The sequence below is a fragment of the Zingiber officinale genome, chromosome 1A (assembly GCF_018446385.1).
Source record: "Zingiber officinale cultivar Zhangliang chromosome 1A, Zo_v1.1, whole genome shotgun sequence".
NCBI lineage: Eukaryota > Viridiplantae > Streptophyta > Magnoliopsida > Zingiberales > Zingiberaceae > Zingiber > Zingiber officinale.
Window position 1 is genome coordinate 179,450,940 of NC_055987.1, and position 72,089 is coordinate 179,523,028.

At 38.9% G+C, this 72,089-nt stretch overlaps 3 protein-coding genes across 4 annotated transcripts; all 3 read left to right on the forward strand.

Annotated features, from left to right (window-relative positions):
* The first annotated feature begins 18,677 nt into the window (after positions 1 to 18,677).
* LOC122038530 (probable receptor-like protein kinase At5g24010) lies at positions 18,678 to 20,374 on the forward strand. Its single transcript, XM_042598324.1, has one exon. The coding sequence runs from the start codon at positions 18,711 to 18,713 to the stop codon at positions 20,217 to 20,219; it is 1,509 nt and encodes a 502-aa protein (XP_042454258.1). The 5' UTR covers positions 18,678 to 18,710; the 3' UTR covers positions 20,220 to 20,374.
* Positions 20,375 to 33,012: 12,638 nt separating this feature from the next.
* On the forward strand, positions 33,013 to 33,724 carry LOC122012821 (protein SPIRAL1-like 5). The gene is made up of 2 exons (XM_042569474.1): positions 33,013 to 33,369; positions 33,470 to 33,724. Exons 1-2 carry the CDS (start codon positions 33,145 to 33,147, stop codon positions 33,551 to 33,553), a joined length of 309 nt encoding a protein of 102 aa, XP_042425408.1. The 5' UTR covers positions 33,013 to 33,144; the 3' UTR covers positions 33,554 to 33,724.
* A 1,332-nt stretch (positions 33,725 to 35,056) lies between these two features.
* Positions 35,057 to 47,589, forward strand: LOC122038532 (sphingoid long-chain bases kinase 2, mitochondrial-like). Of its 2 annotated transcripts, none has more exons than XM_042598326.1 (12): positions 35,057 to 35,360; positions 35,444 to 35,520; positions 42,713 to 42,766; positions 42,877 to 42,936; positions 44,287 to 44,364; positions 44,475 to 44,521; positions 44,614 to 44,654; positions 45,983 to 46,067; positions 46,183 to 46,297; positions 46,410 to 46,532; positions 46,625 to 46,725; positions 46,828 to 47,589. In XM_042598326.1, the coding sequence occupies exons 1-12, from the start codon at positions 35,213 to 35,215 to the stop codon at positions 46,862 to 46,864; spliced, it is 966 nt and encodes a 321-aa protein (XP_042454260.1). In that variant the 5' UTR covers positions 35,057 to 35,212; the 3' UTR covers positions 46,865 to 47,589. The 2 variants fall into 2 exon arrangements, with proteins under 2 accessions (XP_042454260.1, XP_042454259.1); XM_042598325.1 differs by having other exon boundaries at positions 35,058 to 35,360; positions 47,077 to 47,589.
* Positions 47,590 to 72,089: the final 24,500 nt, after the last annotated feature.

Here is a 72,089-nt window from a genome sequence, read left to right on the forward strand (position 1 = left end):
CCGTGGGTTTTTTGATGTGATCAACCAAGTTGTTTAGGTCCTACTTTTTTTGATCCCTGTGTTTGAGTGTGCAGGAGCTTAGGAGCGCAGGAAGTCGAGCGAAAGACGCAGCTAGCGAGAAGGATGGCACGGGAAGGGAGCCGACGGGCTCGGTGCGTCCGAAGGACGAGAGAGCTGCGGAAGAGTACTCCGGTGGGCGTGAAGAACGTGCACGGCGTTCGAGGGACTTTAAGCCAAGACGGAAGACTGCCGAGGGGAAGGCCGAGAATTGGGTTCGGATGAGCCCTATTCCGGTTGGCCGCAATCACCCAAAAGATCGAAGCGTCGGAAGTTAAAACAAAGGAAGAATCAGGCTGGACCGAGCTCAAGGCGCCCTCAACAAGTAATGGAGGCGCCTCCAAATTGGAGGCACGTTAAAGCTTGTTAAAGGCGCCTCCACCTTGGAGGCGCCTTCAACAAGATTGAAGGCGCCTTAAGCCTAGTCAAAACGACTGTTGAGCTGCGGATAGAGTTTTATCCGACCACTTACCTGGAGGCGCCTTGGACCCTTGTTGGAGGCACCTTGGACCCTCGGGATAGACTTTCCAAGGGCTATAAAAGGACCCCTGGACCTAGGAATTAAATAATAACTCAAGCAATCAATTGTGTAGCCATTCCTAGCAATAGTTCTAAGCTTTCAAAGTGTAAAAGGCTTCTCCGCCTTCAGTAAAGGAGATTCTTTTTAGTGCGCTTCTCATTGCCCTGGATTAACAACCTCCTTGGTTGTAACCAGGTTAAATTCCTATTTCTTTTATGTTTACTGCTTTATTACATTACTGCTTTATTTACTATTGCACTAATTGAGTTTAAAGCACGAGGAGGGTATAGTTTATTTTTGTTTTCAGCAATTCACCCCCCTCTTGCCGGCCTCCGCTGCACCTACAAGTATTAGCACAGCTTATGATTAAATAAAATATTAATTAGATTCTGTCTCATCGAGACCGGAATCTAGTCACAATCTCGACTTAGGTGTCCGAAATGGATCTAAGTCGGATTGAAGCCTAATGTTCCCTTCCCGGGAACGCGTCCTCACAGTCACTCTCCTCCAATGACTTACCTTTACTTACCTGTCAGACGTCCGATCAGCCCTTCGACCCGTCTGGACTTCGTGTCAGCTACCTGGTCAGCCCGTCGACCTAGCTGAGCTTCCCTACAACACTGAGTTAGCACAGTATTAACAAATATCAAGTATAACCTAGGGTTACCTCCTAGGGTTGTCTAGCTTCACTCATTAGGACTTCCATTGTCTAGCTTCACTCAACAGGACTTCTTCCACCTAGCTTCACTCACTAGGGCCTGATTTCACTCACCAGGACTTCCTCCACCTAGCTTCACTCACCAGGACTTCCTCCACCTAGCTTCACTCACTAGGGCCCAACTTCACTCACTGGGACTTCCACCACCTAGCTTCACTCGCTAGGGCCCGGCTTCACTCACCGGGACTTCCACTTTGCCTAATCTTAGGTTAGGACTTACCTTTGCTAGTCATCTAGACTTAACTAGACTTCTCTCTCCCAAATGTCAAGTCCTATTTGGGTCAATGCTTGGTCATATTATCAAACATCGAAACCCTAGAAGTCGATTGCACCAACAATCTGTTGGTGCAGCGGGGCCGGCAAGAGGGGGTGAATTGCCTAAAAATAAAATATACCCTCCTCACGACTTTCAACTCAAAAATGCAACACTAATAAAAAATAAAAAGCAGAAATAAAAGAGGAGACAAAATTTTAACTTGATTACAACCCAGGGAGTTGTTAATCCAACACGGTCAAATAGCTCTACTAGAATATCTCCTTCACTATAGGTGGAGAAGTCTCTTTTACACACTTAGAATGCTCAGAGGTTGCTAGGAACTTAATACATAGTTGAATACTTATTTCCTAGCTCCAGGGGCCTTTATATAGCTCCTGGAAAGTCTATTTTGAGTGTTGAAAGTGCCTCTAATGGTTTGACCGAATAAAACTCTATCCGATTGTAAACGACCACTTTGGCTGGGTCTGAGGCACCTCAAACAGCCTTGGAGGCGCCTCAAACTGTCTGAGGCACCTTCAAGGTGATGGAGGTGCCTCAGACTGGGCAGGCAGCATAGGCGCCTTCAACACTTCGTTGAAGGCGCCTCCAGCTAGCTTTCTAGCTCCTTTTGACTTCATTTTGGCTTCCGATGCTCAGATAGCTTGGGTGATTGCGGCCAACCGGAATAGGGCTCACCCGAACCCAATTTCCAGCCTATTCCTCGAGCAATCATTCTGGGTTCAGCATTCGAGTACTCTTCCGCAGCTCTCTCGTCCTTCGGATGCACCGAGCCCGCGGGCTCCCTTTCCGTGTCGTCCTTCTCGCTAGCTGCATCTTCTGCTCAACTTCCTGCGCTCTTAAGTTCCTGCACACTTAGACACAAGGATCAAATAACAAAGCAAGACCTAACTAACTTGGTTGATCACATCAAAAATACCCACGGGGTCTAACAATCTCCCCCTTTTTGATGTGCATCAACCCAAGTTCAAGTTAGGGTTAAACAGACAAGTAGTAATTTTGAAGAAATTACTAAACTAACTTTTTAAGCATAAATTTGCAATTAAAATAAATTGCAACATAAGATTTAGCTCAGATCTAATACCAATTTTTGAACAGAAAAAAAATTAAAATAGAATTTTAAAATATTTCTAACTCCCCCTTAACTTATGTCTATCTCTCCCCCTTTGATCACAGCAAAAACGGGGTCTAAAACATGTTCAAAATTCTAAGTCTTTTGAAAACATATTCTAAAAGATTTCTTTAAAAAGAAATTCTAACTTAGGCACTTTTAAAAAGAGTTAAAAAAGTTTTCGAAAAAAAATTTTCGAAAAAAAATTTTTAAAACAAAATTTTAACTTAGGCCTATCTCTCCCCCTTTGAAACAAGATTTTAACATATTCTAAAAGATTTTTTAAGGAATTTCCAAAATATTTTTAAAAGAAACTTTCTAAAGCATTATTTAATCTTAATTTTAATACTTTATCAGAAAGTTAATTAAACATTTTTATTCCAATATTTTGGCTTCTAGGTCGTGGTGAGGCACTAGGCCTTCTTGGTTATTAGAGCAACAACCACTTCCTTAGACAAAGTCTCATAAAGAAATTTTAATGTTTAAATTTCTCGCTGAAAGCTTTTAAAAATTTTATTTGTAAAAAAAAATTAGTCTAGAAAATATTTTGCAACCCAGTAAAGGTTCCTTCCTACTGGATTAATTAAGAACTTAGGGGGTACATACCTTTTGAGAACTTTTCTAAGTTGATCCTGGTATTTTCTAATATACCAATTTAATTTTTCATAAACTCTAAGTTTTGATTTTGGTTAAGCATGCATGATTATTTTTTAATTTTTCAATTTCAATTTTCAGTCTCTTATTTTCTAATTTTAAAATATCATACATTTCTAGTGGACATGATTTTGCTAATTGTAATTTCAATTCAACATTTTCTTTTTCTAATTTCGCTAGATCTTTTGTAAGTACTTTGATAAATTCAAAAGACTGAGTAGAGGTGAGATCACATACCTTACTTACCTCACTTGGTGATACTCCCCCTTCGTCGCAGCTTTCTTCTTCTTCTGATGATCCTCCCCCTTCATCTACGCTCATCTCCGAGCTGGTTTCTTCAAAAAGGTGGTTGGCCATCAATGCTACTCCCAAGAAGGCTTCGACTTCAGATTCCAAGGATGAAGATTCATCCCATGTAGCCTTCAAACTCTTGCGTTTAGAGGGCGTCGGTCTTCGAGACTTTTCCTTGTCCTTTTTCTTTAATTTGGGGCAGTCATCCTTGATGTGCCCTTTCTCATTGTAGTTGTAGCATCGGACCGTCCTTTTGTTACATTGATTCTTCCTTGATTGCGATTGAAATTTATTAGTTTTAAGAAATTTATTGAAACGTCTTACCAGTAGCGCTGCTTTGGTTTCGTCGATCGACGCTTCAGAGTCGGGATCATCCTTTTCGGCTTGTAGGGCAATGTTGAGGTTTGACTTCTCTATTTGTTTAGGATCTGCAAGTCAAGACTCATGAAGTTTGAAAGTAGAAAATAAACTTTCTAAACTACTTACCTCAAAGTCCTTAGAGATGCAGTAAGTATCTACTAAGGACGCTCACTCTGGAGTTCTAGGGAAGGCGTTGAGCGAATACCGGATAGAGTCTCAGTTCATTACTGATTCGCCAAGATTTGTCAGTTGCGTTATCAGCTCTTTGATTCTCACTTGGAGTTGCGCTACCTTCTCGCCGGTGTTCATCTGGAGATTCGTCAGCTGAGTCCGGAGGATGTCACGCCTCGCTAGCTTTGGTTCTGAGGTGCCTTCATGGAGCTCCAGGAATTTATCCCAGAGGTCTTTGGCAGAGTCGTAGCTTCCGATCCGACTTACCTCCTGGGGTGGCAGAACACTGAGCAGGTGAAATTTCGCCTTTCTGTTGGCCACAAAATCGGCCTGCTCCTTCTTCGTCCAGTTGTATTCTTCTTTGTCTTTTGGTGCTGCATATGCATATTTCATTATTAAAAGTATATCAAATTCAGTCTTAAAGAATACCTCTATTCGGCGTTTCCACGTAACGAAGTCTCCGTCGAACTTCGGGGGATGAATGTTCGCTCCGACCATCGTCTTGAACTTTATGCTTCAGTTGGCGGTTAGTCCTTCTGAGGTCGTCGGGCTCTTATACCACTTGTTGGTGCAGCGGGGCCGGCAAGAGGGAGGTGAATTGCCTGAAAAATAAAGTATACCCTCCTCAAGACTTTCAACTAAAAAATACAACACTAATAAAAAATAAAAAATAGAAATAAAAGAGGAGACATAATTTTAACTTGGTTACAACCCAGGGGGTTGTTAATCCAAGGCAGTCGAATAGCTCTACTAGAATATCTCCTTCACTGTAGGTGGAGAAGCCTTTTTTACACACTTAGAATGCTCAGAGGTTGCTAGGAACTTAATATAGAGTTGAATACTTATTTCCTAGCTCCAAGGGCATTTATATAGCTCCTGGAAAGTCTATCTCGAGTGTTGAAGGTGCCTCCAAAAGGGTTCAAGGCGCCTCCAATAGTTTGACAGGATAAAACTCTATCCGATTGCAAACGACCACTTTGGCTGGGTCTGAGGTGTTGGTTAGTCCTAGGAAAACGTACCGGTTCTACTGTATAAAAATTTTTATACAAGTGTCGAATCTTTCCTTAAATAACCTATTGTGTTCTTTAGAAGTTAAATTAGGAATCGTAGACGGAACTTAACATCATTGATTCCAAATTTAACTTATCTGTTCTTAATGGTTTAGATTTGAATCGCAAGCAGAACTTAACACTATTGATTCAAATCTACCTAAGTTATTAATTCCATAAATATTAATTTTCAAAATTGGCTTCCAGGACTGCATGGCAAGGCACATGACCTTCTTGGATATGAGATCAACTACCACTGCCTAGGCAAAGCCTTTTAAGGAAAGCTAATATTTATTTCCTTAAATAACTCTAGGTTAACCAAAAAAAATAATCGAATCACAAATTCGAAAAAAAAGAAAACACAAAATCGAAAAATAAATTCGATAAACTAGATCTAATTGCCTCTTGTATTTAGAATTCTTACAAAGAAAATAACTAGTATGATACGGAAGAAAACTACTAGTTATACCTTCTCTTTGTAAGCTAATGACCTCGAGATCTTCTACCGTATTCCTCGCCTCGCCTTGGACGTCGTGTGGGTGACAATCCTCCAAGATGAACACTACCCAAAAGAGTCCTTTCTCTTCCTCTAGAATTCGGCCACCACCACCACCAAGGAGAAGAGAGCAAAGGGAAAGGGAGAAGGGAGAGGGCCGGCCACCAAGAGGTCTCCAAGCAAGAGAATAAGAGTTGTATCTCATGAAGCCCCCTCACTCCTTCTTTTATATTACTTGTCCAAGGCAAATAAGGAAAAACCTTTTATAAAAAATAAAATCATCCAAGAGTTTTTCCTTTTTCCCGTTTTATTTTTCCTTTTCTTTCCTCTTGATTGAACCAATCACCAATCAATGGTTGTGATCAATCCTATTTGGTTTAGGATTAAGTTTGGTCAGCCCCTTGCTTGGGCACCAAGCAAGGTGGCCGGCCACCATATTTAGGAAAGGAATAATAATTTTTTTATAAAATTTTACAAGAGAAAAAAACTCTTGTAAAATTTTACAAGCTCTCTTTTCTAGAGTAAAAAAGGAAAGTTTTTAAAAATTAAAACCATGTTTTAAAATTTAAAAACATCTCTTATAAAATTTTATTTTTTTAACATGATGATAGAAAATTTTAATTTTAAAACTTATCTCCCTTTTTTCTTAAACCATGAGGATGGTTAAAAAAGGAAAGTTTTAAAACTTTTAAAACTCTCTATTAAAACATGTGGCCTAATTCAAATAAGGAAAGTTTTAAAAATTAAAATTTCTCTTTTAAAACTTATAGTTTTCTACAAAGAGAATATTTTAAAAATTTAAAACACCCCTCCTATTTGAATTAATCTTGGCCGGTCCCTACAAGCTTGATCACCAAGCAATGGGGCTGGCCCCTATAAGAGGATGTGGCCGGCCATTGCTTGGTCACCAAGCAATGGTCCGGCCCCCTTCTTGGACACCAAGAAGAGCCTTACATTTGGATGGACTTGAGGCTATAATGAGGCTATGACAGGGACCTAGAGGAGAAATTGGTTTTGGCCTTCCGATGAGCTTGAGTATCCCGTGCTCGCCCCGAACACACAACTCAAGTTCATCGATAACAACTCATTCCACTAGAGAGTTATTACCGCACTACCGCACCAATCCCAAATTACATTATGGGCTCCTTCTTATCAAGAGTGTGTTAGTCTCCCTGTGTTTAAGATTATGAATGTCCACTAATTAAGTAAGTTACTGACAACTCACTTAATTAATATCTAGCTCCAAGAGTAGTACCACTCAACTTTATTGTCATGTCAGACTAGGTCCACCTGCAGGGTTTAACATGACAATCCTTATGAGCTCCTCTTGGGGGCATTCTCAACCTAGATAACTAGTGTTGATACAGTCTGACCTGGATGTTGTTTTGATGTTGACACTGATTTAAGTTTCAATCAGATATTGAATTAACTCAGACAAATCAGGGTTGACTTGGTTGACCTGATTAATCTGATTGGGAAAAGTCCGAGCAAGGAGCTTGGCACGGGAGAAGTCCTGGTGAGTGAAGCCAGGCAATTGGAAAAGTCCTGGTGAGTGAAGCTAAATTGGAAAGTCCCGTGAGTGAAGCCAATTGGAAAGTCCCTGGTGAGTGAAGCCAGCAATTGGAAAGTCCCGTGAGTGAAGCCGCAGGAAAATCCAGATGGATCAAGGGTGATCGGACATCCGGTATTGGGAAGTCCAAGTATGGAAACTTGGCATGTATAGTCGGAGAAGAGCTCGGTAGCTCGGTCTCTGGACGTCAGATTAAGGGTAGCAAGCTTGGAAGCTTGCCTCTTAAATCATACCTTGGATCGGTCGATGACCGATCCAAAGGGCACAAGTGGACGGTGATCGGTCGCAGACCGATCCGATTAAGTGTACCGATCGGTCTACGGACCGATCGGTAAACACCCAGTATCGATCGGTCCGCCGACCGATCGGTGAGAACTCGATATCGCGAATACTCGATGCTATCAGATCGACATCGACCGGTCTCGGGACCGGTGATTGATGCCTGATCGGTCCGAGACCGATCAGGCTTATGACACCGATCGGTCGAGGACCGATCAGTTAGTTCTGATCGGTCCGCACCGATCGAACGATCGAAAAGAGATTTGAAGCGTATGGATCGGTGCACCGATCCATAGTATAGTCTGTTTTGCATGCACTTTCTCTGATTCTTTCTGATTCAAAGTTGCTTTTGCCTAAATATTTCTAACCATCTGCTGCAAGATTTTGAGGTGCAGGTTACTGGTAATTTGCAATTGGTTGATTTCAAATTGAGCTTCATTAGTAGAGGATACCAGAGAGACTTTTGCTATGTTCCACTGTAAACCTGTTAAAGCAGCAAAGTCGTGGCTGCGATCTGGCGGTGATCTGGCATCGATCAGCTCAACTCATGGTGATTGGGTGGAGCTCAGAGACACCAGTGAAGACCAGAATTCCATTGGTGTGAGCTCAGATGATCAGATGAGAAAGAAGCGTGATTGGCGATGCTATGGCTGGATGCAGAGATTTGCTGCAGTTTGGCAGGGATCCGTTGCGGGCGAAAGGCAGAGATGGCAGAGACATAAAAGGCTGGTTGAAGAGAGGGTTAAGGAGAAGTTTTTCTGGAGAAAAGAAACTCTCTGTCGATCGGTGCAAAAGCTTTGACGCTCGGGGCTGAGAAGCGGCTGTCTCGACTTGCTCTCTGTTTCACTGACCTTCGCGTGACTGTAAGCTTAATTTTCATTCTCCTAAGTCACCAAGCTCAGTAAGTCTTGTGCTATATTCTACATACCTGTTGAGTTTTTGTTGAGAGGTCACTCCACCGAGAAGGAGAAAGTTCATAGCCGGGTGTTCACCGGGGTTGATCTACCGAAGATCGGCTTGTCCACCTTACGGACACCGAGGAGTAGGGGCAAGTTATCCCCGAACCTCGTAAACACTTGAGTCACTGTGGTTTGCTTTGTTTCTTCCCTTATTCTTATTCTGTTCTTAACTGGTTTTCCGCTGCGCTAACCACTCGTGTGAGTTTTATTTTTAAGTTTTAGCTTTTGAAGAGGCTATTCACCCCCCTCTAGCCATCCAAGATCCTAACAACTAGGACACAGATTCCTTCTATAATCAACAACACACACTATAAGTAATATCATTTCCCAACTTATCGGGCATATTGATTTATCGAGCTAAACCTCACCCTTTGATAAATTAAAGAAATAAATATTAAATATATGTGCTTGTTATTATATTAGGATTAAGAGCACACACTTCCATAATAACTAAGGTCTAATTCTTTTACTAAGTCAGTACAAAAAGAACTTACCTAAATGATCCTACTCAATAAACTTAAAGTGTATCAGTGTAATTTATTAGTCAAGATAAACTAATACTTAATTACACTACGACTATTCTGATGGTTTGTTCCTTTCCATCTTAGTCATGAGCAACTTATTTATAATTTATAGAGAACCGACAATATGATCTTCTGAGTGTGACATCACACTCCATGTTATCTACTATATAAATTAATTGAACAATTACATTTAACAAATAAATGCAGATATTGACCAATGTGATTCTTTATTTCTAAATAAATGTTTATACAAAAGTTAGGCTTTTAGTATACACTCCAACATGAGGCGCCTCAAACAGCCTTGGAGGCACCTCGGACTGTCTGAGGTACCTTCAAGGTAATGGAGGCACCTCAGACTGGGCAGGCAGCACAGGCGCCTTCAGCACTTCGTTGACGGCGCCTCCAGTTAGCTTTCCAGCTCCTTTTGACTTCATTTTAGCTTTCGATGCTCCGATAGCTTGAGTGATTGTGGCCAACCAAAATAGGGCTCACCTGAACTCAATTCCCAGCCTTTTACTCGAGCAGGCTTCCGTCCCAGCTTCTCGTCCCTCGAATGTCATGCACATTCTTCTCGTCCACCAGAGTACTCTTCTGCAGCTCTCTCATCCTTCGGATGCACCGAGCCCGTCGACTCCCTTTCCGTGTCGTCCTTCTCGCTAGTTGCGTCTTCCGCTCGACTTCCTGCGCTCCTAAGTTCCTGCACACTTAGACACAGGGATCAAATAACAAAGCAGGACCTAACTAACTTTGTTGATCACATCAAAATACCCACGGGTCCAACACAATCTCCCCCTTTTTGATGTTTGACAATTTTCTTAAGTTAGGCTTGGGTCTTTTAAGGGTTAATTCTCAAGATTTGAGAAATTCAAAAAAGTTGAGAGAGGTTAGGAATGTTTTAACTTTTCTAACTTAAGATTTTTCTAACTTAAGATATCACTCTCCCCCTTTGGCACACATCAAAAGAATATGAACTTAAGGTTAGTTTCTATTAGGTTTTGCACCAACAATGTGCGAGAAGAAAAAAAAACTCTCCAAAGTGTTTGTAAAACATCTTTTAAGGAAAACTTAAGTAAAGAGAATTTTTTGAATTAAGACTCTTTTTTCTTAAGTTACTTTTAAAAAAATTTTCTAAATGACAAAAGTGAGTTCTCACAATTAATAACGTTTGAAAGTTTATATATATATATATATATATATATATATATATATATATATATTAATGTGTTTTCACAAAAAAAAATTGTAAAGTAAAGAGAGATTTTGTAAAAGATTATGAAAATAATTTTTCAAGCTTAGTTTCAAAGATTTGCAAAAATAATTTTTTTAAAGATTATTTTTAGTCTTTTAATCAGGGCTCCCCCTTAACTTGACACATTCTTAAGACTTCTTCTTAACCACAAGTAAAACTTCCTATGTGTCAAGGGGTTGATCCAAATTAAAAGAACACAAAGTTTGAAAGTGAATTTTCAAAACATCTTAAAAAAATTTGAAAGTGATTGTGCACCAAAATCTTTTAAGAAGACCTTAAGTTTTTAAAATGTTTACTAAGTAACAAAATAATTTTTCAAAATATGTTAAGTCGTAATGATTTTTGAAAAACATAGAATTATATATATATATATATATATATATATATAGAATAAGTTTGTAAAATACTTTTCAAAATGAAAAAAAATGAAAATATTTAAGAACATTTTTCAAATAAAGTGTGAGAAGGTTATTCAAAATATTTTCGTATTATAGATTTTTCAAAATAATTTTTCAAAAGATTTTACAAAGATAATTCTCAAGAACACCTCCCTTGACGTCAACACTCCCTCTGAAGTTAACACTCCTCCTGAAGTCAACACTGGAGTTTGGGTACCTAAGTATTCTAGGAATTTAGGGTTAGCAATATTTTCCTATATAATTATCTCTATATACTTGGTATAATTGGTCATTTAAGTTTGATTAAACATTAATCAATTATACTAAAAATAATTGACTTTAGATTTAGGTGTAATAAGTTAAATTTTAGTTTAAGGTTAAATAAAATAATTCAATAATAATTCATCATTATCAATAATTTATTGATTAAATTTTACTTGATTCAATAATTTAATACTTATTAAAATAATTTAAATTTTATATTAATTGATTGAGTTGATTAATGAAAGTGTTAGTTATAAATTAACATTTCATTTACTTCCTTTTAAGTAGAATTAACTTAGTTTAAAGTTAGTAGTAATTCGAAGTTGAATAAATTAGTAGATTAATTAATCTGTTATTTTTTTTAAAAAAAAATATGATTAGGAATTAAGTAAATTAAACGCGTTGTTAATTTAAAGTTATTAAATTACATTTAAGTAACATAGACTGAGAATTAATTTTAATTTTAATTTAACTTTAAGTTTGGGTTTAGTTTAAGTTTAACTTAATTAAATTTAATTTTAAAGTTTAATTTTAATTTTTAATTTAAGTTTAAATTTTAAGTTTAAAGTTAAATTTTTAACATAATTTAAGTTTTCAGCTTAACATAATTTAATTAGTTTAATTTAGTTTAGCAAATTTTAAATTTAATATAATAAGCATTAATTTAATTTAATTTTAAGTTAAGTTGATTTTAAATTTGATATTTAACTTTAGTTTTATTTTTGATTAAGTTAGTTTAAAATAATTTTTAAGATAATTTTTAAAATAATTTTTTACGTTAAAATAATTTTTAAGTTAAATTAATTATTAAAATAATTTTCAGGTTAAAATAATTTTTAACTTAAAAAAAATTAAGTTAAAATAATCATTTTAAAAATAATTTTTAATTTAAACGAATTTTTAAGTTAAATTAATTTTTAAGTTAAATAATTTTTTTAACTAATTTTTAAAGAATTTATAAAACGCTTTTTAAAGAATTTCTAAAAGAATTTTTTTAAATAATTTTTAAAGAATTTTAAAAATAGTTTTAAAAGAAAAAATAGTTTTAAAATAATTTTTAAAGAATTTTTAAAATAATTTTTAAAATAATTTTAAAGAGTTTTTTAATATAGATTTTAAAGAATTTTAAAATAGTTTTTTAATAATCTTTAATATAATTTTTAAAGAATTTTTAAATAATTTTAAAAGAAATTTAAAATAAATTTTAAAATGATTTTTAAATAATTTTTAAAATATTTTTAAAAGAATTTTTAAATAATTTTTAAAAGATTTTTTAAATAAATTTTAAAATGATAAAATCATTTTTAAATAATTTTTAAAATAATTAAAAGATTTTTAAATAATTTTTAAAAGAATTTTTAAAAAAATTTTAAAATGATTTTTAAATAATTTTTAAAAGAATATTTAAATGAATTTTTAAATAATTTTTAAAATGATTTTTAAATAATTTTTAAAAGATTTTTAAATAATTTTTTAAAAAAAATTTAAATAAATTTTAAAATGAATAAAAGATTTTTAAAAAAAAAATTAAATAATTTTTAAAAGAATTTTAAAATAATTTTAAAATAGATTTTAAAATGATTAAAAGATTTTTTAAAAGTATTTTTAAATGATTCTAAAATAATTTTTAAAAGAATTATTAAATAAATTTTATAATAATTTTAAAATAAATTTTAAAATGATTAAAAGATTTTTAATAGAATTTTTAAATAATTTTTAAAAGAATTTTTCAACAAATTTTAAAATGATTAAAAGAATTTTAAAATACTTTTTAAATAATTCTAAAAATAATTTTTTAATAAATTTTAAAATGATTAAAATATTTTTAAAATAATTTTTAAAAGAATTTTTAAATTAATTTTAAAATGATCAAAATATTTTTAAAAGAATTTTTGAAAGAATTTTTAAATAATTTTTAAAATGATTTTTAATAATTTATAAAAGATTTTTTAAATAATTTTTAACAAATGTTTAAAATGATTTTTAAATAATTTTTAAAATAATTTTTAAATGATGTTTTTAAAATAAGTATTTTAAAATAATACTTAGAAGAATTTTTAAAATGAATTTTCAAAGAATTTTTTAAATGAATTTTGAAAGACTTTTTAAAAATAATTTTTACTGAATTTTTAAAATGAGTTTTTAAAGATTTTTTTTAAAAAAAATTAAAATAATTTTAAAAAGGATTTTTAAAAGTTAATTTTAAAAGATTTTTTAAAAGAGTTTTTTAAAAGGATTTTTAAAATACTTTTAAAAATGATTTTTAAAGTTAATTTTAAAAAAAAATTTAACAGGATTTATAAAATATTTTTTATAAGGATTTTTAAAGTTAATTTTAAAAGAAATTTTAAAAGGATTTTTAAAATGCTTTTTTAAAAGGATTTTCAAAATGTTTTTAAAAGAATTTTAAAATAATTTTTAAGTTATGTGAATTTTTTTTTTTGGGTTAAAATAACTTTTTAATTTAATTTAATTTGACATAATTTTTAAGAGAATTTTTTAATTTAAAAATATTGAAATTTAATTTTTCGATTATATTTAATTTGATTTGTTTTAGTTAGAGTCGATTCGATTTGGTTTGATTCGATTCAGCCTGATTTGGTTCGATTCAATTTGAATTCCTCAGTCATCTCACCCGATTTATATTTTCAATCATGGAAACCTATAATTTTTGTGAGATGAATTAAGTTTAAATTTTGAGGTTTGACTTAACTTTGTGTTAGATTCAGGTTTAGCTTTGGGTTCAACCAATAGGTATTCTTTGGATAAATTTTTGGGTTATGGTGAGTCACCTGGACATCATTAGAGTAACCATGCATTCGAGGTTTTCCAAATTGTCCTATCTACTGAACTTAATACAAAACCTTAGTCTAACTAGTTAGGATCTGTAAGGGATAGTTTCGGTTAGTTCCACTTAGCCAAATGTACCAGGTCGAAGTCATATCTTTCTAGACATGCATAGACTAAGCTTCCCTAACGTACTATAATCCAAAACTTCACCAGTATCATAGGTCAAGTTAAATTGTTGTCTCTTTTTAACTAGTCCTAATTACCCTGCCGGGTAGATTAGTTTTGGTTACCCTATCGGATAGGTTATTTTTGGAGGTGTTAGCTAATCTGGAGCCTCCCTCTAGATTATTGATTTTCCTTTTAAGATTTTTGTATAATTAAAGTTAATTTTATTTAAGATTTAATGTTTAATTTGTAATTTAGATTTAAATTTTTAATTTTGAATTAATTAAATTAGTTAAATTAAAAGTGTGTATTCATTATTTAAATTTTCTTTCAACTTTAATTTTATTAATTTAATTGAATTGTCTTTCCTTAATAGATTATTGTTAATGTTTAAGTGTTTATTAATTTTTTAATTTAAATTAATTAAATTATATTTCTTTAAAGATTTAACTTTTAACCTTTTATTAACTGTTAATTTTAAATTTTCTAGATTATTTTTTTTAATATGTTATCTTTAACATTTAATTTTAAGTTTGCTAAATTTAATTTTGATTTGATTTTATCCTTATATTTTCTTTACCTTTTAAGTTGATATGATTTGTGAGATTTATTAGATTAATCTTATCATTAAAATTTAATTTTTTTGTTAATTAAATTATCTTGTATTTGGATAGCATTTTCTGGATTGATATTAAGAAATTTACTAATTTTATCTAGATCAATATTGACTTTGTCAACATTATCATTTGAATTTTCAGATTTATTTGAGTTTAAGTTTGAATTTTTTATATTTAACCTTTTTGAATTTTCTAAATTAATTAGATTTGTTTTATCAGATAATATCCTAGAGGTATTTTTGTAAGTATTGTCAAATTCACTATTTTCACGTATATTTTCAGAAATATCCACATTAACATGCATAATTTTTAAATTACTTCTAACAGGGGTATCTTGGTAAATATTACTCACCTTGAGCGCAATCCCTAATTCAGTAGACTTTTCCATTGGATCTGACTCAAGTTCGGATTCGATTTTGACTTGATCATCTAACTCCAATGACTCGTGAAGCTTGGTCAGACAGGTCCAAAGTTCGTGGGCATCCTTGACTTTTCCTATTCTGCAATTAACTTTGTTAGGTAAGAAATTTGAAACTAACTTTATTACCTTTTGGTTTACTTCTGAGTTTTATGTTGATCTTCTCAATGCCAAGCCACTATCAAAATCATTCATGAAGATGAAGCTTTCCATCTGCATTCTCCACAAGTTGAATTCACGCCTCTCGTACATCTCATATGAAGGTGGTTCGTTGATGCTTCATCTTTCTAGAAGAGACATTGGTCTTGCACACAAAGAAACAAAAGAAAGATCCCTAGACTTGGTCTTGGATTAGCAGTGCTGGAGAAAAAATATAATATTTCACCAAAATTTTTTATAAAAAATAAAATATTTAAAAAATATTATTTCAAATTTTGGAAAATATGATATTTCACTAATATTGGTCAACCGTGAAAAAATGAAAATGAACTTTTCAAAAATATTTTTGGAGGGAAAAAATGAAAAGTGTAATAATATATTTTAAGCAAAAATGATATCTAATTTTTCTTTTAAAAGGACCCCCCTTTGTCTGATTGGTGGTTGCACCAAATCAGAGCAGTACCTGTTCTGATACCACTTGTTGGATCGAAGAATTTCGCTAGAGGGGGGAGGGGTGAATAGCGATTAAAAACTTTAACGAGTGAGCAGCGGAAAGAATAAACGAACAACGCTAACAAAGGTCATTTTTTTACTTGGTTTGGAACCTTTGTCGACTCCTACTCCAAGGCCGCACGCAAGGGTGCTTTCGATGGGCAACCCACTAGCAATTCGAAATATTACAAATGAAGTTACAATTGCTTTTAAAGGAAAATAATACCAACAAAAATTAAGGAATGACAAGAAAAGCGCGTTGTCGGAGGAGCGTCGCAGGAGCGTAGCATGACAGAGCAAGCAGTGGAAGGTCTTCTCGTTGTGTTGAGCTTCAGCTTTTACCCTCCTTACATAGGAGGTTCGGGGTGCCTGAATCCCTTCGGGTGCCTTGAATATAATGTAGCCGAGCCAACCAGGGATCTCCATGTAGCGAGGCGACGTTTGTGGATAAATCTTGCCTCCGGGCGCCTGGACCCATGTTTTCCAGCAGCTTCCTACCTGCACAAAAACGTTAGTCTGAGGTAATTATATATTCTGCAAAACAGAGTATTAGCACAGTTTATGATTAAATAAAATATTAATTAGATTCCGTCTCCTCGAGACTAGAATCTAGTCACGATCTCAACTTAGGTGTCCGAAATGGATCTAAGTCGGATCACGCCTAATGTTCCCTTCCCGGGAACGTGCTCATAGTCACTCTCCTCCAGTGACTTACCTGTACTTACCTGCCAGACGTCTGGTCAGTCCTTTGACCAGTCTGGACTTTGTGTCAGCTACCTGGTCAGCTTGTCGACCTAGCTGAGCTTCCCTGCAACACTGAGTTAGGACAGTATTAACAGATATCAAGTATAACGTAGGGTTGTCTAGCTTCACTCACTAGGACTTCCATTGTCTGGCTTCACTCATCGGGACTTCCACCACCTAGCTTCACTCACTAGGGCCCGGCTTCACTCATCGGGACTTCCACCACCTAGCTTCACTCACTAGAGCCCGGCTTCACTCACCGAGACTTCCACATTGCCTAACCTTAGATTAGGACTTACCTTTGCTAGTCATCTAGATTTAACTAGACTTCTCTCTCCCAAACATCAAGTCCTGTTTGGGTCAACGCTTGGTTATATTATCAAACATCGAAACCCTAGAGGTCGATTGCACCAACACCTTCAAGGCTGTTCGAGGTGCCTCAAGCCTCCATGAGGGCGCCTCCAGCTCCGTTACGCGCATACTCTAGCCTTTGCACCCAAGGCGCCTCCAAACTCCATGAGGGCGCCTCGAGTACTGTTCATCCGAGGTATAATGTGCTCTTTTGTCATTGCAAGATAGCTTAGTCCACAAAATAACAATATATCCTGCAAAACAAAGTTAGCACATAAATAACATAAACAAGAATATCTGACAGTCACCGGACTGCTCGATTCTGACTTCGGATTTTCGACCGAAAACCCTAGGTCGAACTGACGCCTACTGTTCTCTCTACGGGGAACATGTCCTTACCTACTCCACTCAGGAGAGCATACCTGATGTCAATCTGGTCCTCCAGACTGACTAGACTTTCTGCCTATGGTTACCACCCCCTAGGACCTAGGGTTACCACCCCTTAGGGTTTTCCGCCACCTAGGGTTACCTCCCCCTAGAACCTAAGGTTACCTCCCCCTTAGGATTTTCCACCACCTAGGGTTACCACCCCCTAGGACCTAAGGTTACCGTCCCTTAGGATTTTCCACCACCTAAGATTACCATCCCTTAGGACCTAAGGTTGTCATCCCTTATTTTCCTCCACCTAAGGTTATCATCCCTAGAACCTAAGGTTATCACCCCTTAGGGTTTTCCACTACTTAGGGTTACCACCCCCTAGGACCTAAGGTTACCGTCCCTTAGAATTTCCACCTGCCTAATCGCAGTTAGGACTTTCCTGCAAACTCATTCATACATATTAAATAACAATTAACCTTAACTTTGAATCCCTTTGTCATTATCAAAACTTGGATTCGATCGTCGAATGTTCCACACCAACAGCTAGATGGGTTGCATCCTAGCTCAGTGTCTCAAGTGGAGTTCTTATATGTGTATTTTTTTTTTCTCTAAAGGGATGGATATTCTGTTAGAGTATGACTCGTATCCGAGGACAACAACCGCTGACACTGTTGTGGTGTGAAGCACGGCCATACCATGTTGATTATTGAGAAGTTCGTCGCCGATGTTGGGAAATCCATGTTATGCCCATCCCACAATTCTATTTTGATACACTCATATAGCTAGGATTGTATAAATATATACGATGTAACCTAATTGATAATTCTAGTGAAGAATACTTTTGTCGTTGCTCCTGTGGAGTAGGTAGGTGCTATAATCATCACGATGCAATGTGTCCTTGAGAAGATACCTACATTTCTCTCCTGTAACTGTAAGTCCAATGCTCAACTTGACCTCTAATGAAACCAATTGTATTTGATTAAAGTACCCCTTAAGGAACTAAAAGCATTGGCTCTTGCAATCCCAAGGATCAAAATCAACATTGACTATCCATGATACTAAACATATTTGGACAAAATTAGATATCTGGTAAAAATAAATTAAATATTGAACTTTGCTTCTCTTTAATCATCCAATATGACTATGTTTAACAAGTGGAAAAGGATTAATGGTGTTAGTGATTAATAATATGATAGAGAGTATTTTATAAATGTGATAGGATTAATAGTGTGATAAATAATCATTGACTTTCTTTTATGATTATTTATCATATCATTAGTCCATATATATTAATCCTATCCCATCTATCAAACATAGCGTAGTTTTACTATGTATCATCTTGATAAAACTCCTTTAGTTAGGCACTTAGGCTCCTTCCCTACAATTTTTATCTTACTATTTCTACATAATTTCAAATAAGAATGATAAGATGCATGTATAATATAATTCAACGAAACATCAATACAAATTATATTTCCGAAAAAATAATTAAAAACTAATATTTAATATTTTTAAACAATAGTTTTTATTGAGCAACGGACACGTCATTGACTTCCAAATTGTGATCGTTCAGGTCCACGACGCGGAGTCGCGGAGTGGAAAGTTTTTCCGGACCGCGTGACAGCTGGCTCGAGCCTAAACCAACCAATTCCATGTTCTGCTCCGTCTCCAGCCTTCGCCCATTTCTCTCCCCAATTCCATTCCATTCCATTCCGTGGATCCTCGATTTCCTTCCTGCCATGGCAGCGCGTCGTTGCGCTAGCGATCTCGCCGCCAACATCGTTTTTTTCCTTCTTTTCTCTTTCGTCCCCACCCAATCTGCTGCCATTTTCTCTCCGCTGGATGACCACCTGATCGCCTGCGGCGCCACCTCCGCCGCCGCCCTCCCCGACGGCCGCTCATTCCTCACCGACTCCAGCCTCCCCACCACCATCCTTCGCTCCCACGGACGCCGGATCTCCGTCTCCAACCCATCCTCTGATGCCGACCCTCTCCACCGTACAGCTAGGGTCTTCACTTGTCCGTCCTCTTACGAGTTCGATATCAAGAGCAAGGGGGTCCATCTGATCCGCCTCCACTTCTACCCCTTTCAGACCCCGGAGTTCAACCTCTCTTCAGCACGATTCCACGTTTTATCCTCGGGGATCACCCTCTTGTCCGATTTCTTCGCGCCGAGGCCTTTGTTGAAGGAGTACTTTATCAACTTGAAGGAAGAAAAGCTTGTTATCTCATTTTATCCTGCCGACAGGTCCTCCTTTTCCTTTGTAAATGCCATCGAGGTCGTCTCCGCTCCCAACGATCTCATATTGTACCCAGCGAGGTTAGTAAAAGCCGACGAAGTTGCAAAATTTGATGGGCTGTCGGAACAGGCGTTTGAAACTCTGTATAGGGTTAATGTTGGGGGTCCGAAGGTGACGCCTTTTAATGATTCCCTATGGAGAACGTGGATTCCTGATGGTGTTTTCCTAAAACCTAGCTCTGCTTCAGAAATTGTCTCGTACAGCGGAAGAATTAAGTACCAGGAATATGGTGCGAGCCGTGAAGTGGCCCCTGACCATGTGTATAATACGGCAAGAGTGATGAATGGTGCCGTTCTTTCTGGTTCCAATTATAGCATGACATGGGAATTCCCCGTGACTTCTGGTTACAAATATCTCATCCGAATGCATTTCTGTGATATTGCTAGCTTGGCACTTAATCAGCTCTATTTCAATGTCTACATCAATGGGTACATGGCATATGAAGATTTTGATCTCTCAGATTCGACTGGGTTTCTGGCTTCACCACATTATGTAGATTTTGTTTTGGATGTTGATATAACAGAACTTTTGAGCATTAGCATTCGACCATCGAATCAAAGTAGTCCTTTGTGGATTAGAGGATTATTGAATGGACTGGAGATAATGAAGATGAACAACACAATGGGCAATCTTGATGATGCGTCTCCAGTTATCTTGTTTTCTGCTAATCCACTAAAGAGAGGGTTGGGAGCTTTTGTTCGTTCCCTGACTTGTGGCTTTGCTTTTGTTAGCTTGTCTGCGATTGCCTTCATGTTGTTCTTGAGATGGCGATCTGAACAAAGGAGTCATGCTGCTTGGTCACCTCTACCCGTGGATGTTTCAGATAGTACACTGAAACCAGGTAAGCTGTTAAACTTCTGATGAAATAAACGGACTGATGTATAATATTTCTAAGGCTTGTATGGCGTGCATGTACACTTTTCTTACATAAATTACTTTCATGTTATATTTGAAATGTATTGCCTGTTTTGTTTGATGAGTCTGATCCTAAATAATGGTCTGGTACTTTTTCAGTAGTTTTATTGTCCAGCAGCTTGTAGATGCTATCTTTTTAAACTTATTATATATGAATTGTTTTTTAAGGGAAATTTGGGGTGCTTGGTTGGATGGTATGGGAGTGGTGCTTGGTTTGGAGAATTGGTGGTGGGCCCCATAGATTCAATTCCCTAAATATAGGAATAGGCCATTACTTAGCAAAATGGGGGGAATAAAAATCCTTCCATTCTTATTCTCCACTTCTATCATTCTCATTTTCATTCCCTTCCGGGAACCAAGCACCCCTTTCACTGTTGCAAACGAATTGAAGATTAGTTATTGTCGAGTTCTCTGGTTACTATCCTAGGTACAATTCTTATATATGGAGCATGCACTTCGTAGTGACTCTTGATGTGTTAAAACTTTTTATGCTGTCATTACTGTGGTACTAGTATTGCAAGAACGTGTAATCATAACTGCTTTCTTTATCATATTTGGCATATTGGTCTAGCTGTATCATAAGTTAAGTGAGCTGTGAGCAAAACACTCGTTCCAGGAAGGTTATTTGTTACGTCGAGTTGTTGCTGGAAATTTCACATATTGATTGAAAACAGATCCAATCATACATCTCTGCTTCTGCTTATTCTTCAGTTGCAGCTGCCATCTTTGGATAGTTCTATAGGTGATTAGAAAGAACTACCAAAACTAAACATTTCTAGACTTACCATTTGGAAACAAATTAAACAACTGATTGACCTAAAATGAGTTCCAAATTAGTGTTGATATGTTCCCAATCAAATTGTGATGTCTTTTTTGCGATTTTCTAATCAAATATGCTTCTGCCTTCCTCATTTTACTCAGTGAACTCATACGATCATTGAAAAAAGAAACAAGAAATGCAAATCATGACATCAGTTAAGTCATGGCACCAAGGAAGCTCATGTCTAGCTCGTTAGGCAAGGATACTTTGATACTCAAGCATGCCAAAAAGTGCTTCACTGGACTATGTGATAGACATACTTTACTCTCCTGTTAAATGTGGGATCCTCATTGATATATCGAGTCCTAGTATGTAGTATAGAGTCTTTGACTGATCGAGCATTTGATGGTTGGAATTTGATCTACATATGCAATCTAGGGATGCCCTTTTGGTCTCATACTAAAGCCAAGGTTTTGAAAGTTGAGATTGGATTTTGAAGATCAGAGTGACCCTAGATATGCATTGATTTAAGTTCGAGTTCCTGATAAATTCAAGCTACCAAGCACCCTTGAGACTTGGCACTATCATTAGATTTACCCATGCATTATTATTCAAGTTATCAGAATTTCATTGTTATTGCATGGAAGTAATGTAAAAGAAATTAATCAATCAACAGTTGAATGAAAGAAATTATATTGTTTTCAGAAGTATGCAGATCGCTTATGTTATAGTAGAGAAGAATGAAAGAAGAGATGCCACCACAATTCTATTAATCTTGATTTGAATCCATATATATATATATATATATATATATATATATATATATATATATATATATATATATCTTGTATTCCTGTATTTTGTGTTATGCCTTGTTTCTTTCCTACCCAAATAAAAATCTGATTTCTAAAAAACACCAACAATGAACTGTCTCCTTTTCTCTTCAGCTGTCACCTTCTCATTTCTCTCCTACACAACTAAGGATAAGATGTTTCTCTGACTTGTAAAGCTCAATATGCATAACAAAGATAACCATAACAGCTAAAAAACATGAGTACTAACCAAAACTTAATATATAGTTAAGAAATAGATGGCTGGTGCAGAAAAAAGAGATCTGCAAAAAATTTCATATTTCCCAATAAACCATCCTTGTGGATGACAAAGATATGATCCTGGATCAGCTTCAGACATGCTAAGTGACTTGATTTTATCTTAGTTTGTAAGCCAGTCATCACATTAAGTTTATCTACTAAACAGAGAATAGCAAGCTTCAAGAATGAGAATAAGTTTTGTGTTCTATTTAAAACCAGACGGCTACTTTTAGCATTAAGTTGTAGAAGATGAACGCCATGGAGAATATACAAATGTCAGATAAAAGTGTTAAATGTATGGCGATGAAATACTACACAAAGCATTCTCAGAGGAAGAAATTTGATGGTTCGAACTATGATAAAGAAATCGATGAGGTATGCTAGTATCATCTCTCTATCAACATATACATACTTTATGGGGCAAAGCAACTTCTAGTGCACATCACTAAATTAGAGAGAAAGATAGCATAGCAAAGTGGCATTTTGCACCAAAAACATCAAACATCAAATTTCTTTTCAGAATCATGATAATTGATCACATATTTTTCAAAAACATGAATGATAAATATGAATCTTAAAACTAGTTCCTTTATTACCTTATAATTAATGGATGAAATGCAAAAGGGGCTCTTATTTTACCTGCATTTTGAAAATATCTTTAGTCTAGTATTGTAGTTATTTTGGCCAAAACAATACTCAAAATTACTAAGTATATTATAGTCAGGATTATTTTAATATTAAACCAAACTGTTCAAATGTTAATAAATATTATTCTAATTCGGTTAAAATTGATCAAATACTATTGGAGAAATTTTGATGAAAATGAGCTAGTAGTTTTGACCAAAACTAACCTAGAGTAGTTTTGATGGTTGGAAAAATGAATGAAAAAAATGGGCTCTAATATGAATAAGAGTTTAGTGTTTATGGTTGGAAAAATGAATGAAAAAAATAGGCTCTAATACGAACAAGAGTTTAGTGTTTAGTCTCACATTGAGACTTTTATGATATGTTGATTGGTTTATATTAAATTATAAATTTTAATTTTGTGAATATGTATGGATGAGAGACTCCCTCTCACATGTGTACTCGAAGGGAGTGTAAATCTAAGGTTCGAATTATACTAAACTTAGTTGATTCGTGTGCAAATCAGATCTATATGTGTCAAATATCGAACTTGTCAAGGTAAAAATTGTCCAAATAAACCCCTCAATGTTGTCACATGATATTTTTCATGCATACCTTAAGAGTGTAATCTAAAAATGGTTGATCGGTTCGATATTTGACACATGTAGACCTCGCTCGCACATGAATCAATTGAGTTGAGTATAATTTGAACCTTAGATCCGTACTCCCTTGTGGGCACATATGTGAGAAAGAGTCTTTCAACTATATATATTCATCAAATCAAAATTTATTATTTAGTATAAATTAACCGATGACTCTATTTTAAGAAAAATATCTTTTAACATAGGCTTCGACAATGCAAGCACTCCTTCCCACTCGACCTACTCCCTACTCAAGTTGCTGACACTTGACTTACTCGGGCACTCGACAATCGGACCACTCGGTAGCTTGACACTCGACCCACTCGGGCTACTTGGCACTTAGCCTTCTTTAACCACTCAGTTTCTTGACACTCGGCCTACTCAAGTCATTCGACAGTCGACTACTCGGCTTGCTCGACACTCAACAACTCAGGCATTCGGCTAGCTTGAGCACTTGACACTTGACTCGCTCAAGCACTTGATGCTTAGCTGACTTAAGCACTCAGGAGCTCAACTCACTCAACACTCGGCTAACTTGGACGCTCAGCAGCTCAGTCATTTCAAGCAGATCAGCCCCAGCTCGGCAACCTTGAGTTCAGCATGTCAAGCTCATCTCGACAGATCTGAATTTTAAATTCAACAATTTTAAAATTATGTAATTTTATTATCTTCGATGCAAATATTAATCAAAATTATCACAAGGTAGAGTAGTAATTGTCTGAAGCAGTTTTAACCTACTCTAATATGTAAAGCAACTTTGATCAAAGTTGGTCCATTATTGTTAAAAATTTCTTAAGTCAACGTGGTGAGGCTATTGTAATAGTTTTTCTTGTCATTATCGATGCTCCTTTGTGGTGAAACTTTTGGCATCTATATGGATGCTTAGTTGTTTTGTTTTTAGTGTTGGGCATCTTCTCAAAACAACCATACTATGGCTATCTGGAAAACTTTTTTCTATTTCTCCATCCTTGATCTTGTAGTATTCATTCAAACTATGATATGCATTTAAACAACTTGATTAATATGAACTTGATACAATTTTGAACGCAAGAATAATCAATTTATCGATATGATAGCAACCAAAGTTCATTATATAAAAAATAATCAAGACTATATAAAATCCAACAAGCTAAGGTTTCATGATTATAAGTTAACCTTATTTGCGGCAAAAATCACAAAAGAAAAGGGATAGATAGGGCTGAAAAACTTGAAGGAGAAGAGAGCCTAAGGTTTTGATTGGAAGGAGATGAGGATTGATCTCAAGAAGGGTGCAGTGATGATCCTTTCTAACACAAGAGGATGGATGGGGGTAGGGGCTATGTTTCATGATCTCTTTCTCCTCCTTTCTTTAACTTATTCTCTTCTAATTGATCAAAACTAACGAAATAAAAAAAATCTTTATACTAAATCTACTAAAGTGAAGGAAATTTCAATCCAACCAAACCTATCTCAACCTCTACTCATTCCAAGATTGCATCGTTGGTGCTCAACCTAATTGATCCCATCCGGAAGCTGAGTCAGACAGACCGTCGGGTGAGGTGGCGAGAATGTTGACTGAGTCACGACGTCCCGGTGGGGGGTGTGCTGAGATAGCTCCCATGTTGACCAAGTCTTCAACAGTCCTCTGGTCAACGCTACCTGCGGCCAGTGACCGGGTTGACCCGGGCCCCGATACCCCGATGCTCAAGGCAGATCCAACGAATATATGAGTACAAGACTAAACCCTGAAATAATGAAAATGCATATGAAATATGAACGAGGAACGTACCCTGGCCCAGGGGGCGCCCTCGGATGGGACGCGGTGCGCATTGTCGGGACCCGGAAGAGTGGACGACGCACGATTGGGATGGAGAGCTGGATCTGACGACGAGAAGCTGAACGAGGTGTAGACCCGGAAGACGAGCTGCAGGTCGGGATATAATGTCGGCACGTAGACCGGGACAGGGCACTGACACGCAGACTGGGATAAAGCACCGGCACGTAGACCGAGCTACTAGGTCGGCACGCAGACCGAGCTACTAGGTCGGCACGTAGACCAGGACCTGAGGTCGGCACGCAGGCTGGAGAACTAGGTCGGCACGCAGGCCGGGACAAGAGACCGGCACACCGACCGGGATAAGACACTGGCATGCAGGCCGGGAAATAATATCAGCACACAGGCCGGGACTCGAGATCGGCACGCAGGCCAGGAAACGATACACAGACGAGATCAACACATACATTGCAACATAGTGCACAAGCTAGATAGGCGCGAAGACCCGAACACAGTAACGGCTGTTGGTGCAATTTTCAGTAGGTCAAGGTTGACCTAGTTGACCAAGCGTAAACCTTGGTCATGGTTTCGATGTTTGACAATACAGAAAGACATGTAGACATGGACAATGCAGGTGCAGTTGTCCATGCGGAGAGATACTGATCAGGGTCTGATCAGATTGGATAAAGAAGAGTCAAGTAGGTCAAGGTTGACCGGATACTTGACTGAGAAGTCCTAACTGGGATGTTAGGCAGTCAGGAAATCCTGGTGAGTGAAGCTAGGTGAAAATCCTAGTGAGTGAAGCTAGGTGAAAGTGAAAGTCCTGGTGAGTGAAGCCAGGCAGTCGGGAAATCCTGGTGAGTGAAGCCAGGTGAAAATCCTAGTGAGTGAAGCTAGGTGAAAGTGAAAGTCCTGGTGAGTGAAGCCAGGCAGTTGGAGAAAGTCCTGGTGAGTGAAGCTAGGCGCTTGAGAAAGACCTGGTGAGTGAAGCCAGGCAGGGGAAAGACCTAGTGAGTGAAGCTAGGCAGTTTGGAAGTCCTGGTGAGTGAAGCCAGGCAAGGGAAATCCAGATGGGTCAAGGTTGACCAGACATCTGGTGAAAAGTCCAAGCAGGGAGCTTGGCACGGGAAAAGTCCAAGTATGGAGACTTGGCACGGAGAAGACCAAGTTGGAGACTTGGCACGGAAAGTCAGAGAGGGCTCGATAGCTCGTTCTCCGGACTGTGGTCAGAGAGGGCTCGGTAGCTCGTTCTCTGGACCGGACGAAGTCGGAGAGGGCTCAGTAGCTCGTTCTCCGGACTAGGTCAAGAGAGGGCTCGGTAGCTCGTTCTCAGGACCATTTAGGGTTTAGGGCTGGAGCTCTAAACCTGGATCGGTCTGGTGACCGATCCAGCGATACGCCTGAGTATCTGATCGGTCTGGTGACCGATCAGATAACAAACAGAAGGGTTCTGTAAGTCATCTGATCGGTCTGGAGACCGATCAGAGGAGTTGAGCCAACTTTTTGTGAGTGAACTGATCAGTCTGGGGATCGATCAGCAGGGAGTCTGATCGGTCTCCACGATCGATCAGAGACGCATCCACCTCTCTTACAGAGAGGTGGGATCGGTCCGGGGACCGATCAGACTGGGGCCTGATCGGTCTCCAGGACCGATCAGAGGTGCCCTGGACCGATCAGGCTTCAGCCTGATTGGTCCAGAACTATCCGTTGGCTCACAACGGTCTTCTGTCTTCTGCTGTCTTCTGGCTTCTTCTTCGCAGGTGGATCCAGGTATAAAAGAGCCTGAGGGCTTCTACAGAGGGACGATTTTTCATTCTTCTTCTTCTCCGAAGCTTCTGCTTCTTCTCTATCTTCTTCTTGCTTCTGCAAGTTATTGCTTCTGCTGTTCTAGAGCTTTGTTAAGCTCGCTTCCGAAGCTTCGCGTGAACTTCCTCGACTTCTTCGACTGGTTTCAGCTGCTGCTGTGATTCTGTGAAGTTGGTGCTTTATCTACATATTTCAGTCGACGACGAGAAGGCAAGCAAGAGTTGTTACTTTCATCTTTATATTTGTATCTTGCTGTGCTTCTTGTACTTGTACTCTGATCTTGCTGTTGCAAGAGTTTGTGGTGAGGTTTCTCCACCCAGAAGGAGTTCTTATTAGCCGATTTTTCGGGGACTCATCCACCGACGGATTGATAGGCTTCGTCCACCTTACGGACACGCCGAGGAGTAGGAGTTTCATCTCCGAACCTCGTTACATCGTCGAGTTCGAGTTTGAGGTTTGATCTTTCCTTTTTGCGTTTATAGTTAGTTATTTCCGCTGCGCTAACCCTAATCGTAGGAAGAAACGCGAAGAATTTGGGGTCAGCTATTCACACCCCCCTCTAGCCGAGTACGACGATCCTAACAACGGCACGAAGGCCGGAGACAATCTAAATGAAAGGAACCACACGGTATGCTGGATCGTAATCAAACATGTATGACCGGATGGATCGGAGGGACACACACTGATGAGGACGGTCTGGAGGACATCGTCAACCGTAGGAGACGGTGCCACCTGGCTGTGGATGGCATCGACCAGCAACATAGGGGCTGAGAGATGTACGAGTCTACGGCGGTAACGCTGTGCCGACGATGGCCAACAGCAGAGGGGGCTGCGGCCGGCACCGTGAGGAGGACAAGGGGACCAGTGGCCGGCCTGTCCGGCGGCAACGGCGAAAGGAGGATGGCGGTGCTGTGCTGCTGCTCAGTGGCAGCGTCACAAGGAGAAGAAAGAAGAAGAAGGGCGGTCGTTACCGGCGAGGGGAAGAAAGAGGGCGAGGTGGCTGCGGGCTTCTCCGGCGAGGCGGCGCTGAACGAGGGTGGCGACGAAGGCGAGAGAGCGTGAGGGACGGGCAGCGTGTGTAAGCAGGGAGAGGAGGAGGCAATGACCGCCGGATGAAGAGGAGGGGAATCGCCACCGGCCAGCGTCGTTGGCGAGGAGTGCGAGGACCCAACAAGAAGATGGTCCTGTTAGCTGCGCTTGCAGCGGGAGAAGAGAGGAGGAAGAAAGCTGGTTGCGGCTCGGGGAGAAGAGGGAGAGGAAGCGAGGTGGGCGGCCGGCGCCGGCGAACAGCGCGAGAGGGAGGAAGAAATCCTGTGGCGGCACCCCCCTCCGCACGAACCAGCAGCTCCCTCCTGTTTCTCGCATGCTACAGTGCCCTAAAATAAAGGTGCTACAGTACATTGACGAAAATGCCCTCCCCCTCTCCATTAATCTCTCCTCTGCCCTTTATACCTAGCCACATCATGTGATGTGGGCGGCCGGCGCCGGTGAACAGCGCGAGAGGGAGGAAGAAATCCTGTGGCGGTGCCCCCCTCTGCACGAACCAGCAGCTCCCTCCTGTTTCTCACATGCTACAGTGCCCTAAATAAAGGTGCTACAGTACATTGACGAAAATGCCCTCCCCCTCTCCATTAATCTCTCCTCTGCCCTTTATACCTAGTCACATTACAAGCCTCCCCCTCAAGTCTAGTTGAAGGAGGCGCAAGTCCGACTGACTAGACCCAGCCAACGATAAACAGAATCGCTACTGAATGCAAAGTTATATCGCGGGTCTGTCATATAATCGTGGAACGAGTAGCTGTGGACGACGGGTACCTGGCAATAAAGAGCGTGACCGTGCGAGTGTCGACCGAGCGATAGTGAATCGCGACCGGGCAATAAAGAGAATGATGAATGCGCAAAGTCGTGAACGCGACTGAGCGAGTGCAGACCGAACGACAATAAGTCATGACCTAGCGAAAAAATATAGACCAGGCGATAAGGTGACTGCCGAGCAGGTCGAAAGACGATGGGCGTGCGATGTAGAGTGCACAACCGAGAAAGTCTTTAAGCGGTAGGTCAATCAGCGTAAAGCGAGTAGACGAGTGGTACCAGTGAGTGGTCAAGTAAACGGCCAAGCAACAACGATGAGCGAAATACGAATGACGAGCGTCGGGCAGAGCGACGAGCGGGGCAAGTATGTCGAGCAGAGCGACAAGTAAGTGATGAGTGCCGACCCAGCCACAGCGGTAAGCGAAGCGCTAAGGATGAGTGCCGAGCAAAGCGGCGAAGCGTGCACGATGAGTGCCGAGCAGAGCGGCGAGTGAAGCGATGAATGCCGACCGAGCAACAGCAGTGAGCGGAACGTGGGAGCTGAGTGCCGGGCAGAGCGACGAGTAAAGCGATGAATGCCGAGTGTCATGCAGAGCTGCGAGTGAGTGATGAGCGCCGACCGAATGAGTGTCGACCAAGCGAGTGTCGACCGAGCGAGTGCCGAGCAGAGCGGCGAAGCGTGCACGATGAGTGCCGAGCAGGGCGGCGAAGCGTGCACGATGAGTGTCGAGCAGAGCGACGAGTGAAGCAAGCGGGATAGGTGCCGGGCAAAGCGACCAGTGGAGGAAGTGGGATGTGTGCCGGGCAGAGCGACAAGTGAGTGGAGTGATGAGTGCCGACCGAGAGGTCATCGGGCGTGAGAGCAGAGCTCACTTATAACTCGTACTGGGGCGAGGGTCTGGGACCCTGACCGGGAGGTGCTCTGGAGGCCTAACCAGTACTCGATCTGGAGACTTATGACCCAGAAGCAATCTGCAGGCCTGACAAAGAAGCAATCTGGAGGTCTGACCCAACCTTGATCTGAAGGTCTGACCCAGAAACAATCTGAAGGCCTAACAAAGAAGCAGTTTGGAGGTCTGACCAGTACTCGATCTGGAGACTTATGACCCAGAAGCAATCTGCAGGCCTGACAAAGAAGCAATCTGGAGGTCTGACCCAGCCTTGATCTAAAGGTCTGACCCAGAAACAATCTGAAGGCCTAACAAAGAAGCAGTTTGGAGGCCTGACCAGGAATTGATCTGAAGGTCTGACCAAGTCTTGGTCTCTGGAAGACCGAATGAGCATTGGTCTGACCACCTGACCGAGAGATCGTTAGTGATACTCTGATCCGAGACCGGGGGTACGACTCTGGTCCGAGACCGGTGGTAATAGCCCAACCCTGAACGGGGGAGGATAAGCCTTGAAGCCCATAGAAGCGAAACCTGTAGCAATATAAAGGGACAGAATCTTTATCATACCTGGTCACAAAGTGATGCCAACCGACTGAGGATCCGTCTCGGTCCCTCAATTCCCGAATACCCGGGGAGAAAGGGGAGAAGAGAATAATATGAGGCCTGACCGTCATAAGTCTGGGACTACCGACCTGAAAGGTCGTTCGACGTGAGAACAGAGCTCACTTTTAATTCTCGCATGGGAGCCGACCTGAAAGGTCGTTGGGCGTGAGGGCAGAGCTCACTTATAACTCGCACTGAGGCGAGAGTCTGGGGCTACCGACCTGAAAGGTCGTTGGGCGTGAGAACAGAGCTCACTTTTAATTCTCGCATGGGAGCCGACCTGAAAGGTCGTTGGGCGTGAGGGCAGAGCTCACTTATAACTCGCACTGAGGCGAGAGTCTGGGGCTACCGACCTGAAAGGTCGTTGGGCGTGAGAACAGAGCTCACTTTTAATTCTCGCATGGGAGCCGACCTGAAAGGTCGTTGGGCGTGAGAGCAGAGCTCACTTATAACTCGCACTGAGGCGAGAGTCTGGGGCTACCGACCTGAAAGGTCGTTGGGCGTGAGAACAACTTTTGACCGAGCAGCACGGTCGTTGGGCGTGAGAGCAGAGCTCACTTATAACTCGCACTGAGGCGAGAGTCTGGGGCTACCGACCTGAAAGGTCGTTGGGCGTGAGAACAGAGCTCACTTTTAATTCTCGCATGGGAGCCGACTTGAAAGGTCGTTGGGCGTGAGAGCAGAGCTCACTTATAACTCGCACTGAGGCGAGAGTCTGTGATACTCCGGTCTGAGACCGGTGGCGATGGCACTGGTCCGAGACCAGTAATGATACTCCGGTCTGAGACCGGTGGCGATGGCGCTGGTCCGAGACCAGTAATGATACTCCGGTCCGAGACCGGTGGCGATGGCGCTGGTCCGAGACCAGTAATGATACTCCGGTCCGAGATCGGTGGCGATGGCGCTGGTCCGAGACCAGTAATGATACTCCGGTCCGAGATCGATGGCGATGGCGCTGGTCCGAGACCAGTAATGATACTCCGGTCCGAGACCGGTGGCGATGGCGCTGGTCCGAGACCAGTAATAATACTCCGGTCCGAGACCGGTGGCGATGACTCGACCCCAATGGCGATGACTCGACCCCAAACGGGGGAGATAAGAAATCCAATAAGCTGGTCTGAGACCAGTGACTATTGCTCAACCCCGAACGGGGGAAATATGAAATCCAATAAGCTGGTCTGAGACCAGTGAAAACCACTCAACCCCGAACGGGGAAGGATAAGCTTTGAAGCTAGTAAAAGCGAAGCATGTAGTAGCATGAGGAAATAAAGCTTATATCATACCTGACAGCGGTGTGGTGCCGATCCCGAACGGGGGATAAGAAATCCAATAAGCTGGTCCGAGACCAGTGAGAATCGCTCGACCCCGAACGAGGGAGATATGAAATCTGATAAGTTGGTCCAAAACCAGTGAAAACCGTTTAACCCCGAACGGGGGAGGATAAGCCCTGAAGCCCATAGAAGCGCAGCCTGTAGCAATATAAGGGAATAAAGCATTTATCATACTTGATCACGGATTGTTGTCACCTGACTGAGGATCTATCTCGGTCCCTCAACTCCCGAATACCCATGGAGCGAGGGGAGAGGATGAAGAGCGTGAAGCCGATATAAGAGAGCAAAGTCCATAGTCGTAGAAGGAAGCAGAGCACCGTAGGTGAAGAGAGCAACACCTGTAGATGTAAGAGGCTACACAACAAGTGAAGGATGCAGAGCATATAATAATAGTAAAGTGAAGTGCATATGACAGTAAGAGAATGCTGAGCCCATGATGAAAGATGCAGAGCTTGTAGCAATAAGAGGATGCAGAGCCTCATAGTGAAGGGTGCAGAGCCTGTAGCAGTAAGAGGATGCAGAGCCTCGTTGTGAAGGGTGCAGAGCCTGTAGCAGTAAGAGGATGCAGAGCCTCATGGTGAAGGTTGCAGAGCTTGTAACACACATGATGGAAGAACTGGGCCCCTGGTCCCTGATCGGAGAGTAAGGTCCCTAGCCTGTAATCAAAGAGTGAGACCTCTAGATTCTGATCGGGAAGTGGTACTACAAGTCTATGATCGGGGAGCTGTGTCCCAAGTGTATGAGCGGGGAGCTGTGCCCCTAGAGTATGAGCGGGGAGCTGTGTCCCAAGTGTATGAGCGGGGAGCTGGGCCCCTAGTGTCCGATCAGAAATTGAAGGCTCTAGTCTTTGATCAAGGAACTAGGCTCTTACTCTTTTATCAGGGAAATATGGCAGTTCCTATAATCGTAAAAAGATAGCAGAGCTGGTAATCATACCTGATCGGGAAGTCATGCCAACCGGCTAAAGGTTGGTCTCGGTCCTTAACTCCCGAATACTCATGGAGTTAGGGAAAAAACGTAACGGAAAAACTAACCTGCCAGCCAGCTGAAGCTCCACTCGATCCCTCGACTCCCGAATACCGGTGGAGTGAGGATAGAAAATAATATGTGCATCGAGATCTTCCGAGATTATGATAATAGCAGAGAACCTCCCGACGTCGTCCATCTTCACGTTCCAGAACACTAATCATTTACAATAAAATAAAGCTTGAGTTCAAGTTTTCAGTCGATGTCCAATATCCTTCTCACCTCTTTGCTTCAATTCAATTCAGTTATGTTTTTTAGGTCAATAGTTCAACTATGTCGAGCTGTGTATTAGCCCGGGTGCTTCGAGGAACCTCGCCCAGTCTCCGCTCCTTTAATTAAAGCCACAAAGCTTACAAAGACACCCAACCCACTTGCCGGCTGGCACCAAACTCAGGCCATTCATTTTCTCAAGCAAATTAGCGCTCAATAGAACTGTTGGTGCAATTGGCCTGTCACCTAATCTCCACTCACTTCTTCAAGGAGAGAAGTAATAAAGGCCAAGAGTCCCGAAAGGAAGAAGATTCTTGGAGTAGAATGAGCAGAGGAGGGAGCTTTGGGGGTGGAAAAAGCTCTATCGGCTACCTCTTCGATTCATCAGGTGAGGAAACCGCCAAGCCTCCCTCCGGCGAAGATGCCAGCCAGAAGAGCATGCCAATTCCGAGCCACTCTGCTGCTGCTGCCGCTGCAGCAGACAAAATTCAAGACACCTCCAACAACTACTCCAGGCCTCAAGGCCAGAACTTGGGCAACTTCATCACTGTGAGCAGTACCTCAATCAGATTTGAAATTCCATGCATTTGCAATTGGAGTTTGATTAACTTTTTCCCTTCTTAATCTCATCATTATTTCTTGATTCCAGGGACGTCCATCTACTAAGGTTCAGTCAGTTCCAGGCGGAAGCTCATCTCTAGGCTACCTGTTTGGCGAGCATAAACAAGTATGATTTGGAGTTCTGTTCTCGCATGCCTTCACGAAGCATTTTGAGTTCAGTGTTCGAGTTTTAATTCTGAGTGGATCTTGCTGGATGATGTGTGTGTGTGTGTGTGTTTTTCATGTAGTTTTGCAGATGAAATATTCTTCCATAATAACTACTGATGCCATGTTGACTGATGAATGATCCGTGTGCAGAATGGACACTTCTTGAAAAGTTCTTCAATTTAGGGTCCAAGAAAACTTTCAAACCAACCGAAATGAAGTTGAATTCATTTGTGATGGTTGGTGACATGTAGCAATTTCTGAATTGGCTTTCCAGCTAATATATCTAAAGAATGTAATCTGTCCGTGGTCCATAAAACTATTCAGAATGTTTTTCAGGTAAACATGGGCTTTCACCACCACCATGTCCTCCCGATGCAGCAACATAATTAAGAGTGAACTTAATTGCAACCTAAATAGAATACACTATAGTATTAATTGTTCCCAGTAGAAATAGCACTCTCGTTCATGGTGGTTCAGTGTGTTTACTTTCACTAATTCTTTTGAGGAGACAAACCACAACCGTGTAGCAGCAGGGTATATTTTGATTATTCAACCAAGTCATTCCGAGTGTTCTTCATCATCATCAGCCCCATAGCGAGATAAAAGAAGATAAATCATGATACCAAATGACCTCTTATATGAGAAGACATTTAATCCTCATGGAAATAAACCCGGTAAAATCAACCATTATCCAATAAATCCCACTCGACTATACCAGCAGGGATATATTTTAATTATTCAAGTTATAAGAGGAAGAGTAGAAAGTGGTTAAGGAAACAACCCCCAATATACTTTTCAGAAATCAATTCAATATATATTTGTTAAAGTCAACTTAATACAAGTACAAATGCAATATTATTATATCAAAATATTTTTTATCCCTATCAAAATTGCATAGACTTAATAAAAATTACTTCAAGTTATCAAAATTTATTCAATTATTTTTTTTATACTAGTTATAGTCGCAACTACTGCGACAATATAAGAATAAGGGTTTTTTTTATAATAAAAAAACACGTTGAGCGGTTTTTTAAAAAATAAAATAAAATGATGTCCTTTTAATTTTGGCCTAATTTTTTAAGGTAATTAATTAATTAATTATCTGATTTTGAAAAAGATATTAAGAGTATTTTAAAAGAGTATTACATAAAATAAAGCCTCAGCCGGTCGACAATCAATTTTAAAGCTTTTTTTTAAGGATAATTTCTCAAGAAAAACGTCGTAATCTGAATAAATCCGACGAATCACGCGCACGGTTGGTTTAGTCCGTTGGTTGGAGGATCAGATCAGCTCAGGGTACGGTTACACCTTAAATTCTCACTTGCCTACTTCAAGTTTCGATTTTATCAACTCGATCCTTCGAATTGTAATCAATGGCAACGGCAACTTGTAAACTTTGTGAAGACAAGTTGTCAACCTGAATAGCAGAAAATGAAAGGGCTAAATTGAAATTTCGCCTGCTACGACCTAAAGCCCATGTTGCTACATTGCTGCTTGTCTGAGGAAGACGGGAGGGGACGAAGTCGCCGCGAATCGGAGCACCATCTCCTCTTCGGTTGGTTGGAAGATTCAGAACGAGTAGAATCTCTCCTTTTTCCTCTTTTCATCCGAGGAAGGTCCGAGAATGGGGTTCGCTGTCTCAGCGACGGCGGTCAAGCCCTTTTTATTGATAAGAGCGAACCACTCGACCGCCCTCGACCTTTCCTCCGATCGTACCGGCGGTAGTGTCTCCCGGTCGAAGAAGAACTTTGTCTTCGTCGTAAATCCTAGAGGTTTCGCTTCTCTTATCTCTCTTCGGTCGCATGCCCTTTCCTTATTCCTTGACGGAATAATGAAATTTGGGGGAAAAAATTAGGTGCTAATGGATGTACTGGAAGGGAATGGAAGAAACTTCTGCCCTATCTGCGCACCCGGCTTGGTGAACAGTGCAACGTGAGCCTGCTTGCTCTTGTTAATACTATGAAAGTTTTCCTTTTTTTTGTGTGTGTTTTTTTGGCAATCAGTATCGTCCTTCCTGTTAAGTTTTCTATGTTTTTTCCAGTTCCTGTTTCAAGCATAAAAGAGTTTTTTCCAGTTCCTTTATTTCAAGCATAAATAATTCACGAAATCCTAGTTTATCAACAACTAGGTCAATTTGGCGAGCCTTGGAGAAACTTGATGGTGAGCAACCTATTAAACCAATCCTACATATTCGACATTCTGAACATCTAAAGTGGATAATACATCTTTAAAATCAATAGCAGCAGCTTGGAAGCAACCTATTTGAGCCATGTAGGTCATTTCGGCGTCACCTTGACACAACTAGAACAAACTACCAATAATGTTATAAGCATGAGTGACGCTATGATACTATGCGAAGGCGGAATCATTTACCAATCACAACCCTAAGTAGCCTCACTACTTGATATATACATTATTCAAGGATAAAATATTATACACACACACCCATACATTATGTATTTACATACAGGTCTACAAGAATATCCATCCATATTAACTATTTCATTCATTATGTTCTCGTTATTGAAACTATATTTTATATATATTCAAGTTTTGTTCTTTATCATGAAATCTCTATAGAAATTTTTCTATATAAAGAGACATTATGAAGCAAAAAATGAGGTAAGAAAAAAGTTATAGAAAATGGTTGAGAAAATATTATCCTAGTTCGTGTTTCTTCAAAGGGAAAAAAACCATTTAGGAAGCATTTCCTTACAAGGAAAAAGAGCTAAAATATATATATGAAAAAAAGGCAGCCCGGTGCACGAAGCTCCCGCCATGCAGTGTCCCGGGGAAGGATCTATTGTACGCAACCTTACCCTGCTTTTTGCAAGCGCTGTTTCCAGGATTCGAACTCGTGACCTTTTGGTCACAAAGCAACAACTTTACCGTTGCGCTAAGACTCCCCTTCAATTTCTAAAATTGATTTAATAAATTTAAAAAACATCAATTTTGATATAATAGTTTTGGTTTTTAGCTGGATTTAAATTGTAGTTCTTTGGTTGGATTTAATAGTTGTTCTATTTTTCTATCTAAATTGGTGGAACCAATTTTTTAAAATTAGAAAAAAAATTCACTAACGTTTTCCTTCTTTCCCTTTATCCCCATCTAAAGAGGTGGATAGGCAATGTGGCAAGGGAATAGATGGTGTGCACCATTGGCTAGAGAGAGTGGGCTGAAAAGTCTAAATCCTAAAACTAATATTTTTACAAAATAAAGACAATTCAAGCGTCTTAGAGGGTGCTTGTGTATGCTTGGTTGTTTATGTCAAGTATAAACACACAAAAAAAGATAAATGTAATGCTAACACATGTTGTAATGTGGTTCAAACTTGACTCTTACTTTACAACCTATACCTCAAAGATAGACCATGGCCTTGACTCTTGAGAAAACATCTTATACCAAGAAATCATAAAATCAGAAAACAATAAAACAGCAACAAAAATGAAATCCATAAATGTAACCAACAAACTTGGCTCAATTACCAACTAAAACTATCATGTCGAGGGGTGTAGTTTTCACTTACTAGGAAGCACTCCACTTGGTGAAAGTGTAATAATAGGATATCAAGAATCATGCCAATAATTACTAGCTTCAAATAAATAAGTTTTCCAATATATATATATACACACACACACTAAAAAGTACATGAATAAAATCAACTAGGAATCAACACATTGAGGATCTGTGAGCAACTTTAAGTATTGGCTAAAACCAACTATCACTCCAAAATTACCTTTACTTGCAAAAATTCAAAGCTAAGAAAAAAAAATAGTTACTTAGCACAAATTATGAGAGATTAGGAAAAAAAAGAAAGATAAGTAACATATTATGTTATAACTTTAAGTTCTTATTTGAGATCTTTAGTTTTTATATGTAATAACTCCTTTTCATTTCACTTATTTATCATCAATTGCAGTCATGAATTATTCCTCTCATTTATTGTAATCTTTTATCACAAGTTAATATACTTTTAATTATATCTTGGAGTCACCACTAATATAGCTTACATGTAAACCAATAAGTCTATCATTAATAGATCAAAAATCAACTAAGAAGTGAATCAATTGAGGCAACGTCCTTAGAGAGATTGATTTATAAGCAAAGTCGTCATCAGTGATATACAACGACAATATGGCACTGTCTCATGAATAAATATTGACTACATGCGATCGCTCGCTCCTACAACCTCATTTGGATGATCAACTACTTTGGTTTAAGGTTAGACTCAAAGTTTTCACTTTTTTAATATTTATTCTCTCCGTCTAAAATTATAGTTTCATTATAAATCTTATACTTCGATTATTCTACTTTGAGTTTATATCTTATCAGTTAGCTTTTACAAGTAACCTAAATTAACTTTTAACAAAAGTTGTGCTAATTTAACTATGTATTAGCATATGATGTCCCAGTAAGGGTATGCATCATAAAAATATAAAGTATCAACATATAAGTCAACAAATAAATGAAAAGTCTAAATTATAGGAATCAAGTGACGAATAATGAGGGTATCAACTCTTATTTTTAAAATCAAGCTCTTCCTATATTAATCCCCATACGCTCACCCTTGTGTGTTTAGTTTGAAAAAAAATAATTATTTAACCCCAATAGTTTAATTCTTTTCTAAAACTTATTTCGTTATTTTGAATGTCGTGTTAATTCCTTTTTTTAAAAACATATATGTATCATCTATTTTTATACATTTGTTCGTGCATGAGGACATCTAAACAAGGTAGAGTTTGAACAATGAGGGTATCAACTCTTATTTTTAAAATCAAGCTCTTCCTATATTAATCCGCATACACTCACCTTTGTGTGTTTAGTTTGAAAAAGAATCAATTATTTAACCCTAATAGTTTAATTCTAAATATGCATTCGAAAATCTGAAAATTGGCAAGCTTTACTCGAATGAGTAATCATAAATGCAATATAGAAAGAAAACTCAACATAAATCTCTAATAATGATAATAACATAAAATCTAATCTTGATCCCACTTAAAGCTATCAGACGGGCTGGCTCATGGTGGGGCAAGACACCCCGCCAAAAATCCATCATTCGGCGGGTTAGGGTGAGCATGGCGGACTAGGAAATCCCCAACCCAATCCAAGGTGCATTGTGGGTTAGGTGGGCCTGTTCATGGACCCATCAAAAAACAAAAAAATATATATATATATAGAAAAGGTTGACATTTTTAAGTTTGGGTTGTGAGCCCATTGAGTTTTTCATTTTAGTTTTAAGTTTTGGATTTTTTTTGTTCTTCTCATCCCGCGGGTCAACCCACCGCAGGCTGGCATGTTTAGGGCTGCTTTTAAATGAATTGATAAAATTTCAACCCAACCCTCTTAAATTATTTGGTGGGGCGAGGCGGGCCAACCCAGGCTCAACCTAAATTAACGACTCTAATCCCACTACCTTGATTAAAACCCCAATTGCTAAACACCCACTAATTTCGAACAACAATTTAATTTTCTATTTTAAACCGATACACTAACTTAAAACAAAAATAACAATTGTTTCATTAATACAAACTACTCGAACCAATTGGACCTAAATAATAGGTCACAATTAGTCTGAAATAGTCAATCATTCCCCAATAATAACCATAAAAGTACTCGCTGAATCTTTACCTTTAATTTGGTATATGTACGAGCAATGACTTTGTTCATTTGATCAATTGACACAACAGAAACAATCAGAAAGGGAGAGAAAAGGAGGCTGACTTCACTTTGCTTGAATTCAAGTGGCCAAATGATGGCTACAATGTAGGGAGAGGGAGGAGAGAAAGAGAGAAGGAAGAAGAGAGGAGCGAGGGTCAATGGTCCCTCTTGGCTCGGCCAAGGGTGATCGACTAGTCGTTATGGATTTAGGGAGTAGAGGAAAAAAAGAGAGGGAAGAGAGGGGAGAGATGGCTGACACGATGTATCTCTCGCCTTTGGTCACTACAAGGTGTCCACATGCAAAGCGTTGGCGTCACACAGTGAAGAGATAGAGAGGGCGTGCACGTGTGAAGACACAGAAGAGAAGAGAGGAGAGAGCTTATATAACCTCAACTCCTTATAATATTCCTAATTTAAACCATGACTAAACCAGGCTATTCTCACTTAAAAATTTGGTTCGCCTACACTAGCTAAAATAAATCTGAATCCATCTCTCTTTAAACCTATGTGAATCACTATATCTACCTGATGAGTTCCATTTGAACCCAATTCAACTTTAACTCAATGCACAAAATCTAATTTATTGATTCTGTTCAATTTATTTCATCATTTAAAATTTAAAAAATAATAATTTAAGAAGTAAAAAAATTAAATATGATAAAACTCAATATCTAATAGGATCACCAAGCTTTGTGAGTTTCATGTACATTATTCCAAACCCTTTGCACATTTGATGCATAACACACATGTCAAATCTAACTTGAACTTTTTGTGAAACAAATCAAAATAAGCATCTAATCTGCCCACTTAGGAGCATCATTTTTCACAACAATTCTTTCCTTGATCATATTTCCTTCTCAAGTGTTATATATTTACTTTCTAGGTCCTTTAAATGCACTCTTAGTTTCTAATAATTTCCTCAATTTAGGTGTCAAATATAATCTAAATACTCACATCAATTAATATTTTGTTGGTAAATGGCATGCACTATTTTTTTAATTATGATTAGTTGATTCATTGACTAATCTGGAACTTAGAACCGACGGACTAATCTGGAACTTAGAACTGACGCTTGATTAAACCTACAACTATAGAAAAATCATTTGCCACACTTTCAATGACTAATAATAGTAACAACATTATCAATTTATCATACATGTTTTTAGCACATAAAGATAATTATTGGATATTTTACTTGAACTCTGAAACCTCCCACAATAGTTGTCTAAGATCTCAATCATATTTTTTTCTATATTAATAAATCATATGGAAATCTTTCTTTGCTATGTATTTTTTCACTAGTTGTCGTACTAAATAGCACCTATAGTTGATCTTCTAGACAAATAAGTTTTTTTGTTCAGTCATGAAAACTTCATTATATATCTCTTATCTTTTTCTTGATAGTATAATCCCAATTAGGTAAGAAAATTTAGTAGAAACAATACACTGTATGGTTATAGCATGAATTTTGAGTTATATTCTTCAGTGCCCAAGTGCTACATTGTATCAGGGGTTTGCAGGTTACAACATAGAGTTATGACGCTCCTAGATGAGCAGGACAGATTAAAACTTGGGTATGATTCAATTGTTAGCTGAAGTTGATCTTTGACAACTTCTACTAAATGTGCTTGCATCTTGCTTCTGTTATGTCACTGGAACAATTCTTGAGTTGCATGGCATCCCAATCATGGCACATTCTGATAACAGCATAATGAATGCTGATGAAAAAGTGGGAGGCAAACACATTTATTTTCAGATGTGAGAAGTGAAAATTTTCTGGTTTTCTTTGTTCATGTGTTGAGAGGGGAAGCTTCACGGTGCTACTGATCTAAGTAATCTTATGGCAGTTTTGCTGAATGAGTAAAGCTAAACAGCTAACTAGATTATAGAGCAGTTACCTAAATAGGGCCTCTTGATACTTGGAAATGCCACAGTAGCAACCATAGGTTCTAGAATGTCTGAATCAGGTCTTTCTTTTTTTGTTGTACCAGATTTCAAGCTATTTCACCAACACTTTGATTCAAAGATTCAAGCTATTCCATTGAACTACTTATTTGATTGAAAAACAATTCATAGAAAAAAATAGGTGGCAAATGCTTATTTAATTGTATAAGTAATATATTTTTAATTTTAAAAACAGAAAAATATTCTATTTTAGTTAGTTAAGGTGTTGGTAAATAACTTGATTGACTGAAACTATCTATAAAGAGAAAGTATCTAGTAGAAATATCTTTTGCCTGTTAATACTTTTTAAAAATGAGATATTTCAAAAAATGGGAGGGGCTCTCTGAAAATGATTGACTGAGGATTAAAAAAAAAACAGAGGGTAAATGGCCATTTAATTTAATAGGTAAATGTTTTTTATTTGAAAGTTAAGCAACATTTATTGATTTCAGTCTATCATGGGCATTGTTGAAACAACTTAATGAATGAAATTAGAAAAATTAAATTTTTATTTCTTTTCTTTTAAAAAAATAGATTATTTCAGTCAGTCAAGCTATTTGGTGAAGTTGATTGACTAACTGAAATTAATTAATTTGTCCTTTCAAATTGTTACATATAGGCTTGCTTTTAAAGGGGCATTTGCCTCCTGTTTTTTAATTTCTTTTTGGATTTCTTCAGTTACTCAAGTAGTTTTACCAAATAACCTGATTCAAAATGGAAGGTGTTTTGGTCTATAAAATGTGAAGGGCTTGATTCAGGCATATTAGAACTTAGGGATCTGATTTCGGCATTTCTCAACATCAAGCGCTATATTTGGGTAATTGCTCTAGACTCTTTTGATATGCTCTTATTGGTGGGTGCTAAAATTGAAATAATTAAGAAGAAATTCTTGTCTCTAGATAATGTGATTATCAAGCCGGCAAAAAGTTCCGAAACTTCTGAGTTTCAGTAGATAAGATGGTGAAAATAGATGTTTTATACAGTTCCTCTGAGTTTCGATTCACCATGTGGTAATGCTAGGAATGCCATCTAATTATAGGCTAATAAAAATGCAGAATACTATTCATTATTTGAACACAATTATTAATGTGAGAATTTTTTTCTTGCAAATTTGTTCTGCAAATGGAATAAAGAGATGAAAAAAATGCAGTCTTCTTTTTTGCAGCTATTTCATGTGGTATTTTCATGCACCATAATGAAGGTCATGTCTTTTGTTAATGTTTGATATATATATATATATATACACACACATACGGTTTTGATATGTTGCCCGATCCCCGTGCCTGACTCCTATGTCCGATTGAGTGTGCGGGGCGACTGAAAGCGTGATATATACATATATCATTGTCTAAAGGGTTTAAGTTCTAAAATGTGTGTTTCACCTATAATCATAATTTGGCCGGCTTTAACTTTTTGAATTCCATGTTAGCACTAACTATTAGATACATAGTATTTGGTTTAATATGCCCCACTTCCATTTATTACCAACTAAGTTTATTGCTTGTGGATTTATCATTGTCAGATATACGAGTCTATTACATCTGGTCCTTTGCATGGCGTGGACATAACAAGGGAGGTAGAAAATTTCATTGGAAGTATGACCATTTAGTCTATTTAGTGAAATTTCTGTATAATGACTGCTTTTTGACATAAGACTATTAATTACCCATTAATGGACATTTTTAGGCAATAAAGGAGGGAGTAGATGCTGTAGTTGCTGTTGGAGGTGATGGTACACTTCATGAGGTTTGAATGCTCAGTTCTTTATTATTTGATCAATATTATCATATTGGGTTTGTCTAAAAGTTTACCTTTGATGACTATAGAATTCTATTTGTACATTTCTCGTTTTGATTCTACTGCCTGTAATTATATTCACTTGAAAATTTTAGCAAGAAACACGCCAAAATGATAGCTCCAAATGTGATAGGTTGCCACTTTATTTTGTTAAACCAAATAATTGAAATGAGTGATTCTGAGAAAATTGTTACAAATTTAGAAATTAGATTATGTTCATTTGCCCTTCCATTCACGAAGATAAAGAAATTGATCTAAGAATAAAGAATGCTACCATATTTTATTCATGGTTTGCCAGCTAGGAACTTGGTACATCAAAATAGGATGCGTCTATTGATTATTATCAGTCTGCAAGGGTTGATGAGCATCCCTAACCAAATCATGTCTTCGGGAAAATTTGCCTAAGTATACATTTCAAAGTAAGCCACATTAACTGTTTGGCCCTTTGACACAGATATGTTGGACAATACTTTTCCAATAAAATAGTTCTTTTATAAATTACGCACGAAGGAAATTATGCAGAGAAATGGTACTACAAATTATGTGGATGTTTAACTAACTCAAATTTCTAATATCTATTCTATGCTTTCACATTTTATCTATTTTCTCCTTTACAATACCTGTCAATTTATTCTGATATCTTGCAAAGAGGCTTGAATCATAAAGATTATTGATAAACCCAGTTAGCCTCATGGACTAGCCTTGGGGTGACCGGCTCAGTCCCATGGAAATTTTCCACCGGCCACCAGGGTAAATCGGGAAGCGCTCGCGGCGGGTAGTCCAGAAGCTCAACATTATTTGATTGTGTGCCCCATTTGAAGGAAAAATTTCTGCAAATACGCCATAGCTGAGGATCGAACCGCGAGTACCTGGGTAACAACTTGAATGCCCTACCGCTGCACTATAGCCCCAGGGACCGAATCATAAAGATTATTGAACAATGTGTTGCTTGTTTAATTTTTTTCATTTATGCAAGAGTGAAGCGACACTAACAACATTTACATTGTCCCGTTATTTCAGTTATGTAGTGTATGATTATTGCTTTTCATTTAATCAAATAAGATATCAATGATGTTTTTTTATAAGCAATTATCCATACATGTATTTTAAAACTTGGCATTGTATAATTTAAAACCATTCTTTTTAGCTTTTTTCCATGATAGACCTTTATATCTAGTGTCCTATTTTTTGCTTCAATATGCCCTTGTGGACTTAGTTGTTATTCTGTTATAGTTCTTAGTTCCATTAAGTTCAAATCATGGTTAGTCTCTTTAGTTTGCAGTTGGTTGATACTTACAGGTCATCAATGGTTTCTTCTGGGAGGGTCAACCAGTGGCAGCTCTTGGACAAGGGCTTAAACCATCCACCACACTTGGTGTTAGTGATGTTGTCTTGTTTTTAAGATCAATCTTCTCATCTTGTTCTAAGATGCATTCCTTTTATATCATATTTTAATTATATATGACAGATAAATTCTGTTCTTTCAGCTCATTCCACTTGGAACTGCCTCAGATTTTGCTAGAACATTTTCGTGGTATGTTTTCCTTTATCTGCATACAGATATCTTAAATGGTATTGCTTACAGTTATTTCATAATTGATGGTTTCATGCGTTTCATTACACCAGGAGAAATGATCCAAATGAAGCAATTGAGAGAATTCAAAGAGGTTGTTATTTTTCACTTTGCATTTCATATAGACTTCTATTTGCAGATGTGTTAAATTCCCTTTTCTCCATTTCTCAAATGGATGAATTGAGATTATGAGTTTAAGAATCAAAACTACAGAGATTTTTTTCCCATTAAGAAGATTTTTGAATGGTACCTCTTTATAACCTGTGTGTGATTGAACCATGGATTTGTTTTTTAAATGTTGTGTTTCTACATCTTGCTAGGCTTGGTTGCTCCTGCACTTTGCTTGCAAATCTATACCGTCTTCATACTCCAACACAAGAAAACATGCATTTAATAGCCTCCCTTATTGTTCTTTTTGGTTTACTTTGCCTCTTGTTAATAATTGGTTCCTGCATATCTAGCTGCTTGTGACTTCCATGTCCAGGTCCACGTATGACATGGGAAAACACTACATGGTTGTCATGTCATATTTTAACGAAATTATAATGGAAGCTAGATTTTAATACACCTTTTAGATTTGAAACTTTTAAACATTAGGAGAACATGTAAATTTTAGGGTAGGTTACATGTATTAATTGTCAGGGATTATCCATTGAACTTGATATGTTAAGGTGACCAACCATGTTTTGTATGCTGGAATCATGTCAGCCTGGTAAGTGCCAGTCTGATAATTAAATCCACCATTTATAGTTTATCACCTTTGGGAACACTAATGATGGTCTATATCTGAGGACTGGCTGTTTGTTTTTTTTTTTCAAATTTTAAGAGTGTTTATTATAATGAATTGGTTCTCAAATCAAATTTAAAGATTAAATTCCATTTAAGAAGCTGAGTGTCCCCATGTTATGTGTGCCAGAACCATGTTGGCTTGGTAATTGCCACCAGTACCTGGTCCAGGTGGCAGAGGCTAAAACTGAAATCCATCATGTAAAGTTTATCAGCTTTTAGAACACTGATGCTGGTGTACATCTGATTTTCTGGGGATTTATTATTTTTCCTAAATTGTAGGAATATTCATTACAACAAATGGCATAAGATCAAATTTACAGATGAAATTTCATCTAAGAAACTAAGTGTAGCATAAAACTTCAAGCATAATGATCCAAAGCAGGCTCACTTTTAATATGTTGACAATATTGCTTCATAGATGAAAACATACCTTTGTTAATATGCTAATTGGTTCACTGGTTTTCTAGCGTTATTGGTTTTTGTTTTATTTTGTTGATATATACAAGCTTATGGTGTTTTTTTTTATAATTTCAAGCGTTTAGTGGAATAGATATACAATTCTTCCCAGCTTCCCAGTTCTTTACGTGCTTTTCTTCTTGTATTTTATGTTTACATGATGTTTTTGTTGTCCAGGATTGAAATCTAAACTAGATGTTGGAATTATTACCGGTCAGACTGGAGAACATCATTTCTTCATTAATGTTGCAGACATTCACTTGTAAGAACTTAAATTAAATTGTTTGAGGGAGATAAAAAAACTCAAGTCATGGACTTCAGTTCTATCAAATACAAGTACTCATTATTCAAGTTATTGTTCTGTAAAAACAATGCAGGAGTGCAAAGGCAGGTTATTATGCTTCTAAATACAAAGGTTTTGGAAATTTTTGTTATGTTTTGGGGGCTTTAAGGGCTTTCATAGGGCATGAAAGTCGGAACCTGAAAGTCAAGGTTTGTGTTTTACTTAAGTATTTGTTAAAATCGAGATAGTCCCTGCATTCCAAGTTTGAACTTATTTTCCTAGGTAGCTTTCTGACCCCTTGTATTATTTGCTAAATTATAGATAGATGATGGGCAGTGGGAGGTATTCCATAATGTCACTGCTATCTGTATAGGAAATGGTAAATATTTTGGAGGTGGGATGAAGATAACCCCAACAGCAGATCCATCTAGTGGAAAACTTGAGGTGGTTGTACTCCCTAGATGATATACCTTCTTGAAATTGCTTCAAGAATTGTTTTTTTTTTTATCTAACATGTTTTAATTTGTTTATCATAGGTTGTGATTCTCCAAGACTTTAAGTGGTATGACTTCGTTTTTAAATTGCACAAACTATATAATGGATCACATATATCAGAGAAAAATGTATGTTTGAAAAGGTAATTATTTTTTTCTCCAATTAAATAAGCTTTACCTTTCCATGTTTCATGATGGCCATGGTTGGTTCATATGATCATCCTTCAATCGTCAAATTTTGACAGGTGGATGTATATTTTATGTATTGTGGCGACCTTTTGATATAATATTTGGATCAGCTTTTGCTTTTTTGCCTGGATTCAAACACAGTGGAATGTTCTTTTTTCTTGTAACATTTACAACGACATTGACTTTTATTTATTTGGCCTCTCATTTTAACCTTTACTTCTTATTTACTTTTCCCTTTTTTTTCGAAAATTTTGATAAACCTTGTGAATTGATCTTACACAACCTGTTTCTGATAATATTTACAGTGTAAAGTCAATTGAAGTAGTTGAGGAAATTTGCAAAGGTGACATCTATTACCAATCTGATGGAGAACATTTAGGATTTCTTCCTGCAAAATGTTCAATTCTACCAGCTGCAATCGACTTCTTCTGCTGACAAGATCCCATCTGCTCTTTGTTCCATTACAGTTTTTTAGCTACTTTATTTTTTTAAAGCATGCATAGCTTGCATTCTCTGGAAGTATTTATTTGCCTGTAACTGCAGATTTGCACTATTCTACATGGTTGGTATATATTTTCGTGTGGGGTTTCATAGAACATATGAAATAATGATGAGCATATGCAGTTGAGCGATAAGGGGGAAATAGAAGGTTATTCTCCATATGGAAGGTGGAAGTCTACAAGGTTTCTGTACATTGTGTATGGGGGAAATATAAAATATTTATAAGCAAATTATCAATATAATTACAGCGAATTCATGTAGCCTACACAGATGATTATGTCATATTTCCTTTTTTAAAAACCAGTGTTTCAGTGGAAGAGAGGCATTGGGTAAATAGCAAAATGGTTTATAGCCTCCACATAAGGTAGTTCTTACCTGTTAAACTTAAATTTTATGGCTATTTCCTTATCGATATGATGAATCATGTAGGTTCTTTCTTTAGCTGTGTACTTGATATGGTATTATGGTGAATTATTTTTGGAATTATAAATAAAAAAACTGTCGTCTTGAGCTCATGTGAAATTTTTAGTACGATTGTGCTCTTTTATGATGTCATATGATTTGGTGCATGAAGGGGACTTACTCTTCTGTGATGCAGGATTTGGTGCATAAGGGGGACTTGATCATCATGTATAACAGTGGATTTGTACATGATCTTATCATGTGAGATATAGGGAATGACTTAATATCCATGTATGCATCCATAAAAGAAAAATTATCAATTTGTCATATGATAGAATGTATTCACCTCATTTACCGACCTGTTATCTCATTTATAGCCTGTTGATGCGGTGAACACTCGATCTCAGGTGGAGTCATGCATATCGAGTGGGTATAGAGGTCCACTCTAAGCGAGTCGGGGAAATTCAAATTTTTAGTGGTTGGCTTCATAATGATTTACGAATAATATTATATTCTATAATTTTATAGTGTTACTCCTGAGTTTATATATAGATATATATAAATACCCTTCATAGTGTATTAGTACTTAGTTCATGCCTTTATTTTTATAGGTAAATAGCAAGGCATTAGAAATTATTTATGGTAAATTTGAATCTTCTCGAGGACGCACTATATCGGTGAAGAATTAAAGATTTCGAAGTTTTGTTTCTGCCGTTGCGTTGTTTTCTTATAAATGTGGTTTAATAGAATTCACGGGGTGGGTAGTGGAATTGACGTTTGGTTAGCTGTACATGGTTTTGGCATCGTCTTGCTGACAAAAAGGTGAAAACTTTCATTAAATAGAGATTTTATGAAAGCGGACGATTACTCTACTCGCAGTTTGTCTAATGCTTAATTTGCCCGGAAGGGGGATAGAGGAAACATGAATGATCATTAGGAAAAAACAGTGGGAAAGGAAAAGACGAAGGATTCAGTCAGATTAATAACAACGTATAACAATTACACTCCATTATTAAGTGATTTAATATTTGATATATGAACGAAGGTTTAAACTAAATGGATGTGGGTTAAATGTATAGATTTGTTAATCTGTTTCATTAATATTAAGGAGTTATTAATGAGTATGAGATTTATGTAGATGTCCCTGCAGGATGAGTCTTGAGTATATAAGGAAGAAGCTTGATTTGATTTGGACATTTTGAATCTTGATGATTTGAGCTTCTTTATCTTTCTCCTCTAATCCTGAAGGAACTTCGGTTGTTACTTGATCCCTAAGTAAGATCATTCGTTGCGTTTGCAAGTGCTACTCCGACAACAAGTAAGGAACAATGACTTTTGCGATGGATTTAAGTCAGTTCATTGTTAGTCATTATTAAGGTTTTTCAATGTAGCCTTCAAGATGATTGATAATTAGATCTTATGATGCATCATTTGATTTTATTTGTTGTATTGTTATTGCTTTTAATTGGTATTAGAGTTTAGGATTAGTTTATCATCGTCTTTTCGACGATTTGTTATATATACATCAATTTTGCATTCGATTCGTTTTGGATGACCAAATCAATATAAATCCATCTAATAGCATTGGATAGGTTAGGATTTAATCTAAATTTCGAGTTTTTCACATTATATAGAGAAAAATACGAAGAACGACGACGAAATTAGATTTTTCCACTGCTATACACGAGCATAATGGTGCCTATGCTAGCAGAGAAAATGAATCTCACCACTAATATTTTGACTGGTAAGGTCTCCCAGTCAACTGCTAGGCAATAATTTACGTACAAAACATTTTCAGTCATAGTGGGTAATTCGACCGATGTTATCAGTCGACTACTATCAAGACTCAATCGATGCTATAAAAAAAAATTCATGCACAAAACATTTTCAGGCCGACTGGGTAGTTTAACCGATGTTATCAGTCGACTATAATAAGGACCCTAGTTGACTGGCTTGTGAGGTTGCATATAGAACAATTTTAACTCGACTAGGCAGTTAGACAAATGTTATCAGTTAACTATCATAAGGACCTAGTCGATTGCTATGAAGAAATTCATGCACATAACATTTCTAGTCTGACTGGGCAATTCGACCAATGCTATCAGTCGATTGGTACTTATGAGGTTGTATATAGAATGATTTCAGCTTGACTGGCAATTTAATCGATGTTGTTGATCGACTATCATAAGGTCCAGTCATTGTAATTCATAGAGTTGTGTAAAGAACAATTCTAGCTCGACTGGACAGTTCAACCGATTCCATCAGTCGACTTCCATAAGGTGATTGGTGTTCATCAGTTCATCAACATAGTTTGACTAATGCACATCTGTCAACTAACATAAGGTCCAGTCGATTGGTGAGGATGAACTCATCCACAGAACAATTCCAACTCAACTGGTGAGTTTGATTGATGCAGACCAGTTGACTATCATTCATTAGCAATCCATTGATGTGTCCAAAATTTGGCATATACAGTGTACTAGTTAATTCATGAACATGGGAAGCAATTGTGAATAGTACTAATCGATTGATAACATATATCAATTGACTGATACTAATTAGTTGTGTTTTCAATAGTTTTTCTTGTATTTTTCTTCATATTTTTTTACTTAGTGATGTGCATAGATTATATACACTTTTATGCATGTTTTGATGTACATTTACTTGTATTTCATGAGCATAATTTATGTTTATTACACCCTATTTCATTATACTATCATATTTCCACTCCTTTTGGTTCGGAGATCTACTCTTGTTTATTTTGTGATGATAGAAACGCTTTTGGGGCGGAAATGGAGCAGAAACGCGCTAAGAAGAAGCATGTGGAGAAGAGAGCAGAGTAGGGTTGTGCCTCTTACCCCAAGCATAACCAGAACATGGTTGTGCCCCTAAGCATGACCATGTGGCAGTTCTCGTGGCCGACAACTTCAGGCCGTGTAAATCTACACGACTGTGTGATTTCTCTAGAGCTCAATTGGAGTGGGGCCATGCCTTTTGGCATGGTCGTGTCTTACGTCCAGACACTAACTTCACTCAGGCTATGTGGATTCCATACTACCGTGCACCAGTTCCACTTGGGCACGGTCATGGCAGGGGTCGTACCAACCCTATTTAAGAGGAGAGGGGGGGGGGTTCTCCCCTTTTCAGGAATCTTGGATCTTGGGGAAGGGTTCTCCCCTTTAGAGGAGCCCTAGGCTTCATCCTTCTCGATTTTCACCAATCCATCCACCTCTAGAGCAAGGGAATGACTCCAAGGACGTCACTCTTCACGGATAAATATTCATATTTTCTCTCAATCCATATTTTGAGTTGTAAATGCTATATTTATCGTCTCTTGGTTATATCTCTCTTGCAATGGAGTAGATTTCTAGATCTAGGATGTAGGAAGTAGTTATGATATGATATAATATATGAACTTGTATTTGGACATTTTCCTATGCAATGATGTATTTACTACTTATTATATGTGTTATGTCTTTTTATGTGTTTCATGAAATATGTGAATGGTGTAAACATGTAAATGTGAAAGGTTTGTCTCTATGTTAAGGTTGCTACTAGACTGGACAACCGGGGGATCCTTAGTGACAGAGGATACCCATTCAACCGGACACATTATGTCCTTATTGATAGAGGACATCGATAGCTACCCACTTTCTAGAGTCAAAAGATTAACATAGGGATTAATCTGTAGAGGGTTAGTCACCATGTAGATAAGGTGTCGTGGATTGTAAGATCATGGGACCCAGTGACAGGGGGTATCCCTTACTTTCCACGGTATTCCCTTAAAACGGGGATCAATGCTCTACCAGGGGTTTTGATTAGAGTTTTAGGAATTTTTCCGAAATTAATGTTAGAAAGTGACTATATAATCTAGGAACGTATGACTGGAGGGGGGGGGGGGGTCCTAGTGATAGGGATTTCTTTTTAATCGGACTTTCTAGGTTACCTCTTTACTTAATAGTGTTAGAAATTGGGTAGACTCTCCGGTGCAACCTACTCGAGGGTTATGCTGCACTTTAGTTAGAATCTCTACACGAGTGTAAACATAAAGTTAGATAGATGAAAAATGCATAGGGGCATTAACTAACATCGTAACGAAACCGAAATCCTAGTATCTATCATCCATCCCCTTCTAAAATCATCTCTTATTCCTTCTATCTCACCTTCTCCTTAATCTTTCTCTTACTCACTCTTTTCCAACCAACCTTTCATTTATCTAGGGAATTCGCTGTGTGGAATCAACTAGTGTTTAATCTGTAGTTCTTGTGGGTACAATTCGTCATACTTAGTTGAATCAATATTATCGCCAAAGTGAGAACTTTGGGGAGGTTTGGAGTATTTGTGTGGATGGATGTATATTCATGTTAAAGATGGTTGGCCCAAAAAAAATCATTCTTTATATCATATGTATGTTTAAGGAAACTCACAAATCAAGTTTGACTTCTAAGTCATGTGCATAGTGTGTCGTTTAAAGGAAGACGCACTATATGACTGATTAGAAGTGTTATGAGTGACCCTCGAAAATATAAACTAAGGAAACTCATATATAAGATTAATCATGTGCATGATTTATCAGTTTAAAGGAAAACACATTGTGTGATAGTTGAAGATAGTTATGAATGTTGGTGCAACCTTAGGTCAAGGTTGACCTGGTTGACCAGACTCGAGTTGACTTGACTCGAGTTGTGTTTTGATGTTTGACGAGTTATGTTTGACAATGTTTGACGTGAACAAAAAAGTTGTATCTTGATGTTTTACAAGGATACAAGCTTGGGAGATTGTGGGTGCAACCCGTGGTCAAGGTTGACCTGGTTGACCCGAGGTGAGTTGACCTGACTCGGAAAAGTCCAAGCAGGGAGCTTGGCATGGGAAAAGTCCAAGCAGGGAGTTTGGCATGGTGAAAAGTCCAAGCAGGGAGTTTGGCATGGTGAAAAGTCCAAGCAGGGAGCTTGGCACGGGAAAAGTCCAAGTATGGAGACTTGGCACGGAGAAGTCCAAGTATGGAAGCTTGGCACATGGGAAGTCGGAGAGGGCTCGGTAGCTCGTTCTCCGGACTGTGGTCAGAGAGGGCTCGGGAGCTCGTTCTCTGGACCGGATGGAAGTCGGAGAGGGCTCGGTAGCTCGTTCCCCGAACTGTGGTCAGAGAGGGCTCGGTAGCTCGTTCTCTGGACCGGATGTGGAAAGTCCTGGTGAGTGAAGCCAGGCAGTTGTGAAAACCCTAGTGAGTGAAGCTAGGTGAAAATCCTGGTGAGTGAAGCTAGGCAGTGGGAAAGTCCTGATGAGTGAAGCCAGGCAGTTGGAAAGTCCTGGTGAGTGAAGCCGGGCAGATTGGAAATCCTGGTGAGTGAAGCCAGGTGAAAATCCTAGTGAGTGAAGCTAGGTGAAAGTCCTGGTGAGTGAAGCCGGGCAAGGGAAAATTCAGATGGATCAAGGGTGATCGGACATCTGGTGTTGAGAAGGTCAAGTAGGTCAAGGGAGTGACCGGATACTTGACACGAAGAGAAAAGTCCAAGTGGGTCAAAGGGATTGACCGGACACTTGGTGGGGAGTCTTAGCAGGTCAAGGGAGTGACCGGATGCTAAACATGATGTACCAAGAGGTCAAGGTTGACCGGATATTGGTTTGGACTTGGTTTGGGCAAAAACCAAGACCTGGATCGGTCTGGTGACCGATCCACTGATACTGTGGTTTCCTGATCGGTCTGGCGATCACTCCACCCTTGTGTGTAATCTGATCGGTGCGGGGACCGATCGGCAGGAAGCCTGATCGGTCCCGGGACCGATCAAAGGAAGCTCAGAGTGGGCAACTCTCTGTGAAAGCATTCTGATCGGTCCGGGACCGATCAGAATAGACCGATCGGTCTCCATGACCGATCGGAAGAACTCTGGACCGATCGGTGGAGCCCGATCGGTCTAGGACAGCCGTTGTGACTCAGCGGTTAGGTTATTCGAACTTCGTGTTCGCCTTTTGCTTGCGAGTTCGCAGGTTGGCTCAGGATATCAGAGGTTATAAAAGGAGATCAAGGGCTGCTACAGTTATCTTCTTCTTCTTCTCCGAAGCTTCTGCTTCTTCTTGTTCCTGCCTCTTCTTCTTGCTGCTGCAAGTTCTTCTGCGAGCTTTGCTGAGCTCTTCGTTCCTGAAGCTTTTTGTGAGCTTCCACTCGGCTGGGACCAACTGATAAGTTGCTGTTGCTGTTGTGGTTGAATCCGAGAAGCTGCTGCTTCATCCAGTCGAAGAGAAGGCAAGTAAGCGAAGGTGTTTTATACATTTGTATTGTATTTTGCTTCTTGCTGCTTTCTACTCCTGTATTGCTTTTGCAAAACATTGTGGCGAGGTTTCTCCACCCAGAAGGAGTGATTATTAGCCGGGTTTCCGGGGTCTCATCCACCGACTGATTGATAGGCTTCGTCCACCTTACGGACACGCCGAGAAGTAGGAGTATATCTCCGAACCTCATTACATCGACGCGTGTTGGGGTTTGATTTCTTCGCTTTCGTTTCTATTATTTTTATTACCGCTGCGCTAACCCTAATCGTAGGAAGAAACGAGCAATTTAGGGTCGGCTATTCACACCCCCCTCTCTAGCCGTGACCATCGATCTTAACAAGTGGTATCAGAGCGAGGTCGCTCTTCATTGGATTAACACCCGGGGGAGCACGAGCTAGAGAATGGATCAACTCGGAGAAGACATCACAATTCCACCCTTCTACGATCGCGACGACTTCGCGTATTGGAAGGTAAGGATGAAGTATTTCCTTATGACTAACATTGAAAATTGGAGTTGTATACAATTAGGTTTCACTCCTCCGATGGATAAAGAAGGAAAACCTCTTGAGAAGAAGAAGTGGACGAAGGAGCAAATCCACCAATCCACAATCAACGACGAGGTAATGAAAATATTTGAATTCTCATTACCTAACGATATATTGTGTAAGATAGGTGGTTACAACAATTCCAAGGAGTTGTGGAACAACTTGGCCAAGTTCCATGAGGGGAGCTCCACTTCAAGCCATGAAGAGGAGTCAAGTGAGTTAAGTAGCTCACACCATGGAGATGTGGGATTAGAAGTTGAGGGTTACTCAACATCTAAGGAAGAAGAGGAGGAGAGTTCTTCCTCAAGATCGGAGCAAGAAGAAGAAGCTTCTACCTCCGGAAGGGATGAAGAAGAAAGCATACAACCATCCTCAACCCTAGGTAATTCAAGCATTTTAATTTCAAATAAATTACACATAATGTGCTTTGAGTGTAGGAAATTTGGGCATTACAAGAGTAAGTGTCCAAAGAGGATTAGGAAGACTCCACCGGCGCCAAAGGTCAAGGGAGCCGGAGTCCCGATACGCAAGGGCAAGGAGCACGTGGTGTGCTTCCAATGCAAGCGAAAGGGACACTATAGGAGCCAATGTCCGAGGGGGAGGCAACCTCACAAGGACAAGAGACCGAGCACATTGATAGGGGGAGCTAAGGCAAACTCTAAGGTACCTTTTAAGGCACATTATTGCAATTCTAATAAGACACATGCTAATAGTTTTATTGCAATTGCTAATAATGATAAGCATGTTAATTATAGGAATCAATATATATGCTTAGGTGCTAAACATGTTAGCTTGAATAAGGACAACTCTAGAAATGTCAACCCTAGGATTAACTCATCTAAGGTTAAGGGAAACCAAGATAGGAATCCCAAAACTACTAGACATATGTCTAGGAGTACCCCAAAGAACAATGACAAATTAAAACTTGAGGTATTAGAAAAGGAGAATTAAGTCTTGAGGTCAAGACTTGACACTTTAGAAAAGACCCTTAAAAATTTAGAGAAGTCAACTCTAGGGTCTAAGGGTCAAAAACCCAAGTCTAAGGACAAGAAAGGTTTGGGTGACAAACCTAAGTCCCAAGTGGTCAAGCCCACTTACCATGATGTTCCATTCGATTATGGAACAAAACCTAGGACTAGGAAGACCATCACCAAGGTCACAAGGGGAGTCACCCCTAAAGTTGATCTTGATGAGTCCCAAATGACAAAGGCTTCAAAGCCTAGGAGGGTCATTAGGAGGGTTGCTAGGGAAGTCATCCCTAATGAATATTTAGTGAACCCAATGAGCTCAAATAGGTATTGGGTTTCTAGGAGCGTGATTTCATCACGCTAGATTAGTTAGGGTATGTCAACCTTACTTGAATAGGTAGTTAACCTAATCATGGCAAAAGGTGACACTTTAGGATTTTTCAAGGTATAATCAAGCCTTGAAAATGAAATTAAGAATTATTCCTAAGGTGATTAGAATGTGCCAATCAAATCTGAGGAGTTTTCTAGAGTCAATCTAGTTGGCACGTAGTGATCTAAACATCTTTGGTATATGATTTGAGGTCTATCACACTTAGGAATATAGAATTTATGGCAAAATGATCGAAATTATCAAAAATGGCAACTAAGGCTAGAATTAGGTATTTTCTATACCTTTACATGTTATTTGCCATATATTGTTTGCCATATGCCATGTCATGACATCATATTTATTTTATGATCATTTAAAATGTCATGATAATGCTTAGGTTAGTTTAAATGTCATGCTTTATTTAAGTTTCACACTTTATGCCATGACATCATGACATTGGCACATGTTTCAATTATGATATCATTATATGCCATGTCATCATCTCTTCTCTTGCATTTAGGATCAATTAAATTGACTTAAGGATAAACAACACAATTTGATATGGAGATCAAGTTGTTGTTTTAGAAAATGCATGAGAACTTAGCCTAAGATGACCTAAACCCATATCTCACATCAAAATTGACTTGGATGTGTTTGATACACCTTAGATGTGTGTGAGATATTAGGATCATGAGTTAGGATCAAGGTGCATAGTTCTTGTACCTAGATGAGCCTAATTCGAAATTGAGGATCATAGGGAAAGCTTGTGTACAAGTCATGTACATTTAGCCCTAAGATTGTGGTCCTAAATTAAATGGTTTAAAATCATTTCAAAGTTGATTTGAAAAACCTTGATGAAGCTTTTCTAGTGATAGCATTCATCATTGAGTAAGTTGATACAAAGATTGATTAACTTTGAGTTATTTCAAAATCTTTTGAACTTTATATCAAGATTTGAAAATGGAAGTTATTTTCATAGAAAACTATCTTTTCTTGATAGTATATGTTATGAGGAATGTATCCTCAAAGTTTTATAATTTTTGGAATTTTCTGGAATTTTCTAGGAGTTTCTGAATTTCGAGAGGAAAATCAGAAATTCTGATATCAGTCTTGTGTGTAGGATTGAAAAGAATTTAGATATCTCCACAATAACATGATATTGTCCACTTTGGGCCTAGACCCTCATGGCTTTGCTCTTGGGCTCTCCCCAAAAGGCCTCATGCCAATGAAGATATCTTTCTCTTATAAACCCATGATCTTTTCCATGTGTTTTCAATATGGGACTATGTTTGGAACCTTGCAACCCTAACAATCCCCCCCTCAAACAAAGGACCATGGGCTTCCCACGTCCGATCCTTGACCCACTAGGTCTTCCTGCCCCTCGGTCTACCCGACCTACTAGGACTTCCTTGCCTAGCCACAACTAGGACTTCCTGCCTGGTGTCTGGTCCTCTTGATCCGAACATAGGACCCCACTTTCTTTGTTCGAGGTCAATATTGTATTCACATGGTTCAATCAGACCATAGCTCTTGTGCACAGTCGGCGGTTAAACCTTCTGGCAGTCCGGGCTCTGATACCAATTGTAGGATCGAAAAGAATTTAGATATCTCCACAATAACATGATATTGTCCACTTTGGGCCTAGACCCTCATGGCTTTGCTCTTGGGCTCTCCCCAAAAGGCCTCATGCCAATGGAGATATCTTTCTCTTATAAACCCATGATCTTTTCCATGTGTTTTCAATATGGGACTATGTTTGCAACCTTGCAACCCTAACATTGTGGACCGATCAGAGAGGATTCTGATCGGTCCAGGAAAGTGTGGATCGGTCACTAGGACCGATCCAGGAGAGTGTGGATCGGTCTGGTGACCGATCCAGTGAAGGCTGATCGGTTTGGTGACCGATCAGAGCGTGCCAAATTACTGAAATTCGACTGGTTGTCTGAAATTTCAGCTCGGGAGTTGGTATTTTGAAGGTTTAAAACTCTACAAGACATTGTTGGTGCAATGGTCAAGGGGGAGTTGACCTTTAGGGGGAATTTTACCTATTAGTCAAGGGGAGTTGACTTTTAGGGGGAGTTTTTACTCCTGAAGACTTGAGTGATATGAGATTATCACTAAGTTAATTGTTGACCTTAGTATCAAGGGGGAAATTAAGGGTTTCAATAAAAGGTATGGGACCTTCATTAGAAAGAAACTCTTGACCTTGATTCACTCTTTTTGATGTGTGTCAAAAAGGGAGAGAGTGTAGGTTTGGGGAGAATGTTCAAGGAAGAACATTAGAAAACCTAAGTTTGATTATGAGTTTTGTCAAACATCAAAAAGGGGGAGATTGTTGGTGCAACCTTAGGTCAAGGTTGACCTGGTTGGCCAGACTCGAGTTGACTTGACTCGAGTTGTGTTTTGATGTTTGACGAGTTATGTTTGACAATGTTTGACGTGAACAGAAAAGTTGTATCTTGATGTTTTATAAGGATACAAGCTTGGGAGATTGTGGGTGCAACCCGTAGTCAAGGTTGACCTGGTTGATCCGAGGAGAGTTGACCTGACTCGGAAAAGTCCAAGCAGGGAGCTTGGCACGGGAAAAGTCCAAGCAGGGAGCTTGGCATGGGAAAAGTCCAAGCAGGGAGTTTGGCATGGTGAAAAGTCCAAGCAGGGAGTTTGGCATGGTGAAAAGTCCAAGCAGGGAGCTTGGCACGAGAAAAGTCCAAGTATGGAGACTTGGCACGGAGAAGTCCAAGTATGGAAACTTGGCACATGGGAAGTCGGAGAGGGCTCGGTAGCTCATTCTCCGGACTGTGGTCAGAGAGGGCTCGGGAGCTCGTTCTCTGGACCGGATGGAAGTCGGAGAGGGCTCGGTAGCTCGTTCCTCGAACTGTGGTCAGAGAGGGCTCGGTAGCTCGTTCTCTGGACCGGATGTGGAAAGTCCTGGTGAGTGAAGCCATGTAGACGGATAAGTCCTGGTGAGTGAAGACAGGCAGTGGGAAAGTCCTGGTGAGTGAAGCCAGGCAGTGGGAAAGTCCTGGTGAGTGAAGCCAGGTAGTTGTGAAAACCCTAGTGAGTGAAGCTAGGTGAAAGTCCTGGTGAGTGAAGCCAGGCAGTGGGAAAGTCCTGGTGAGTGAAGCCAGGCAGTTGGAAAGTCCTGGTGAGTGAAGCAGGTGAAATCTGGTGAGTGAAGCCAGGTGAAAATCCTAGTGAGTGAAGCTAGGTGAAAGTCCTGGTGAGTGAAGCCGGGCAAGGGAAAATCCAGATGGATCAAGGGTGATCGGACATCTGGTGTTGAGAAGGTCAAGTAGGTCAAGGGAGTGACCGGATACTTGACACGAAGAGAAAAGTCCAAGTGGGTCAAAGGGATTGACCGGACACTTGGTGGGGAGTCTTAGCAGGTCAAGGGAGTGACCGGATGCTAAACATGATGTACCAAGAGGTCAAGGTTGACCGGATATTGGTTTGGACTTGGTTTGGGCAAAAACCAAGACCTGGATCGGTCTGGTGACTGATCCACTGATACTGTGGTTTCTTGATCGGTCTGGAGACCGATCAGAAAGCGATCAGTGTGCCTCTGTGAGCTTACTGATCGATCTGGGGACCGATCAGCAGGAAGCCTGATCGGTCCCCGGGACCGATCAGGGTACGCACAGAGAATTGGGCAACTCTCTGTGAAAGCATTCTGATCGGTCTGGGGACCGATCAGAATAGAGCCTGATCGGTCTCCATGATCGATCAGAAGAACCCTGGACCGATCAGGGTGGAGCCTGATCGGTCTAGGACTAGCCGTTGTGACTCAACGGCTAGGTTATTTCGGGCTTCTGTGTTCTGGCCTTTTTGCTTGCAGGTTCGCAGGTTGGCTCAGGATATCAGAGGTTATAAAAGGAGATCGAGGGCTGCTACAGTTATCTTCTTCTTCTTCTCCGAAGCTTCTGCTTCTTCTTGTTCCTGCCTCTTCTTCTTGCTGCTGCAAGTTCTTCTGCGAGCTTTGCTGAGCTCTTCGTTCCTGAAGCTTTTTGTGAGCTTCCACTCGGCTGGGACCAACTGATCAGTTGCTGTTGCTGTTGTGGTTGGATCCGAGAAGCTGCTGCTTCATCCGGTCGAAGAGAAGGCAAGTAAGCGAAGGTGTTTCATACATTTGTATTGTATTTTGCTTCTTGCTGCTTTCTACTCCTGTATTGCTTTTGCAAAACATTGTGGCGAAGTTTCTCCACCCAGAAGGAGTGATTGTTAGCCGGGTTTCCGGGGTCTCATCCACCGACGGATTGATAGGCTTCGTCCACCTTACGGACACGCCGAGGAGTAGGAGTATATCTCCGAACCTCGTTACATCGACGCGTGTTGAGGTTTGATTTCTCCGCTTTCGTTTCTATTATTTTTATTTCCGCTGCGCTAACCCTAATCGTAAGAAGAAACGAGCAATTTGGGGTCGGCTATTCACACCCCCCCTCTCTAGCCGAGTACGACGATCCTAACAATGAATTGTTAAGAGAATACCACTAGCAAATTGTAATTTAGTCCAAAGACATAATATAATATTGCACTAGGTATCTCATTGAATGTGCATAAAGTTGCATGTTTTATTTGTTGCATTATGTTACTACACGACTATAAAAATATATGCTTTGTTTGTTAAATTAAGTTATGTTCTTTGCTTTTGTTTATGCACTCTTAATATTTGCTAATTTAAACAACATTCTCATGCTTACTGGCACAAACTTTAGTTAATGGAAAAGACATATTAAGGTATTTTTAGGCTACATGGATGATGGATCTAGACTTTGTGTTTAGGCACAATCACCCTATAACTTTAACTAGTAATTCTACTGTGGATCAAAAGGGTGATTTTTGAAAAGTGGAAGCAATTGAATCACATAAGTCTTATAATCATCAAGATAGCTATTCCGGAATCTATTAGGAGTTTGATAACTGAGAATAAGGATGATAAGACCTTCATTAGGGAGTTAGCAGACTGATTCACCTCAAACAAAAAGATCGAAACTACCACACTTCTTATAAAGTTAGTGTTCATGCGGTACAATAGTAAGGTTAGCATAAGAAAGTGCATAATAGAGATGTTGAAATTGGTTACAAGGCTTAGGACTAAAGTTAGAAATGTCCGAAATGTATGATTGATGCACGTGAGAGAGTAATGTGAATTTTAAAAACTTAATATTTTTTTATTTTGGAAATACGAGTGCGCAGCAGAAAAATAAACGAACAAATAAAAAAACACAAGGATTTTTTACTTGGTTTGAAGCATTTAGTGACTCCTGCTCCAAGACCCAGATCCTTGGACCTATTGATGGGTAATCTATTAAATTTTCTTTCGGAGCCATCGGAAGAGTAATCTGAATACAAGTGATCGAAGGAAGTGTAATAGATAAGTAATAGATAATTGCAACTTAAATTAAAAGCTTGGAGTCGGTGCCACAACGTCGTAGCAAAGTAGCAGTGAGGTTGGAGGGTTGATTACGTCAAGGAATGAGCTTGTATATAAGTTATGCATTGTTGCTGGTCGAATAGGGAATTTATAGTATTGTGGGTGCCTCCAACTTAATCTGAGGTGCTTCTGACCTTAATTATGATCTTGTGGAAATCAGACTTTATCTGCTCCAAAGTATGTGGTTTCTATCTGCGTGATGACGCCTCCAATCTCTTTGAGGCACCTCCAATGTTCCTCCAAGGGGCCTCCAACGCACTCCAGGGTGTCTCTGTGTCACGAAACTTTATCCGCTTTGAGGGTGCCCCGACCTAGCTATCCAAGGCACCTCCATTTGAGCTCCGAAGCGCCTCCCCACAACTTTGAGCCACTTCGGATACTGTTCATCCTAAGTTAATTTTTACACATTAACCCTGTAAAAAGCGTCAATCCATAAAACAAAACATAACCTATAAAACAGAGTTAGCACAGTTAATATAAAATAATTATTAATTAAATCATGTCTTACTAAGACCAGGATCTAGTCATGGTTTTAGCTTAAACATCCAAAATGACTCTAAGATAGACTAACGCCCATAGTCCCACAGGGACTCATCCTCACTGGATCAATCTTATTTAGTGACTTACCTTTACTTACCATTTGTAGTCGCTTGTCTTGTATCTTGATCCACTAGGTCTTCCTGTCAATTGTCAGGTCCGTAGACCTAACTGGACTTCAACTTGTTGTCAGGTCCCATAGACTCAACGAAACTTTTTGTCAAATATCATATCACACTTTGACCTATCTGGACTTCATGTTAGTTATCAAGTCCTCAGATCTAATTGGACTTCAGCCTGGTGTCAAATCTTCTAAATCTGTTAATTACTGCACACTTGGCAAAAAAGTTAGATAAACATAACACCTATCTTTAATCCATTTATCATTCATCAAAACCTGAGTTTGACCATTGGTGTTAACTGTATCAACAATCACACCCCTTTTAATGCAATGATAATCTGGATTAAAGTTAAAAAAATTACAAGAACAAAAACAACACTAGCATGTATGACAAAATAATTAAAATTATTATATTGTTCTCTTTACATTATTTTTGGGTTATAATTTTTCATTTTTCTTATCTTAAACCCTTATCTTCTCCCTTTATCATTTATTAAAACATAGGATAAGCAAAAAAAAAAAAAAATGATAAGGGAAAGCAATGAACAGATCTCCAAAAAGATAAACACAAATGCTAAAAGGAAACTAGTAAGTCAAACATAACAAGATAAAGCCGTCAACATATGAAATATACAAACATATCAAATAAAAGAGCATAAATTAAAGTAAGAAAAGTGTCTAATAGTCATCAGCGTATAGGGGTGGTGGAGGGTGAACCCTATGTAATAGACTAACATTGTCGTCCATCCTTTGATCCATCCGTCAAAATCCAATCATCATCTCCTAATGAAGACTCGATAGTCTAATGGTCACCTCCTCACATAGATTGGAAATTGACTCTCTGAAATGAGAGGAAGTCTCCTCGAGTCCCGCAATACGATTCTCTAAAGTCTGGGAAGTCGAAGGCTGAGTCAGAAGCAAAGAAGATGCAAAGATGTCAGGAAATGTGAACTCTGACATCTCCTCTGCACCCTCAACTGCCTCAGCTACCTCGTCGACCTCGGCAGGTATAGCTGGTTAGGGCTAGATATCTCCTCTCAAGTCAGACCCCCTTAAGCAGTGACTGACCTCTATATGAACTAAGGTTAACTAACGCTTTCTAAAAATATCATACTCACTCAGGGGAGTGAGTGTGCCCTGGGTGATATCAACTCCTATGACAAAAAAATATAGCGATCAACACATGACAATAGGGCATGTGGATGCATTCCCAAGTAACTATGCTAGATGCATGAATGACATTATGAAAATATACAGTGAAATGTCAATGTTTAAACCCTGACATAATGAATAAAGAAAGAAAAAGTGTGATGGGTGCATCATAGCAACATCATGAGAGGTAATTGGTTGAATGCAAGTGGTAAGAACTCAATATAAGGCATAATCCTGCACTCTCAGTGAAAGGGACCAAAAGTAGGTGACAGTGGAGATTCTATCGGTGGGGACTCTATGTCACGCCCCCAAAGGAGTCTCTGCTAGATAAAAATCCGGCAACATCACCCCTGTACCGGTGACAATATGAAGCATTACTACAAACAAAATATACATCAGCCACATGTGACTGGAATATATACACAACCACACAGTTAATAATCTCAGCCTACATGGCAAGACAAATATAACAACAACCACGCAGTTATATATATACAACGAACAGCCCACTCGGCTGCATTAAAAAAAAACCAACACAGCGGAAAAACGATAACGAAAAGACCAATACAACACAATCAACACACTGCTAGCCGGCTAAGCTTAATACAACAACCACAACTACAAATACAACAACACACCAAATACAACAAATACTAAATACAAATAAAGCATATACAAAAACCCGAAACGGTCTCCGGATGTGACGTAGGGCCCGACAGACAGGATACTCTGAGCGATACCAACCATCTACAAGCTACCTGAAAACATAAATGTATACATACGGTGGTGAGTATAGGTAACTCAGTGGGTAATAGACAAGATAGTGCATAGTCCATAAACAAACATGGAGATCACAAGTATACAGTCTCAGTAGGGAATAAAGAACATGATCATACTATCATAATCAATGTACCTAAACATATCTGACATAATATCCTGACATATAAACTGTACAAACCACAACTAACATAATGATGGATACATACCCAATCTGGAATCAACATATGGTACAATGATCAGTACACTCACTGGATCTACAACAGACGTACCCGTGACACCTGTGCAATATAAATACAACTGCATATACATGTAAAATAAATGACATGTATGTAGCATGACAACCATATGCAACAATCATATCTGAAACAAGTGCAACAAATCACAATCACATGCGACTATTATCTACTAGGCATGTATGCAGATATATCCCCCCAGATGCACCGCGCATCATATGTAAAAGTGCATGCATGCTCCATGGTCACCCCGCCACCTCTCCAGACACCACGACCCCTGTATGACCGAGAGGCTTGGGTCTGTGACGACTGTACTACCCTCCAACCCACTATATAGTGGTCGAGACGGACAGTCCACTAGTAGCTATCTAGCTACATAACATCAGGGTCCCTGATTGCTCACAACGTCGGATCTCACAAAACCTCATGACCGGGTGGCACGACCGGACTAGCGGCAACTGCTCCAGCTACCACTACCCATGAGTGGCCGAGTGTGCGGCGCTATTCCCAAACCAACTGATGACTCATTCAACCACAAGGGAGACAATGATCATCAGATGCAATGAATGATGAAAATGATATATATATATATATCATCCATGCAACAACCCCAAACCTCATAAATACCTCCAACAAGAGTATAATCGTCATGATACCTCCACGTATCCCACCAAACATATGTACACACTACACATGTATAATCAACCAAAAATCTCCAATAATCCCACCAGACACATGTACATAAAAATATAAGTACAATCAACATGTATCCTCCAGTAAAAACACAACAGACATATGTATATACTCCAAACATACCATCAACGCAACTCCTCCAAAAGTACATGACAAATACGTATGTACACACCACATGTAAATGCACGGTCAACAAGATGACTCCTATAACCCATACCCACCTATGTACAGTCCACATCATATACCCAATCAGCATGGTAATACCAACAACCCAACAATCCCTACAAGATATACTCTACATGTATAATCACAACAGAATAGATATCAAGAGTGGAGACTGAATATGAATTAAATAGAACACCTCAAAGATCAAGCATAAGTCTCGAGCAGGAAATCAACAAATGAACACGATATAAGGTAAAGTAGCCTAATCCATCGAATAATAGCCATGCACTAAGTACAAGACAATCTACATAGAGGCCAAGGAAGAAATACACGCCTTGATACGTAGATCGTGTCCAGAATAAATTCCACGTCATGATGATCATCCCATATCAAAGTCCTGCAGAAATCAATATGTTTATATTTTATTTAGCTAAATTTATATGAATTAAATAGCTAAATAAAATCCCTAACCCAATAGGATCACTTCAATCAAATCTGATCTCTGATTAATCCTCCAAACAATCCTTAATCACACAACCCAATTATAATAGGTTATTCCTGAATCCATCATAACAACTTACCCACATTCATCACCGAAATGCAAACTAATCTCCAAACACACAAATGAATCTAATCCACATAGTTCATCCACCTCGATTAATCCAACTACAATAATTCCTCCAATCCACATCACACCACTCACAAATCTAAGCAAGCACAAAACCCTACATCCTTTAGAAACCTAATTTAGCTACATACTAATGAAACCAACAAAAATACTTCATTGGAACATCCCATACCTTGGAAGGTAGTAGCAAATCAAAAGCTCACAGCCTCTTCAAACACTGCCCACAGCCACCAAGAGCTCCTACACCAATTCTTTCCAAGATCAGTCCAGGAAACAATTGCACAACAATTAATTTGCTGGAACTCTAACAAACCAGACCACCCTTACCTCAATTGAACCCTAATTTCTTCAGCCGAGACTCAATCAGCCACAAGAAATGGAGAAGATCAAGATCTGCTCAGAGAAATCTGTCACTAGGTTGATCTGAAGTCTTCCCCTAGCCCAAAACAAACGGATATCAAAATTGGAACCCATAGAAACCGAAACCTTGAATCCACAAGATTTGCCCGACAAAACCTTACCTCAATCGGTCACCTACCGCTAGTGTCGCACAATCCACCTCATCTAGCGATGATCCAGTTTGCCCTCCAACGAGCAGATCGAAGAGGAGAAGAGAAAGGGCTCGATCGGCCGGAAAAGATACGAATCAACCTCTTCACGCCGTGCCCTAGATGCCGAACCGCCGCCCATCACGCACAAGGAACCGACGAGGAAGCGATTGGTCAACACCTTCAAGATTCCGGTGAGGTCCTTAGGCGGCGCGGTGAGGCCGAGGTTGTCGGGGAAGAGTCGTCCTCTATTGGCGTCGCTGCGTCGCCGACGAATCCCGCGCGGATGGCTGGCGAGAGTGGCACGACCATAGTTAGGGAGAAGGAAGAGGGCTCGGTGGGTGGTGAGACACATCGGAGATCGTTGCCGCCGGTGAACTCACGGTGATCGACACAGGGCGACCTCGTGCGCGCGTGAGGAGAGCTCGGAATCGGGGGAAGAAGCTAGGGAGAGGATCGGTAGAAGAGAATTAATTTAGGTTTAATTAATATATATAACCTAGGTTTAGATAATTAAAACCTAAGTTAATTCCTTAATCAAATCCCACCTTAATTGGGTATTCAAAACATACCTCCTTTGTACCGAATCCATCCCCTCAAAATGGGTCATACGAACCCCGTTTAAATTCCAAAAAATTTCTAAAAATCCCAAAAAAATCCAATAAGATTTTTCATTCAATAACATTTTATTATTTAATTTTTACGGTATCTTACACTTTGTCCTCCAAAAAAAAAATACAAATGAATGGTATCTAAGGTAATGTTGAAATAGGGTGCCCCAAATGGTTGGTAGCTCCCTACTCGGGTAACACAAAATGGGTATGTAGACTGTTGTATCCCTAAGTAGTCAAACAAAAGAGTAGGAGAAAAGCTAATATCCCTACCAACTACTCTGGTAGAGTATGTCAAATCAAAAATGGGTATGCAGACTGTTGTATCCCTAAGTAGTCAAACAAAAGAGTAAGGGAAAAGCTAATATCCCTACCAGCTACTCTGGTAGAGTATCTCAAATCATCAATTTTAACCAAGTTATTATAAAACTCGGCACATAGTGTTGGAACCCCAAGGTAATTTTGATGTGATCAACCAAGTTAGGTTAGATCCCGTGGTGTTTTAATCTTGTATCTAAGTGTACAGGAGCTTATGATCACAAGAAGTCAAGCAAAAGATGCAGCTAGCGAAAAGGACGGCACAGGAGAGAGCTGACGGGCTCGGTGCGTCCGAGGGACGAGGTGCTACGGAAGAGTACGCGAGTGGACGAGAAGGAAGCGCGCTGTGTTTCCGAGGGACGAGAAGCCGGAGCGGAAGGTTACTCGAGAAGGCCGAAATTGGGTTCGGGTGAGCCTTATTTTGGTTGGCCAAAATCACCCAAGCGAGCGGAGCCGGAGCGGAAGACCTAGATCGAGACGAGCAGCACCGGAGCAAAGGGCTCGGACCAAAAGTCAATTGTGTTGACTTTAGTGGTCCGGGCGCCTGGAACCCGATTTTGATCGGATCACGTTTGACCACGATCCGTTGCAAAGGGGATAAAATTTTATCCCCCTTCCAGGCACCTGAAACCCTCTAGGTGCCCCGACCAAGGTTATAAATACAGCCTTGGTCCAAAAGCTTTTCAATTCAACAAGCAATTGCATATTCTACACTTGTGTGCTTCTCTTGTCTAGTTTAGCTTCTCATTTTTGTACATCATTGTTGTAAGAGGCTTATCTACCTGAAGGAGATCTTTAGTGTGCGATTCATTCCTTGGATTAACAACCTCCCCGATTGTAACCAAGTCAAATCCATGAGCCTCTTCTTTTAGTTTCTTTCTTTATTTAATTATATGTAAGTGTTCTTTTAAAAGTCCGAGAAGGGTTGTGTTTTGATTTTTTTTTTAGGTCTATTCAACCCCCCTTCTAGCCGGCCACTAACAATCCCCAACAAGTGGTATCAAAGCCAGAATGCTTCAGGAGGACTAATCGCCGATCGAAGCAAAGACGATGGTCGGACCGAGCATCTATCCATAGAAGTTCGAGGGGGAATTCGCTAGCTGAAAAAATGAATGCAGGTATTTTCAAAACGGGTTTCGATTTACTTTTGATAATGGAGTTCGATTTTACAGCACTGGAAGGGAAAGAAAAATACCAGTGGACGGAAAAAGAGCAGGCCGACTACGTGGCAAATGACAAAGCAGAGTTCCATCTGCTGAGTATCCTTCCACCACAAGAAGTCAACCAGATTGGTAGCTACGATTCAGTAAAGGAGCTTTGGGAGAAGTTCCTTGAGCTATACGAAGGAACGTCCGAAGCCAAGCTCGCGAGATGAGACTTACTTCGCAACCAGCTGACCAACCTACGGCTTGAAGAAGATGAGACAATTACACATCTTCACTCAAGAATTAAGGAGTTAATCACCGGACTATCGAATCTCGGAGAAAAGGTAAGTAACCAAGATTCGCTAAGGTACGCGTTAAATGCATTCCCTAGAAATACGAAATGAGCTTCACTTGTAGATGTTTTTTTATATCTCTAAGGACTTAGAAACTATTACTTTAGAAGAATTATTTTCTACGTTTGAAGTGCATGAATTGAGATGTGCAGGTACAAAAGAGCCGAAGCACAACATCGCCCTTAAGGCAACGAGAGACGAAAATGAGTTAGAATCTTCTCTCGACGACGAGGAAATAGTAATGATGATAAGGCGTTTTAAAAAGTTATTTAATTCAAATAAAACTAACCATCCGCAGGGTAGAAAGAAAAGGACGATCAGATGCTATCACTGCAACGAAGAAGGGCACGTCAGAGACAAGTGTCTCAAGCTAAGGAATAAAGAAAAGGACAAAAGAAAGAAGCCTGTCCAAACAAAGAAGTTCAAGACACTAAAAGCGACGTGAGATGATACGTCGTCCAAATCGGAAGTCGAGGCCTTCTCCGGACTTGCATTAATGGAACATCATCAAGACGAGGACTATGATTCAAGCTCGTCCGAAATGAGCATCGATGAAGGGGGAGCTACGTTGAAAGAAAGCAACAGTTCAGGGGGAGCCACGAATAACGAGATCGACAAGGTAAGTCAGATACGATCTCTTCCTCCCGATAAATTATTTAAGTTTGTTAAAATATTAACTAAAGACTACTGCAAATTAGAAAAAAGGATTAAAAATTTAAAAGTAATTCTAGATAAATCTCGCCCATTAGAAGAGTTAGACAAAGTAAAATTAGAAAATGATAATTTACAAAAACAAATAAGTAACTTGAAAAATCATGCATGCTCACATAATACAACTTTTAGAAAATTCAATCTAAATTGGTATTTTAGATATCACAAGAGACAAATTAGAAATATTTCAAAGAAATATGTCCCCAAAAAGTTCTTAGTTAATCCAGTTGGCTGCAACCTATATTGGGTTCCAAAGTCTTGTCTAACTTAAACTTTAATTAGACTTAGCGCTTTCAGCAAGAAAATTAAATATTTAATTTCTTTACAAGGCTTTGACTAGAAAGTGGTTGTTGCTCCAATAACCAAGAAGATCCAGTGCCTCGCCACTGTCTGGAAGCCAAGTATTGAAATAAAAAGTTTAATTGACTAACTGAAAAAGCATTAAATTGAAATTAAATAATTCTTTAAAGGGTTACTCAATTCTTTTGTAATTTGTCAAAATTATTTATGCTTGTAAAAATTTAGAAAAAATTTTCAAGAATATTTTTTTTTGTAAAATTATCTAACTTAACATTTTTTTTTAATTTTTTTTCTGCTTGAAATTTTCTTTTACTTAGAATTTTTTTTCTAAAAAGTATTGAAATAAGTTTCAAAATTTTCAAAGTTTTTCAAAATTATTACCCTTAAATTTTCTCTTGGTATCCCATTTTTTATGTGATCAAAGGGGAAGAAGGAAAAGTTTAAATCTAGGGGGAAGTAGATTAAAAAATTATTTTATTTTTTCACTTTATTGCATAATTTATTATTTTAACTTTATATCTTTTTACCCTAACTTAACTTCGGTTACTCACATCAAAAAGGGAGAGATTGTTGGAACTCCAAGGTAGTTTTGATGTGATCAACCAAGTTAGGTTAGGTCCTGTGGTGTTTTAATTTTGTGTCTAAGTGTGCAGGAGCTTAGGATCACAAGAAGTCGAGCAAAAGACGCAGCTAGCGAGAAGGACGACACGGGAGAGAGCTGACGGGCTCGGTGCGTCGGAGGGACGAGGTGCTGCAGAAGAGTATGCGGGCGGACGAGAAGGAAGCGCGCGGCGTTTCCGAGGGATGAGAAGCCGGAGATCACGTTGTTCCATCAATTGATCAGACTTTATCAATCGACTGAATAACTTTTTTCCTTTTATGCTCTGATTCGAATTTCACCGTTATGATATTTCATCGATCCGTCGACTAAACACATTTGTTCCGTCGATAAAACCTCATTTTCTATAAAATAGTTTTAGTAACATAAATAATAATTACCCTGCAAAAAAGAGTTAGAACATAAAACTGCAGAGCAAGATTAGTGCAAATATAGTATGCATGAATGAGACAATAATGGCCGTCTTGATCACAAATTAAAAACCTCTTTTAGTCTCTTCAGTTGAATCAGTACCTAGGTTTGTTCCTATTGGGACACGACCTCATTTCACTGCCTGCAGTAGTTTACCTCAACTCACCTGTCAAACATCGGGTCCTTAAGAGCTGTTTGGACTTAACCGCTCAACATCGGATCAGCTGCCAGTGTTTCTACTTGACTTAATATCGGGTCTTCCAGACCTATCGAGTCCACCTACCAGATGTCAGGTCTACTTGACACATCTGGACTTCCTGTCTGGTTTCATGATTTACTGAGACTTCCCTTACCTAATATCGGTTCCAACTAACCTACTAGGACTTTCCAGTTGAGTTTCCTGCACACTTGATCAATTCATCAAATAATAATAAAACTTAACTTGAACATTTGATAACTTCAAAACATTGGTTCGTTTATAGTGCTCCCTGCACCAACAGTTTCATCATAGTCAAGTCCCTCTGCTTGACTAAATCCTTTTGCTACTAATCTAGCATTGTTTCTAACAATTTCTCTTTTTTTCATTTAGTTATTTCTTAAAACTCATTTTGTTTCTATGAATTTTTTATGTTTGGACAATGGTACTAAGTTACAGACTTCATTTTTTTTTCAAATTAGACTAGTTCTTCTTGCATGACTATAATCCAAACTGGGTCAAGTAGGGATTCTTCTACTATTTTGGATTCAATATTAGAAATTAAATCAATTTAACTTAAATTTCTAAAATCTAATCTAGTTTAAAGCCTGAGATTTAGGTCACCAATTATTTGTTCAACTAGGTGGTTTGAGCTAACTCTTATTGTTCTAGACTTAGTTTGTGTTTGTTAATTTTCTTCTGGGTGAGTTAGTTCATTTTCTTGTTCTTCTATTTGATTTAGGGCTTCACTACCTCCCCCTTGATCAGAGCTAGGGCTGACAAAGTCTATTGGTTTATATTGGATTTGACTTTGGTCAAGTTTTTTAGTGTAAGAGTTTATATCAAATTTTACATTTATTGTTTCTTCAATTCTTAGGGTACTTTTGTTGTATACTCTGTAGGCTACTATTTAGTGAGTACCTTGTAAAGATTATATTTTTAATTTTTGATGTAAATTTTTCTAAGTATTCTCTTGTATTTAAAATATAGATATTACATCCAAATACCTTAAAATAATTGATGTTAAGTTTTTTATTATAGTAAATTTCATAAGAAGTTTTATTATGTATTTTATGAATTATTGTTCTATTTTTGACATAGCAAACTGTACTTACAGCTTCGGCCCAGATATATTTGGGTAGTTGATATTCATTAAGTATTGCCCTAATGGCTTCTTGTAGGGTTTTATTTTTCCTTTCAATTACTCCATTTTGTTGAGGCGTTTTAGGACATAAGAATTCTTGGTAATAGTCATTTTCTAAGCAAAATTTTGTAAACCTATGGTTTTAAAATTCCCCCACCATTATCGCTCC

Bases quoted from the DNA above. Each gene is read 5' to 3' on its own strand.
- LOC122038530 (XM_042598324.1), top strand. From the start codon at position 18,711: ATGTTCTGCTCCGTCTCCAGCCTTCGCCCATTTCTCTCCCCAATTCCA.
- LOC122012821 (XM_042569474.1), top strand. From the start codon at position 33,145: ATGAGCAGAGGAGGGAGCTTTGGGGGTGGAAAAAGCTCTATCGGCTAC. The intron at 33,370-33,469 runs GTGAGCAGTACC...TCTTGATTCCAG, and splicing joins ACTTGGGCAACTTCATCACT to GGACGTCCATCTACTAAGGT.
- LOC122038532 (XM_042598325.1), top strand. From the start codon at position 35,213: ATGGGGTTCGCTGTCTCAGCGACGGCGGTCAAGCCCTTTTTATTGATA. The intron at 42,767-42,876 runs GTAGAAAATTTC...GGACATTTTTAG, and splicing joins GCGTGGACATAACAAGGGAG to GCAATAAAGGAGGGAGTAGA. The intron at 44,365-44,474 runs GTTAGTGATGTT...CTGTTCTTTCAG, and splicing joins AACCATCCACCACACTTGGT to CTCATTCCACTTGGAACTGC.